Below are 67,609 nucleotides of genomic sequence, written 5' to 3'. Positions count from 1 at the left end.
AGCGTCCCCATGTCCACCGTCAGCACCGAGGTCTCCAAAGCCTCACTGCGCAGCGGGGGGGTCGCCACCGACGCCTGACGGGCGGCTGCTCCCAGCGTGTGGTGCCAAGAGCAGAACCCACCATAGCCTCGCCCGGCGGGCGGGGGGATACTGCTCTGTTGTACGCACTCTCTGCACATCTAGGGCAGCCCTCTGCCCCTCCCTCAGGCACAGCTCAGATCTGGAGGGAGCCTGGAAGTGAGCTCCAGGGAACCCCAAAGAAACCAGCCAGAGCCTGGCCATGAGAAGTCCTGGGTTCTGAGCCTGGCTCTGACACACATTCTCCCTGAGCCACTCACTCAGGCTCCAATTTTCAGCCTGGAGATTTTCAGAGTGGCCGGAGGCACCCCCTGGAATGGAGGAGCAGTGGGTGTCTGACTGCCCCAGATAGCCCAGTGCTGGTGCCTCGTTCTAACCCCGTAGATCGGGCCCTGGCTGGGTTTGCCAAAGGGCTGCGCTGCTGGAGCTCAGCACCTGTAAAAATCAGGCGCTGAACTCTGGAGTGAGGCGTCTAATGTGAGGCATCAGCCTAGAGATTTTTGGCCTTCATCTCTCTGCCTGTGTTTCCCCTGTGTTCAGACGAGGCTGATAACACTTCGCCATTGCACAGTTCGGGATGGGCATGGCGGGATGAAACGAACACGCTTGGAACATCAGCGGCCCTGTAATAGGGTTAAGCATCATTATCACATTGGAAATGTCCCTGCTTGGGGCCTTTTACCAAGTAATGGATGAGCTGGTTTTCAAAGGGGGACAACCCCCCCGCATGCGCAGATGGTGGGTGCATTGCCTGGCTGGGTGATTCAATGTGTAGTCGGTGGTTAGATCTGCAGCTATGGGAGGCAAACACAAATTATTCCAGGTGCATTTAAAGAACATCTTGAATCTGTCTATTGTATCCTAGGCATTCCTGCCAGGCACATTGATTGCCATGGTATCTGAGCACCGTCACACGGAACTATCCAGCAGCACATGCGAGCAGCTGACTTGTGCAAGAAAATCGCCATTTTCATGTGTAACTGGGGCATTAGCACCTACTTTGAGTCCTATGAAAATTCTGCTGTTTGCAAAACAATACACAGAGCCCTTGATTTCAGAGATTTGTGATGATCTCCTAAAACTCCCAAATGACCGATTTAAAACCAAAAAAAAAAAAAAAAGAAAAGAAAAGAAACCGATATTCCTTTAACTCATTTGTTGGTATTTTGAAGTGAAAAAAAGATGCAGTCAGGATGGGCTATTAAAGGGGCGCTGTGGAGAGATGGGTCACTTGTTTTTCTAAAAGCAAAATCCCCTTATCTGTGACTCCGGTAGCACCTTAGATTATTCAACCTGAAAAAGAATTCCGAGATCTAATTTCCTTTTCACCGGTGAGTTTTGTGCTCCATTCTCCTTTCAGTCCCACCCGTTTTACAAGTGACTGCACAGGTGATATTCCTGATTTACACCAATGTCCGGAAGTGGAGAATCACTCCCCTTACTGTATTTCCCACCAGCTCACTCAGTCACTGGCAGTAGTTGGTTTCTGAGCAGTGTCACTTTCTGGGGCTTCCTGGTTGGGGCCAGGGCCGGCTCCAGACCCCAGCACGCCAAGCACGCGCTTGGGGCGGCGTCCCGCGGGAGGGCGGCAGGCAGCTCCGGTGGACCTCCTGCAGGCATGGCTGCGGAAGGTCCGCTGGTCCCGCGTCTTGGGTGGACCTCCCACAGACGTGCCTGCGGAGGGGCCGCTCGTCCCGCGGCTTCGGTGGAGCATCCGCAGGCATGCCTGCGGGAGGTCCACCGGAGCCGCGGGACAGGCGACTGGCAGAGTGCCCCCCGCGGCGTGCCGCCGTGCTTGGGGCAGCGCAAATCGTAGAGCCGCCCCTGGTTGGGGCTAACAGGACAGAGGGATCTGGCCATTCGAACAGCTGTTCTTTTGGACACTTGTGAACAATCATAAATCATTTTGAGTTTGCTTGATCCAATCCCAGGGGCTTAGCTAATGGGTTCCTTTTACCCTGATCGCGCCTACTCGTATTCTGTGCCTGTCTCTTGACGCAGTGATGAACATTGGCTCCCAGCTGGTGGGGCCAGGGGGTATTTTGGCAAACAGTCGATGTTTGTAACCAGTTGATAAATATGTATCTTATCGAAATGCATAGACTGCTGCAGCTTTTCTAAGGCAAAGAACTGGGGATAATTCTTTGTAATAATAACCAAGAATAAACTGACCAAGCTGATTAAATGTGAAGTAACTCCTGTGATGGGGCAAGGCCAGATGGCTACAGTAAAGTAGTGAGGAACAGGTATGTTAGCCCCAGGCTAACCAAATCTCCAGTACCATGGTAACCAAATGGCAGTTGCTCCAGGTTAATCAAGACACCTGGGGCCAATTAAGATCTTTCTAGAAGGCAGTGGAGATAGCTACATTGATTGGGCCACCTGAAGCCAATCAAGGGTTGGCTGGAACTAGTTAAAAGCCTCCCAGTTAGTCAGGGAGATTCATGTGGGAGGAGCTGGGAGCAAGAGGTGCAAGGAGCTGAGAGTGAGAGAGTGCTGCTGGAGGACTGAGGAGTACAAGCATTATCAGACATCAGGAGGAAGGTGTTGGGAGGAGGCCATGGGGAAGTAGCCCAGGGAGTTGTAGCTGTCATGCAGCTGTTACAGGAGGCACTATAGAGAGCTGTGATCCACAGGGCCCTGGGCTGGAACCCGGAGTAGATGGGAAGTTTGGGGGGAACCCAGGCCTGCCAACTCCTGAGCAGACACAGGAGGAGTTGACCCAGACTGTGGGTTCCACCAGAGGGGAAGATCTCTGAGGTGAGCAAATCTGCCAATAAGCGCAGGACCCACCAAGGTAGAGGAGGAACTTTGTCACGCTCCCTTTAACTGACACTCCCGGTGTGTCATTTCTCCACAAACGGCCCCATTGGACACACGATGTGAAAAGGAAAGTGGCCAGATCTGGGTCTTTCCCTGCAGGTGTCACTGAGGCTGACACTGGCAAACGTTTGCAGTGAGGTAGCACCTAGAGCCAGTTGCGTGTTGGGGAGGCTGAGCCAGATCTGGGGTCCAGGTTAGAAAGGAGAGTGAGCGGGCTGAGCAGAGCCACCACGTTATCTGACGGCTGGAAAAGACTCTTCTGGGAAGAGCCGCGAGACTCAGTCCGGTGAGCTGCTCAGGAGAGTGAGATGGGCTTCGTTAGGACGCATCAAACCTGCTGTGGGAGGACGCTGCGTTTCCAGAGACTCTTTGAGCAGAGGAAGGCAGAACAAGCATCAGGCCGGACACATTCCAGTTGAAGTGGGGCACCGGGTTACACCAGTGAGGGGACTACCCCTTGGCCTGAACTCCCCCGGGCTGAGGGGGAGTCTCTGTCTCCTGGTGGCTGCCCAGCCCAGTTGTCTTGCTGGAAGATGCGCTGGGCTCAGTGCAGGGCACTGGAGGATGGTCTCTGTGCCAGCTGGGGTCAGGCTGGAGGAGCCGCTGGGAGTCGCTGAAGGGCTAAAGGATGGCCATAGGAACCCTACCCCTAGGTCCAAGTGCCCTACCCTTAGGAACCCTAACCCTAGGGCAGGGCGCCCTACCCTTAGAAACCCTAACCCTAGCTCCAAGTGCCCTACCCATAGGAAACCTAACCCTAGGGAGAGAAGCCTTAGCCATAGGAACCCTAACCCTAGGGCAGAAAGTCCTACCCATGGGAACACTAACCCTAGCTCCAAGTGCTCTACCCTTAGGAACCCTAAGTGCCCTACCCATAGGAAACCTAACCCTGGGTCGGGAACCCCTACCCATAGGAACCCTAACCCTAGCCCCAAGTGCCCTACCCATAGGAATCCTAACCTTAGGGCGGGAAGCCCTACCCATAGGAATCCTAACCCTAGCTCCAATTGCCCTACCCATAGGAACCCTAACCCTAGTTCCAAGTTCCTTATCCATAGGAACCCTAACCCTAGGGTGGGAAGTCCTACACATAGGAACACTAACACTAGTTCCAAGTGCTCTACCCTTAGGAACCCAAACCCTAGGGCGGGAAACTCTACCCTTAGGAATCCTAACCGTAGCTCCACGTGCCCTACCCATAGGAACCCTAACCCTAGGGCAGGGCGCCCTACCCTTAGAAACCCTAACCCTAGCTCCAAGTGCCCTACCCATAGGAAACCTAACCCTAGGGAGAGAAGCCTTAGCCATAGGAACCCTAACCCTAGGGCGGAAAGTCCTACCCATGGGAACACTAACCCTAGCTCCAAGTGCTCTACCCTTAGGAACCCTAACCGTAGCTCCACGTGCCCTACCCATAGGAAACCTAACCCTGGGGCGGGAACCCCTACCCATAGGAACCCTAACCCTAGCCCCAAGTGCCCTACCCATAGGAATCCTAACCTTAGGGCGGGAAGCCCTACCCATAGGAATCCTAACCCTAGCTCCAATTGCCCTACCCATAGGAACCCTAACCCTAGTTCCAAGTTCCTTATCCATAGGAACCCTAACCCTAGGGTGGGAAGTCCTACACATAGGAACACTAACACTAGTTCCAAGTGCTCTACCCTTAGGAACCCAAACCCTAGGGCGGGAAACTCTACCCTTAGGAATCCTAACCGTAGCTCCACGTGCCCTACCCATAGGAACCCTAACCCAAGGACGGGAAGCCCTACCAATGGGAACCCTAACCCTAGCTCCAAGTGCCCTACCCATAGGAACCTTAACCCTAGGGTGGGATGCCCTACCCATAGGAATCCTAACCCCAAGGTGGGGAGCCCTACCCATAGGAATCCTAACCTCAGGGCGGGAAGCCCTACCCATAGGAATCCTAACCCTAGGGCGGGAAGCCCTACCCTTAGGAATCCTAACCCTAGCTCCAAGTGCCCTACCCATAGGAACCCTGATCCTAGGGCAGGAAGCAGTACCAATAGGAACCCTTATCCTAGGGTGGGAAGCCCTACTGATAGGAACCCTAACCCTAGCTCCAAGTGCCCTACCCATAGGAACCCTAACCCTAAGGTGGGAAGCCCTACCCAGATGAACCCTAACCCTAGGGCGGGAAGCCCTACCGAGAGGAATCTCCTCCTCTTTAGAATCTCCTCAGGCCTAGGCATGGGGTGGGCATTGGACACTGTGATGGCTTTAAGCTTCCGATAGTCCCCACAAAACCAGATCATCCTGTCTTCCTTGGGGACCAGCCCCAAGGGTAAGATCTGTGGGCTGTTGAATGGCTGGATCACATCTAAATCCAGCTTGTCCTTGACCTCTCTCTCCAGGTTTTGGGCTGCTTTCCCAGTGACTCTGAATGGGGAACACCTGATGGGGAGATTGGCTCCCACCTCAGGGAAGAGATCCACCAGGGGTGTCTTCTCCCTTCTCCCAATCCTCCCCTTCCAGGTCCAGGGGTCCCCTCACTCCTCCCATACAGCAGCTCGAATGGGAAGAACCCTGTGGATGCCTGGGGCACCACCAGCTACCTCCCGATTTCCCCCAATTTTACTTCCCCTTGGGGAGCCCATTCCCGGTACAGGAATCCCTTTTCCCACAGGACTCTGTACCTGCAACCTATATTAACCCTAACCATAGCTCCAAGTGCCCTAATCATAGGATCCCTAACCCTATGGCGGGAAGCCCTACCCATAGGAACTCTAACCCTAGATCCAAGTGCCCTACCTGTAGGAACACTCACCCTAGGGTGGCAAGCCGTACCCATAGGAACCCTAATGTTAGCTCCAAGTGCCCTACCCATGGGAACCCTAATCCTAGCTCCAAGTGCCCAGCCAATAGGAACCCTAATCCTAGCTCCAAGAGCCCTACCCATAGGAACCCTAATCCTAGGGCGGGAAGCAGTACCCATAGGAACCCTAATCCTAGGCCGGGAAGCCCTACAAATAGGAACCATAACCCTAGCTTCAGGTGCCTTACCCATAGGAACCCTAACCCTAGCTCCAAGTGCCCTACCCATAGGAACCCTAATCCTAGCTCCAAGTGCCCTGCCGATAGGAACCCTAATCCTAGCTCCAAGAGCCCTATCCATAGGAACCCTAATCCTAGGGCGGGAAGCAGTACCCATAGGAACCCTAATCCTGGGGCGGGAAGCAGTACCCATAGGAACCCTTATCCTAGGGCGGGAAGCCCTACAAATAGGAACCATAACCCTAGCTTCAGGTGCTTTACCCATAGAAACCCTAACCCTAGCTCCAAGTGCCCTACCCATAGGAATCCTAACCCTAGGGCGGGAAGCCCTACCTGTAGGAGCCCTAACCGTAGCACCAAGTACCCTACCTATATTAACCCTAACCCTAGCTCCAAGAGCCCCACCCATAGGAACCCCAATCCTAGGGCGGGAAGCAGTACCCATAGGAACCCCAATCCTAGGGCGGGAAGCAGTACCCATAGGAACCCTAATCCTAGGGTGGAAAGCAGTACCCATAGGAACCCTTATCCTAGGGCGGGAAGCCCTACAAATAGAAACCTTAACCCTAGGGTGGGAAGTACTACCCATAAGAACCCTAACCCTAGCTCCAACTCCTCTACCTATAGAAACCCTAATCCTAGCTCCAAGTGCCCTACCCATAGGAACCCTAACCCTAGGACGAGAAGCCCTATCCATAGGAACCCTAACCCTAGGGCAGGGCATCCTACCCTTAGGAACCCTAACCCTAGCCCCAAGTGCCCTACCCATAGGAACCCTAACCCTAGCTCCAAGTGCCCTAACCATTGGAACTCTAAACCTAGGGTGAGAAGCCCTACCCATAGGAACCCTAACCCTAGCCCCAAGTGCCCTACCCATAGGAATCCTAACGCTAGCTCCAATTGCCCTACCCATAGGAACCCTAACCCTAGTTCCAAGTTCCTTATCCATAGGAACCCTAACCCTAGGGCGGGAAGTCCTACCCATGGGAACACTAACCCTAGCTCCAAGTGCTCTACCCTTAGGAACCCAAACCCTAGGGCAGGAAACTCTACCCTTAGGAACCCTAACCGTAGCTCCAAGTGGCCTACCCTTAGGAACCCTAACCCTAGGGCGGGAAGCCTTGCCCACAGGAACCCAAACCCTAGCTCCAAGTGCCCTACCCATAGGAACCCTAACCCTAGGGCGGGAAGCCCTACTCATGGGAACCCTAACCCTAGCTCCAAGTGCCCTACCCATAGGAACCTTAACCCTAGGGTGGGATGCCCTACCCATAGGAACCCTAACCCTAGTTCCAACTGCCCTACCCTTAGGAATCCTAACCCTAAGGTGGGAAGCCCTACCCAGATGAACCCTAACCCTAGGGTGGGAAGCCCTACCGGGAGGAATTTCCTCCTCTTTAGAATCTCCTCAGGCCTAGGCATGGGGTAGGCATTGGACACTGTGATGGCTTTAAGCTTCCGATAGTCCCCACAAAACCAGATCATCCTGTCTTCCTTGGGGACCAGCCCCAAAGGTAAGATCCGTGGGCTGTTGAACGGCTGGATCACATTTAAATCCAGCTTGTCCTTGACCTCTCTCTCCAGGTTTTGGGCTGCTTTCCCAGTGACTCTGAATGGGGAACACCTGATGGGGAGACTGGCTCCCACCTCAGGGAAGAGATCCACCAGGGGGTCTTCCCCTTCTCCTCCCAATCCTCCCCTTCCAGGTCCAGGGGTCCCCTCACTCTCCTCCCATACAGGAGCTCGAATGGGAAGAACCCTGTGGATTCCTGGTTTCAGAGTAGCAGCCGTGTTAGTCTGTATCTGCAAAATGAACAGGAGTACTTGTGGCACCTTAAAGACTAATAAATTTATTTTAGCATTCTACGTCTCCTTGGGGAGCCCATTCCCGGTACAGGAATCCCTTCTCCCACAGGACTCTGTCCCTGCAACCTATATTAACCCTAACCCTAGCTCCAAGTGCCCTACCCATAGGAATCCTAACCTTAGGGCGGGAAGCCCTACCCATAGGAATCCTAATGTTAGCTCCAATTGCCCTACCCATAGGAACCCTAACCCTAGGGCAGGGCATCCTACCCTTAGGAACCCTAACCCTAGCCTCAAGTGCCCTACCCATAGGAACCCTAACCCTAGCTCCAAGTGCCCTAACCATTGGAACTCTAAACCTAGGGTGAGAAGCCCTACCCATAGGAACCCTAACCCTAGCCCCAAGTGCCCTACCCATAGGAACCCTAACCCTAGCCCCAAGTGCCCTACCCATGGGAACACTAACCCTAGCTCCAAGTGCTCTACCCTTAGGAACCCAAACCCTAGGGCGGGAAACTCTACCCTTAGGAACCCTAACCGTAGCTCCAAGTGCCCTACCCTTAGGAACCCTAACCCTAGGACGGGAAGCCCTACACTTAGGAACCCTAACCCTAGGGCGGGAAGTCTTGCCCACAGGAACCCAAACCCTAGCTCCAAGTGCCCTACCCTTAGGAATCCAAAGCCTAGCTCCAAGTGCCCTACCCATAGGAACCTTAACCCTAGGGTGGGAAGCCCTACCCATAGGAACCCTAACCCTAGTTCCAACTGCCCTACCCTTAGGAATCCTAACCCTAAGGCAGGAAGCCCTACCCTTAGGAATCCTAACCCTAGGGCGGGAAGCCCTACCCTTAGGAATCCTAACCCTAGCTCTAAGTGCCCTACCCATAGGAACCCTAACCCTAAGGTGGGAAGCCCTACCCAGATGAACCCTAACCCTAGGGCGGGAAGCCCTACCGAGAGGAATTTCCTCCTCTTTAGAATCTCCTCAGGCCTAGGCATGGGGTAGGCATTGGACACTGTGATGGCTTTAAGCTTCCGATAGTCCCCACAAAACCAGATCATCCTGTCTTCCTTGGGGACCAGCCCCAAGGGTAAGATCCGTGGGCTGTTGAACGGCTGGATCACATTTAAATCCAGCTTGTCCTTGACCTCTCTCTCCAGGTTTTGGGCTGCTTTCCCAGTGACTCTGAATGGGGAACACATGATGGGGAGATTGGCTCCCACCTCAGGGAAGAGATCCACCAGGGGGTCTTCCCCTTCTCCTCCCAATCCTCCCCTTCCAGGTCCAGGGGTCCCCTCACTCTCCTCCCATACAGGAGCTCGAATGGGAAGAACCCTGTCGATGCCTGGGGCACCACCAGCTGCCTCCCAATTTCCCCCAATTTTACTTCCCTTTGGGGAGCCCATTCCCGGTACAGGAATCCCTTCTCCCACAGGACTCTGTCCCTGCAACCTATATTAACCCTAACCCTAGCTCCAAGTGCCCTACCCATAGGAACCCTAACCCTAGGGCGGGAAGCCCTACCCATAGGAACTCTAACCCTAGATCCAAGTGCCATACCTGTAGGAACCCTCACCCTAGAGTGGGAAGCCCTACCCATAGGAACCCTAACCCTAGGGTGGGAAGCCGTACCCATAGGAACCCTAATCCTAGCTCCAAGTGCCCTACCGATAGGAACCGTAATCCTAGCTCCAAGAGCCCTACCCATAGGAACCCTAATCCTAGGGCGGGAAGCAGTACACATAGGAACCCTAACCCTGGGGCGGAAAGCCATAGGAACCCTAATTCTAGTTCAAAGTGCCCTACCCAGATGAACCCTAACCCTAGGGCGGGAAGCCCTACCCATAGGAACTCTGACCCTAGCTCCAAGTGCCCTACCCTTAGGAACCCTACCCTAGGGTGGGAAGCCCTACCTGTAGGAGCCCTAACCCTAGCACCAAGTGCCCTACCTATATTAACCCTAACCCTAGCTCCAAGTGCCCTACCCATAGGAACCCTAACCCTAGGGCGGGAAGCCATATGCATAGGAACTAGATCCAAGTGACGACAACAAGCTATATGCGCGAAAGAGAAAGAATTTACCAGAAAAAAGACTGGTAATCTCTAGCAAGGCATTGAGAAAGTGAGGAAAAACTAGTCTATATTCAAGCAAATATAATGAATATTTAATAGCCTATAAATCATATATGCACATAGTTTGAAATAACTTGCTCAGAATATTTTGATATATATGTATATCTGCCTTCACTTCTCTCAAAACCCTCTATTTATCCTTTCATCAGCACTCTCTGATATTGGGAAGGTTCCAGAAACTGATGGAGGAAAGCCAATGCAAATTTATCCTCCTCGAGATCCACTTGACCATAGTCCATAAGACGATCACCTGCAAACTCAGTCATGTGAAGCCTGGATAGCACATGGAGCAGAAAGCGACGTGTGCACTAAAACACACAATGGTCCGTATGTACAGACCAGAAGAGGAACAAACACACTAACATTTAAGAAAATGAAGAAAAACAGGAGCGAAGACACTATGACTGAGTGTGCAGGACCATAAACAAAAGACAGCGGCTTTCTGGCTATCACCAGCTAAGGGGGACGCTATATGTGACATCACTCCTAGGACGAGTCCCATACGCGTATGAGCTTAGCAGGATTGCTACACGACACTGTCATCTCCGACCTCACATTTTTCCCCGATTTTATCGGTAGTGAGATTATTTGTTTATTTAAATAAGTTCTGAAAGCACGGTCAGCATTTCACCCATAGCAGCTGGCCAACAAAACGCTGCCTTAGAAGACTGACAGCAGACTTACTTATAGAAATACTAATTTTACAAGTGCAGTTATGGCTTTTTTTCTCAGCCCTGGCCTCCCACCTGTCAGTAATGAACAAGTAGTGAAGGGTGAGGGTAAGGTAAGGGTATTTGTGCCAGGTATGTAAATTGTGTCATATTTGCATGAAAATATCTGTATTTAGAGAGAATCTTCTTTCCCCCATATCTCCTTTAGTTATCAACCGATTTTGAGGAAATTGGAAATGGAGTCAGGTTTTTCTTGTTTCGAGGTCCCAAGCTGTAGTTTAGTTAGTTTATGCGTTAATCTGGTGCTGCGTGTCAGGGACTGTGGGTGCCCTCTGCCCCATCCTGTTATCACCCGGCTAACCGACGCCTACGGCCTTGGATCACAGTCCCAGGCCCCAATAAGGCTGATGCAGCAGCAGATACGGGGAGCCTGGTCGATGTGCCAAGGACACCTGCTTGCTCTGTCAGGCAGCCTGTGAAGGTACAAGCAAGGGCCCTGGGCAACCCTGACCCCGCCCTCCTGTCCTCCAGGCAACCCTGACCCCACCCTCCCATCCCCCAGGTAATGCGACCCCGTCCTCCTGTCCCCCAGGCAACCCTGACTCCACCCTCCTGTCCCCAAGGTAACAGGACCCCACCCTCCTGTCCCCCAGGTAACAGGACCCCACCCTTCCATCCCCCAGGAGACTCCAACCCCACCTTCATGCCCCCAGCACACTTGTCCCCTCTCCCCCACGAGACCCATTGCTGTCTGGGATCTACCAGCCACCCCAAGCTGCAATATGTACTCAGAAACCCCCATAGATCGCCCAAGCCCTGGTGTCTGGGGCCGTTAAGCCCTGCCAAGCGCTTGTAGCAGAGTGCCCCCAGCCTGAGCCCTGGGGTGCACGGGGCTGAGCCAGGCCACGAAGCCAGCACACCCCTGGCACAGGCAGGGACTTTCCCTTGGCAGGGAGAAGGCCCCGGAGGATGCTCACAGTTGGTGAGAAGCATCAGAGGGGTAGCCGTGTTAGTCTGGATCTGTAAAAAGGGACCAAGAGTCCTGTGGCACCTTATAGACTAACAGACGTTTTGGAGCATGAGCTTTCGTGGGTGAATGCTCACTTCCTCACACGCATGGCAGTTGGTGAGCTGGCTCCTACCCCCCTGGACACTCCCAGGACAGGGCAGGGCGTGTCATCTGGTCCCTCTGGCGCTGCCGCCCCTTGCTGCTGGCCTGCCTGGATCTGGAGACGCAGCGCCACACCAGGAAGGCCCCGAAGAGCACGGTCAGCAGGCAGAAGAGCAGACAGCACACAAACAAGACCCCGTCTAGGCTGCCCACCTTGAAGGGCGGGGGCGGGGGCTGGGGCGTGGGGGTGGGGATCTGTGGGCAGGACTCGGCACAGTCCAGGCAGGAGCACGGCTCCCCGTCGGCACTGACGGCCTCGCTGCAGCGCCAAGTCTTGCCGTTGAGCGGCACGATGCCCTCCCCAACAGCACCATTGGCGGGCACCAGCTGGAAGTCGATATCCAGCGGGGCCAGCCCGTTGCTGCTGTCCCCCTGGAAGTCCAGCCAGCGCTGGCTGGTGCACAGGGTGGCACCGTACTTGCCGCACATGGCAGCAATGGCGTAGCCACCAGTGGCAGGGATCCGGACGCCCTTGCAGGAGTCGTAGGACTGGTCAGCGAAGCTCTGGTTGTAGAAGCACTGGTACTCCAGCACGCCCACCTGGCGCGTGCCCAGGATGGTGGTGCGGTTGAAGAAGCGAGTGACGTTGGTGAAGAGGCTCTGGTTGGGGCTGCAGATGTTCTGGCAGTAGATGTTGGCAAAGTTCTCAGAGCAGGCGGGGCAGCGGGTCAGGACGGCCTGGGAGATGGCCAGGCTGAGCTGCAGGGCCACCAGCTGGTTGTAGGAGCAGCAGGCGTACGTGGTGTTCTCGCCCGTGTACAGCTGGGGGCACACCTCCTTCAGCTTGCTGAGGGTGGCGTCTTTGAGCAGCCGGGCCGGTGTGTTGGAGAGGCAGGGCACCGGCGACCACAGCAGGCTCACGTTGATCTCGGGGTTCCGCCCGCACTCGCCGTAGTAGGAGCAGTACCCGGCTTGGTGGATTCCTGTCAGCGCCGCTGTAGCCTGTCCCCACAGGAGAGAAAGGAGATGGGTTACCAGCAGCACGGCTGGGGAGCTGGGAGTCACTGGGGATGGGACCCACCCTAAGCCTCCAGCCCCACAACCCAGGGACACCCCAGTGCAAGACTGACCCTTACGACCCAACCCCCAACCTGGGGGCACCCCCAGTGTGAGCCAACCACCTGCACCCCAACACCCAACTCGGGGACACCCCCAGTGTGAGCCAACCACCTGCACTTGACCCCCAACTCGGGGACACCCCCAGTGTGAGCCAACCACCTGCACCCCAACCCCCAACTTGGGGCTACCCCCAGTGCAAGACTGACCCCCCTGACCCAACCCGGGGACACCCCAGTGTGAGCTGATCACCTGCACCCCGACCCCCAACCCAGAAACCCTCCCAGTGGGAGACCGACCCCCCACCCTGACCCCCAACATGTGACTCTGACCCAGTGCCTTGACAGCACCACATGACCCCTCCTAGAGTGCGACTGACCCCCAACCACACAACCCCCAACCTAATGAGACCATCCTCCTCACCCCAACTCCCAACCCTGTGATTCCCCCCAGCATAAGCTCAGCACCAGGCCCTGCACCTGCCTTGCCCTCCCACCCAGCTGAGAGCTTTCACACCGCCTGGCCAGCTGCTCCCCGCGCCCCCTATTTCCAAACTGCCTCTGAATTCTTTTCAACTCCCTCAAGATCGTTTTTTGACCCAACATCTTTCTGAACTTTAAAATGGGGAATTTTCCAGATCAAGCGAGTTTGAGTTTGGAAAACTGTCGGGTGCCCGAGCCGACCAATCAAACTGGCAGCAGCCCCACTGTGCCCAGCCCTGGACCTGCGGCAGGATTCGGGGGGAGCTAGGAGCTGGCCCTGGCAAGGAGCTTAATGACTTCTTTGTTTCGGTTTTCACCAAGAAGATTGGTGGTGATTGGACGTCTAGCACAGTGAATGCCAGTGAAAATGACGTAGGATAAGAGGCTAAAATAGGGAAAGAACAAGTTAAAAATTATTTAGACAAATTAGATGTCTTCAAGCCACCAGGGCCTGATGAAATGCATCCTAGAATACTCAAGGAGCTGCCTGAGGAGATATCTGAGCCATTAGTGATTATCTTTGAAAACTCATGGAAGACAGGAGAGATTTCAGAGGACTGGAAAAGGGCAAACATAGTGCCCATCTATAAAAAAGGAAACAAGGAGAACCTGGGGAATTACAGACCAGTCAGCTTAACTTCTGTACCCAGAAAGATAATGGAGCAATTAATTAAACAATCAATTTGTAAATATCTAGAAGATAATGAGGTGATAAGTAACAGTCAGCATGAATCTGCCAAGAACAAATCATGTCAAACCAACCTGATAGCTTTCTTTGTCAGGGTAACAAGCCTTGTGGATATGGGGGAAGCAGTAGACATGGTATATTTTGACTTTAGTAAGGCTTTTGATATTATCTCACATGGCCTTCTCATAAACAAACTAGGGAAATGCAGCCTAGATGGAGCTACTATAAGGTGGGAGCATCACTGGTTGGAAAACCGTTCCCGGAGAGTAGTTAGTGGTTCACAGTCCGGCTGGAAGGGCATAACCAGTGGGGTCCCACGGGGATTGGATCTGGGTCCGGTTCTGTTCAATATCTTCATCAATGATTTAGATAATGGCACAGATAGTACACTTATAAAGTTTGCAGATGATACCAAGCTGGGCGGGGTTGCAAGTGCTTTGGAGGATAGGATTAAAATTCAAAATGATCTGGACAAACTGGAGAAATGGTCTGAAGTAACTAGGATGAAATGAAATAAGGACAAATGCGAAGTGCTCCGCTTAGGAAGGAACAATCAGTTGCACACACACAAAATGGGCAATGACTGCCTAGGAAGGAGTCCTGTGGAAAGGGATCTGGGGGTCAGAGTGGATCACAAGCTAAATATGAGTCAACAGTGTAACGCTGCTGCAAAAAAACCGAACATAATTCTGGGCTGGATTAGCAGGAATGTTGTAAGCAAGACACAAGAAGTAATTCTTCCGCTCTACTCCATGCTGACTAGGTCTCAACTGGAGTATTGTGTCCAGTTCTGGGTGCCACATTCCAGGAAAGATGTGGACAAATTAGAGAAAGTCCAGAGAAGAGCAACACAAAAGGTCTAGAAAACGTGACCTATGAGGGAAGATTGACAAAATTGGGTTTGTTTAGTCTGGAGAAGAGAAGACTGAGAGGTGACATGATAACAGTTTTCAGTTACATGAAAGGTTGTTTCAAAGAGGAGGGAGAAAAATTGTTTTTCTTAACCTCTGAGGACAGGACAAGAAGCAATGGGCTTAAATTGCAGCAAGGGCAGTTTAGGTTGGACATTAGGCAAAAGTTCCTAACTGTCAGGGTGGTTGAGTGCTTGAATAAATTGCCCAGGGAGGTTGTGGAGTCTCCATCACTGGAGATTTTTAGGAGCAGGTTAGACAAACACCTGTCAGGGATGGTCTAGATAATACTTAGTCCTGCCATGAGGCAGGGGACTGGACTAGATGACCTCTCGGGGTCCCTTCCAGTCCTAGCATTCTATGAACGCACCCCCCACACACATGAATGCACCTGCCCACAAACATCCTCGCCGATGCCAGCGTGAGTCCCACCCAGTGCTGGGGACAATGCCAGTCCCACCAGCCCAGAAACTGGGCACCCCTTAACCACGGAGCAGGGGCAGCTGGCTGAGCTGCCCCTCCGCACAGCACCCTCGCCATTGCGGTCGGAGAGATCCCCACTGGGGGCAGAGGCAGGCATCTTCGGCCAGTGGGGCTGTGATCACCCCCTGCCCACGGACTATGGGCTCAGACCCCTGCGTAGGGACCCCTCAACTCCATCAGACCTTTGGACACTGAAAGCGTTGGCCGGATTGGGGCCAGTGCCCCCTAGAGGGGAAAGGCCCCGTGTTCCCTCCCCTGCCCCCCCCGAGCCAGCCAGTCCCTGCCCTGGGGGTGGATCGGAGCCTGCCCATTCCCTGCCCATCCTTGAAGCTGTCCCAGACTGGCACAATCACCCTGTTTTTGGAAGAGACGATGCCAGCCCAGCCCAGTTCCCTGGGTGGCTCCAGGAGGCCTCCAGCAGCTGTTCTGTATAAGGGTCCCCTGCCCTCCCCACACTCCCCAGACCCCGCCAAACAGCTGGGGCAGTGGGGAGTGATTGGCCATGCCCAGGACTCACTCACCAGGTCCAGGGTGGCGCTGAGCAGCACCAGGGTGAGCGGGAAGTGGCCCAGCATCCTCTCAGTGTCGCCAGCCCTGGAGGAGCAGATGGCAGTGGGAGCCCAGGGCCAGGTCTGCCCCACCCCCACAGGCCCTGCATTAATGCAACTACTGCCTGCTATTAGCCCGGCTGGCCTGATGGCCAGGAAGCCAATCAGACTGCACCACAGCCGTAAATCCCTTGTATCATTAACTTGGGGGCAGGCCATCTGGGGCAACAGGAGCTGCTGTTACACATATTCTAACGGGGATTTTTTGGACGGGGTGGGAGTGTCTTTAAAACAAACAAACTGAAAACTAGAAATCCCAGCATGTGGGGTCATGTTGACACCCCTCTGGGTCAACAGCCGAGCTGCACCCTTCAGATCTCCGCCACCTGAGCTACTGCAGAAAGTGACAGCAGTAGTAGGTTGTCATCCTCTGCATGGACCAGCACTAGCAGGGGACGGGACAAACACTCTGCCAGGGGGTTCATGGGTTTTTCTGACAGCAGAGGAAGGGTGAGACTCAGGACTCCTGGGTTCCATGCCAGGCTCTGGAGGGGAGCATCTGTTGTGGGCACAGACACTTCTGCCCGTTTCTCCCAGAACAGATTTGACCCTCACTGCCCCACCCCCTCTAACTTGTCCTCGGCCCAGTCCTGTCTCCCCTGCCCCGCCCGGCTCCACGTCCCAGACCCAGTCTTCCCCGTCCATCCAGCCACCCTCATAGGGGGAAGCCCCACAGTCACATCATACTGACCAGCACAAGGACTCCTCGGGCAGCAACTGTCCTCTGCATTTCGCGGTCTCTACATAGGTTTGAGAATCAGGCCATGCTGCCTCCTTTCCAGCCAGCTGCATCGTCGAACCACCTCCCCCCCCCCCCCAGGCGCCCCCCTGCAAAACTTGCTCTGGGGATCCCTCCGCTCATCCGCCCCAGCTGTCCTGTCCCAACACAAGTCGGCGTTGGCTGCTCACCTTGCCGACCCCGGGGATCTCCGGGGATACTGCAGGTTTGGGTGATGAGTTTCGCATTAGTTGTGCGTGAGGTGCAGCTAATGTGCAGCAATCGCCGGGAGTGTGCCAGTTCCCAGGCAGAGAGCCTTTTCGTTAGCGCCCTGCCTCACTGCTCCCCTCCCGTCCCAGACTCCTTGTCCCAATCTGCACAGGAGAGCCAGGCTCCCGGCCTGCCCTCACGCTGGCCACTACCCAGGGCCAGTTCCAGGCACCAGCCGAGCAAGCTCGTGCTTGGGGCGGCAGATTCTACGGGGCGGCTTCCGCCCAATCCTAGGGCAGCACGGCTGCTTTTTTTATTTGTTTTGTTTGCTGATCCGGCCGCCCTGTAGGGGGCGGCGGTGCGGAGGAGGGGAGCGCCCTGCTGGGAGTGGGCTGAGCGCTCCGTCTGCCCCAGCCGGTGCCAGGTCTGTAGCAAGCCTGTCAGGGCAGCCCGCATCCTTCCCTCCCCGCCGACCGGATCGGTGCGGAGCCCGCCCGGCAGGCAGCAATCGAGGCCGAGTGGCGAGCGCCCCACTGAAGCCCTGGCTGCCCCCCTTCTCTCTCTCCCCCTGCTCCTTCCCCCTCCCACGTCTGCAGCGCAGGGAGTCTCCCTGCATCCTGGCTCCGGCCGCCCCACAGGTTTGTTTGGGTTTTTTCCTGCTTTGCCGCTCTGGCCACGCCACAGATTTTTTTTGGTTTTTTTGCTTGGGGCGGCAAAAAAGCCAGAGCTGGCCCTGCCGGAGGATCGATTGCAGGGCACGTCCTGCTCAGCTCCTGCAGCCCTGGGACGGAGCACGCTCAGTCACTTTGCGGGGACAGAGCATGCTCAGTGCATTCAGAATCATCAGAAGTTAGCAGCCAAACTCTAACAAGTCTCTACTGGGCACTTGCTGCAAAGATTTTTCAAAGGCTCGTAACTTGGCCAAATGTGGGTGTATTTTCAGGAGAACAGCAAAAGGCCCCTCCCGGCCACTGGGGCGACCCCATGCTCCAAAGCTTGGGGATGCTAGAGCTTCTCACCCAAAGGTTATAAGCGGGTTTTTTAAAACATGGACAAAACAATGTATTTTTCCGCTGATCTCCTTGGAAACATCTAGGCTGAAACTTTTCTGAACTCGCAGCTCGAGGCAGATGCTCGGCCTGGAAAATTTCCACCCAAAAGCCCAACTTGAGCCAAAGCAGCTGCAAACAGGATCGTGCATTGGCGGGCGCCGGACGACTTTGAGGAGAGATGCTGCTACCGGCTCTGCCTGTGATAAAGAAGGGTGTGAGCCCGGTGCGGCTCGGTCTGATTCACTGCAACACATCTGCCCCAGGTGGAACTGAGCAGCACACGTAGCCTTGCACATCGGCAATAAAAGCCGTCGAGATAAAGGCTATCACGGAGAAATTAGATCAGGGTTCGAGGGCAACGCAAAGTGTTTTCCTGAACAGAGCAGGAACTCCTCTCCCCCACCGAGTGCCAAGTCAGTGGGTTCTAAGTGGGGGAGGGGCCTGGCCCGTGGCTGAAGGGGTAGGTGGGTGGGGGAGGGCAGTGGCTTTGAGCGTGGGCTGGTAGGGGGCTGGTAGGCTGGGGTTGGTGTGTGATGTGGATGTGTGGTTGGGTGGCTGGGGGGTAGGTGAGAAGTTGGCGCATGGGGATGGGGTGGCTGGTTGCGGTGGCAGGGGTAAGGGTAAGTGTGTGATGTGGGCCTGGAGATGTCTGGTTGTAGTGGCTGGCGGCAGGTGTGAGGTTGGGGGGTGAGTGGCTGGGGTTGGGGTGGCTGGTTGTGGTGGCTGGTAGTAGGTGAGGGAGTTGGGGGTGTGGGGCTTGATGTGTAGTTGGGGTGTGAGTGGCTGGGGGTGGAGTGGCTGGTTGTGGTGCCTGGGGGTAGGTGTGGGGCTGGGGGTGCGCAGTGTAGGGGTGGGGTGTGTGGTTGTGGTGGCTGGGGGTAGGTGTGGGGCCGGGCGTGTGCACTGTGTGTGTGGGGGGTGAGTGGCTGAGGGTGAGGTGTCTGGTTGTAGTGGCTGTGGGGCGGGGGTTGGTGTACAGCTGGCGGCTCCCCACACTGCTGAGGGATCCAGCGGCTGAGTCCCCAGGCGCTTCTCCCCTCTGGTGTCTGTGCAGAGCCCCAGCCCGGCGTCTTGTGGCGTCCCCTGCACATGCACGGCGTGCGAGCCACCTTACCTGATCGCACAGAGCACGTGGGCCCCTGCGCTGACAATCAGCCTCCCCGGTGGCCAAGCGCTGTCTCGCAGAGCGTCCCGGGGCCCCCGGAGCACCTTAACCCTCACCATAGAGTGGGAAACCCTACTCATAGGAACCTTAACCCTAGGGTGGGAAGCCATACCCATAGGAACCCTAATCCTAGCTCCAAGTGCCCTACCCATAGGAACCCTGATCCTAGGGCAGGAAGCAGTACCCATAGGAACCCTTATCCTAGGGCGGTAAGCCCTACCGATAGGAACCCTAACCCTAGCTCCAAGTGCCCTACCGATAGGAACCCGAATACTAGCTACAAGTGCCCTACAAGTAGGAACCCTAACCCAAGGGCGGGAAGCCCTACCCAGATGAACCCTAACCCTAGCTCCAAGTGCCCTACCCATAGGAACCCTAACCCTAGCTCCAAGTGCCCTACCCAGAGGAATCATAACCCTAGGGCGGGAAGCGCTACCCAGAGGAATCCTAACCCTAGGGCGGGAAGCCCTACCCATAGGAACCCTAATCCTAGTTCAAAGTGCCCTACCCAGATGAACCCTAACCCTAGGGCGGGAAGCCCTACCCATAGGAACTCTGACCCTAGCTCCAAGTGCTGTACCCATAAGAACCCTCACCCTACGGTGGGAAGTCCTACCCATAGGAACCCTAATTCCAGTTCCAAGTGCTCTACCCATAGGAACCCTCACCCTAGGTTGGGAAGCCCTACCCATAGGAACCCTAACCCTAGGGCAGGAAGCCCTACCATTAGGAACCCTAACCCTAGTTTCAAGTGCCCTCCCTATAGTAACCCTAATCCTAGCTTCAGGTGCCCTACCCATAGGAACCCTAACCCTAGCTCCAAGTGCCCTACCGATAGGAACCCAAATACTAGCTCCAAGTGCCCTACCCAAAGGAATCGTAACCCTAGGGTGGGAAGCCCTACCCAGAGGAATCGTAACCCTAGGGTGGGAAGCCCTACCCAGAGGAATCGTAATCCTAGGGCGGGAAGCGCTACCCAGAGGAATCCTAACCCTAGGGCGGGAAGCCCTACCCATAGGAACCCTAATTCTAGTTCAAAGTGCCCTACCCAGATGAACCCTAACCCTAGGGCGGGAAGCCCTACCCATAGGAACTCTGACCCTAGCTCCAAGTGCTGTACCCATAAGAACCCTCACCCTACGGTGGGAAGTCCTACCCATAGGAACCCTAATTCCAGTTCCAAGTGCCCTACCCAGAGGAATTGTAACCCTAGGGCGGGAAGCCCTACCCAGAGGAATTGTAACCCTAGGGCGGGAAGCCCTACCCAGAGGAATCGTAATCCTAGGGCGGGAAGCGCTACCCATAGGAACCCTCACCCTAGGTTGGGAAGCCCTACCCATAGGAACCCTAACCCTAGTTTCAAGTGCCCTTGCCATAGGTACCCGAATACAAGCTACAAGAGCCCTACCCATAGGAAACCTAAGCCTAGGGCGGAAAGCAGTACCCATAGGAACCCTAACCGTAGCTCCAAGTGCCCTACCCTTAGGAACCCTAACCCTAGGGCGGGAAGCCCTAACCATAGGAACCCTAACCCTAGCTCTAAGTGCCCTACCCATAGGAACCCTGATCCTAGAGCAGGAAGCACTTCCCACAGGAACCCTTATCCTAGGGTGGGAAACCCTACCCATACGAACCCTAACCCTAGCTCCAACTGCCCTACCCATAGGAACCCTAACTCTAGAGTGGGAAACCCTACCCATACGAACCCTAACCCTAGCTCCAACTGACCTACCTATAGGAACCCTAACCCTAGCTCCAACTGCCATACCCATAGGAACCCTAACCCTAGGGCAGGAAGCCATACCCATAGGAACCGTAATCCTAGCTCCAAGTGCCCTACCCATCAGAACCCTGACCCTAGGGCGGGAAGCCCTACCCATAGGAACTCTAGGGCACTTGGAGCTATGGTTACCTATAGGAACCCTCACCATAGAGTGGGAAGCCCTACCCATAGGAACCCTCACCCTAGCTCCAAGTGCCCTACCCTTAGGAACCCTGACCCTAGCTCCAAGTGCCTTACCCATAGGAACCCTCACCCTAGGGTGGGAAACCCTACCTACTGGAACCCTAACCATAGCTCCAAGTGCCCTACCGACAGGAACCCTAACCCTAGGGTGGGGAGCCCTACCCATAGGAACCCTAACCTTAGGATGGGAAGCCCTAGCCATAGGAACCCTAATCCTAGCTCCGAGTGCCCTACCCATAGGAACCCTAACCCTAGGTTCAAGTGCCCTACCCATAGGACCCATAACCCTAGGGCGGGAAGCCCTACCCATAGGAAACCTAACCCTAGGGCGGGAAGCCCTACCCATAGGAACCCTCACCCTAGCTACAAGTGCCATACCTATATTAACCCTAATCCTAGCGCAAGAAATCCTATCCATAGGAACCCTAACTCTAGCTCCAAGTGCCCTACCTGTAGGAACCCGAACCCTAGCGCAGGAAGCCCTACCCATAGGAACCTTAACCCTAGGGCAGAAAGTCCTACCCATAGTAACCCTATCCCTAGTTCCAAGGGCCCTTCCCATAGGAACCTTAATCCTAGTTACAACTTCCCCACCCATAGAAACCCTAACCCTGGGGCGGGGAGCCCTGCCCATAGGAACCCTAACCCTAGCTCCAAGTACCCTACCCGTAGGCAGTGATGAGCTGGAGCCGGTTCCCATCGGTTTGCGGGAACCGGTTGTTAAATTTAGAAGCCCTTTTGGAACCGGTTGTCCCTCGTGGGACAACCGGTTCCAAAAGGACTTTTAAATTTAACAAAAGCTCCAGCATCTCCCTGCCCTTCCCCCAGCCCCAGCTCACCTCACTCCACTTCTGCCTCCTCCCCGGATGCTCCCGAGGCTTCTCCTCCCCCTCCCCGGCTTCCTGCTAATCAGGGGTTCGCGCGGGAAGCCTGGGAGAGCTGAGAAGGAAGCAGCGGCTTCCCGCAGGTGAGCTGGGGCAGGGGTGCGGGGTGCGAGGAGGGCTCCAGGCGCCGCACAGCTCCGGCCTGGCCCTTGCCCCCATCCCTGGGTGGCGCAGCTCTGGCCCAGTCCTGACCTCCTCCAGCCAGGCGTCGCAGCTCTGGCTCGATCCCAACCTCAGCTGGCCGGCACGGCTCCGGCCCAGCCCCGGCCAGCTGGGTGCCCCGGCTCTGGTCCGAACCCCGGCCGAGTGGCCCAGCCCGGACCCGGTAAAGCAGTGCAGTAAGGGGGCAGAGAGCATGAAGGGGGGTGTTGGATAGAGGGCAGGGGAGTTGGGCGGGGGGTGGATTCGTGTCAGGGCAGTCAGAGAGCAGGGAACAGGGGGATTGAATGGGGGCAAGAGTCCCGGGGGGGGCAGTCAGGAAGGAGCAGGGTTTGGATGGGTTGGCAGGGGGCAGTCGGGACAGGGAAGGGGGGTGGATGGGGCAGGGGTCCGGGGGGAGCTGTCAAGGAACATGGGGGGTTGGATGGGGCAGGAGTCCCGGAGGGGGGTGAGGAGGGGGGAACCGGTTGTTAATATTTTGGCAGTTCATCACTGGTTGCGTGTGCTGGCCGCGGTACAGACCCAGGCCTGATCTCCAGGGATTTCAATGGCAGAGACCTTTGGGGAGCACGGCCGGCCTTGCGGGGGTGGGCGCCATATGGCAGTGCAGGGTGGAGTCGAAGCTGCTCCTGGCTGGCAGGGGAGCACCTGCGGGCGGGGGGGGGGAGGGATCGGTTACATACAGATCTGGCTCCTCCCTCCCCGACCGTCCTCTGCACCCCTAGGGGCTGTGAGGGGGGGTGAGGAGCAACGCCGAGCACTCGGGGCACCCAGGTCACTTTCCTCACCGGGGCAGCTGCTCTCCTGTCCTCCCTTTACGCAGCCCAGCCCTGATGTGGCTCCACACCCCCCCCCCCACAGGTGGTGCAGGGTTTAGGGGTGCAGGATGGGGGTGCAGGGGATGGGGGCGCAGGTGGTGCAGTGCGGGGTTTAGGGGTGCAGGATGGGGGTGTGGGGTTTAGAGGTGCAAGATGGGGGTGCAGGTGGCACAGTGCAGGGGCTAGGGTGCAGAATGGGGGCACAGGTGGCGCAGTGCAGAGGCTGGGGTGTAGGATGGGGTGCAAGGGTGGGGCACAGGTGGTGCAGTGTGGAGGTTGGGGGGTGCAGGGGCTAGGGGTGCAGGTGGCGCCATACAGGGTTTAGGGGTGCAGGATGGGGTGCAGGTGGCGCAGTGCAGGGTTTAGGGGTGCAGGTGGCGCAGTGCAGGGTTTAGGGAGATGCAGCCAGCCGTGGTCCCACCAGAGCCTCCCATCTCCATAGTGAGGGTTGTCAGGGAAACAGTAGGAAACAGTGCCATCTCCATAGCGACCGTATATTCTGCTTTCCCTTGCCAAGGGCCGGCTGGAAATAGGTGGGGGGCACGGGGCTGAAGTGGGCTGGAGGGGGGCAGGCAATTGCTCCCGGCCCCTCCCTGAGCCTGCAGAACCAGCCCCGTTCAAAGGGCCATAGGCCCAAGTCCCTTTTCCCAGCCAGGCGCCCCGAGCAAGGCAGCCCAGGGCCTCAGGCAGCTGTGCCAGGGAGCTGCCCGACAGCCCTGCCCCAGACCCCACAGGGCATCCCCCACAGCCAGGCTGGTCCAACCCCCGTCAGTGCGGATGGGTCATGCCAATGCCCCTCCCTGGGCAGTGCACACTACCCACTAGGCAACACTCCCTCCCCTGCAGTGGCGTAAGCCCCCTTGGGTTATGTGCCTGGCACGTCTCTCTGAGGCACTTCCCTGGCCCCAGGCGCTGGGCACCTCGCCGCCCCTCTTCCCTGGACCCCGCAGGCAGCTGACATGGAGAGCCTGAGCCACGAGGGCTTGAGGGGTATCAGTGGGAGTCCGATACCCATTGAGAGTCGTCCGAAGCGCTGGCCAAGGCACTGGGGGAGAACTGGGAACTGACGCAGGGTCTCCTAGGTGCACCCACTGGGCCACCCGGCCCTACTCCTGTTCCATCACCAGCCTCTGCTTTCTGCCAGGGCCGTGGGGGCCGGGCCTTGCGGGCAGCTTCCCAGGGGAGGAGACGTGGGACTCCAAGGTGGGGAAATCTTAGCGTGGCCGAGGGCTCTAAGTGCCTCCTGCTTTGTTATAATCCTATGGCCTTGTCCAATCACTTTCCTCCGAGGATCTCAAAGTGCCTCCCTGACCTTCATCCACTGAGCCTCTCAAGGTAGGTCAATGCTATCCCCCTGTTAGAGGTGGGGAAACTGAGGCATGGAGTAGGGCCATGCAGTAAATGGAACAGAGCCTGGGTCGCCCACTCTGACCAGACCACATAGTGCAGCAAGGTCAGAGTCGGAGGGGTCAAGATCAGAAGGGACCAGTTCACCCAGTCTGACCCCACCAGCACCCACACACCCACCAACCAAAGACCGCAGCCCTCAGGAGCCTGGGCTGGCATGTGCCCCAGAACTGAAGTGCCCAGTGCCCCGCAGTGGCAGGGATGATGAAGTGAGACACACTCAGACAACCTGGCATCTGACCTGGGGGAAACAGGCCCACAGCGAGACCTGGGATGTGAGCCAGACCCGGCCGGCCACACGCCTGAGACAGCGAGAGCTCGGTGCCACCAGAGCCCAGTCCTCCCCACTGGCCATCTCCAGCTGGCACCACCCCAACGCTTCAGAGGTCAGTGACTTAAAAACCCTCCCAGGTTTGATCAAACCACTAGCCTACGCTCCCGCTGCCACCAGCTCACTGGGGAGCTGGTGGCTCCAGCCATCCCTTCGGCTTTCCAGGAAACCCCTTGGGGTCAGCACAGCCAGGAGGCGGCTGCTCCTGCTTCACACACCCTGTGAATGGGCTCTTTGCCCCACACCACCAAAGCCGAACGCTGTCTGGGGCCCGAACGCAGAGGTAGAGAAGTTTAGACTAAAACTAGGGTGCAAACTATTGGCTGGGAGGGAAACGAACCCCTGGGGTGACTCCCCCGCCCATGGGTTCCCCGCCCTGGGCGTGGAAAATCAAGGGCTGGTTTCCTAGCAGACCTGCCCAGGAATGACTGGGGGCAGGTCTCTGGCCTGTAACCACACTAGGTTCTGGGAACCCCCATGTGCCAGCAGAACTGGTACTAGGCACGTGCTGGTCATCGGTGCCCTCTAGTGGCTGGTCCGTGAATCTGCCAGCTGGCATCGCACATGGGCCTTTCCCCCACCGGCGTCCCTGGACTCAAAGCCAGCTGGCAGGACGGACACAGTCATTGCCATGGGGTCCCACCACACCTGGGTGCCCCCCTGCTGCGGAGAGCCCTGGTTCTTCAGGGCGACTGTCCCCGGCGGAGGGGGAAGCATGTCCCGTGCTGTGAGTGGAGGAGGGGAGGTGATGCCACCTCAGAGACGTGACTCCAAGCCCCTTTAGGGGGGGCCAGGTGTGTTATGGGGCCCTCAGATCACCCTTCCCCCCAAGCCCCAGGGATTTTGAACTGCCGGCGCTGGGACCAGGGAGGGGAGCTGGCCTGTAGCCGGCAGTAAAGCTGGTCACAAAGGCGGGTGGCTGGGAGCGGCCTTTGGCCCTGCTTTAAGAACTGGGGGAAGAGTCCCGTGATGTGGCACGAGCCAGAAGAGACCCCAGCCCTAGCCCTGGCCCTGCACCACCAGGAGCAAAGGGGCTGGCTCATGCCTAGTAGCAAAGCTGAGCCGGGAGAAGGATACAGCTCTACCCCCAGCCACCTCTTGGACCTTATCAGCAGCTCCAGGCCAACTTGTGGCCTCTGATCTCCGGGGCCCAGCGTGAGCCCCCCAACCACTGAGTCCCTGGGGTATAGCAGCTCCCCCCCCCCCAATGTGACTGCCCCTGCAGAGAACTCAGCCCAGAGGCAGCAGCCAGAGCCGGGCAGCCCTTCGGCTCCCAGACTGAGGCAGCAGAGCCTGGAGGTCAGGGGCCAGGAGGAAGTGAGAATTCTCTGTAATATTTTTATGAAGCTGGTGTGCCTCAGTTTCCCCTAGCTGCTGCACTGTTCCCTAGTGGGGGAAGGGGTGTTTGCTCTGGGGGCAGGCTAGGACACAGGTGTGAATGGCGCCCAGGTGTCCTTAGGGGGCTTGATCTCCATAGCCGTGGAGACTCCAGACAATGGCAAATTCCACGCCCGGGACATGGAACCTGACAACTGACCCCACCTCTCAGCATCTCCCCAACTGGCGGACACAGGACATGGGGGTGGAGGAAGGTGGGAGTTCAGCGTGGGCTGCGGGAAGCTGTTGGGGCACTGAGGGCTCACCCTGGAGGAAGAGTGAGACCCGTGAGGGGGCACAGAGCCCAGCCTGACCCCAGCGAGCAGAAGAGACCCACTCCCAACCCCATCCCACACCCAGGGATTAAAAGCTGCCCACCCCTGGGAGAGGGCACCATTCTGGGGCCCCCTGGCCTGGGCCAGGACTGACGCGTGGCCAGTAGGCTCAGCCCCTGAACACAGCCTGAGGCGGCTGCCCCGAACCACACAGGGGCTGCATTTCCCCTCACTTGGCCAGCAAAGCCCTTTGAACGCTGCTCCCCAGCGCCCCCAGCAGAACAGCCTGGCAGCTGCTCCACAGCGGGCTCTCTGGGCCAGGCGCCCACTGTGGGTTGCTCCAAGCCCCCAGGAAGTCTCCCCCAGACACGGCCTCGCAGGGCTGTGACCCACCTCCAGGGCGCGAAGGGAGCTCAGGCAGGGCAGCCCAGTCACCTGTGGCCCCTCGGTGGGTGTCCGTGGGCTGCTGCAGGGGGCTGTTCCCAGCTCCACCGCCCCGGCTCACACCTCCATCCAGCTGGAGGAGCAGGGGAGAAATGCCAGGGGGCTCCCCCAGTGGTAACGGGGTAGCCACCATATCGAGCGGTTGTGGCACATCTCAAGCCATGGCAAAGGAGCCGAAAAGCACCCGGGAAAGGCGGCAGCCAAAAGCACTGGCACCAGGATGATCCAGGCTCAGGCCTGCATCAGCCACAGGGCCCATGGGAGTCAGCTCACGAGCTTGGAGGGGGCAGCAGGGGCAGGGCCCCAGCCTAGATCGCAGCAGCCCCAGGTTCGATTCCCTGCTCCACCCCAGAGCCCCAGGGAGCTTGGTACAGGGACCAGGGGGTGAACATTTCACACCGCATGGCAGAGCACCCCCCCTCCCCCGCTCTGGGGACATGGTGGGCCAGGGATGGATCTGTCTCCGCTCGGGGAGGTGGAGAGAAAAACCCCTCACAGCTGCAGGAAGCGCCCACACGGCCTGAGGCAAAGGGGGACGCCAGCCCTGCCGATAACCGGACTGGTGCCAGGTGCCCAGCACTGCGGGAACATTCACACGCCCCAGGGACCAGCAGCTCACGGCTCTCCCAGGCCAGGGGACGCCGAGGAGCCAAGCTCCCAGGGTAGCCCCCTTGCCAACGCTCCCAGCTCCGCATGCCTGCGGGAGACAGGGAGAGGATCAGGTCCCGCAGCATCAGGGAGCTCTCGCAGGTGGGAAGGGAGAACCCCCAAACACAGTCCCCGGAACAATGCCCAGACACACCTTGCGCCGTTCAAACAAGGTTTGTATTTCCAGTGGCTATTTATAAAGGGGGCAGGGCCAGGAGACAGCCTCCCGCGGGGGGACCCAGGGCAGGGCACAGCCCGACGGGCCAAGGAGCTGTGGGCAGGGGCCAAGCTCCAGGCCTAGCTGAGGTTGCCCTCGGTGCTGCTGTCCTCGTCCGGGGGCGCGGGGCCCGGCTCCAGGTAGTCAAGGATGCGCCGGTTGGCCTGGAGCAGGTACTGCTGCTGTCTGAAGTAGACTTTGAGCACCCCCTTGATGGCCACAAAGGTGATGCCGCCCTGCGGAGGAGGGGAGGAGATGATGCCAGCTGTTGTGCCAGTCCCATGACTCTGGGCATCCTCTAGCCCCCCAGCCAGCTCCCACTGAGCACCAGGGAAGGGGGCTCCCCCCTGGAGCTCTGCTGGTGCCCTGATCCACACCCCCTGCTAGCCCAGCCCTGGGTTCCCCACTCAACTCTGCCGGTGCCCCCCACTCCTGACCCGCAGCACCAGCGCTCCCACAAGCACAGTGTGGGCGGCGGTGCCAGGCTGGCCTGCCGTTTCCATGGTAGCGAGCAGATCACAGACCACAAGGTTTCTGAGCTCGGACTCCCTGGGTTTGGGGTTCTCGGGCTGGGAAGCTCCAGCTGCCACAGGGCGTGAGCCACAGCTGCTGGAGACTCAGCCCAGGCACTTTGGGCAGTGCCCCGCATGGGCGCCCCGCAGTGGCTGGCACAGGCCGGCCCCGGACTCACCAGGATGGTGCGCTGCAGGCTGGAGTCCACCCGCCGGAAGAGGAGCCTGCCCACCAGGCTGGCGACAGTGGGGAACACCAGGGCCCCGCACAGCGTTCGTGAGAGGGACGGGTGGTCGCTCTGGGGGCGGGACTCGGCCAGCGGCCCCGGGGGCACTGGGCGCCCAATCCCTGGGGAAATGGAAAGGGGAAACTGAGGCAGTGATTGGTTACTGCCAGCTGGCTGGGGAGCTCAGACCTGAACCACTCCCTACACCACCTGCCTCGGCCCCAGTGTCTGTCCCCACCTGCACTCTGCCCCTTGTCACTGTCTCTCCTCCCCCTGCCAGGCCACCAGCTGACAGTGCTGCTACCAAGCTTCCCCTCCCCCCATGGCTCTGCCCCCTCAAATCCCTTCGCTGCCAGCCTGCCCCTGCCTCAGCTGAGTGGCAGCCATGCCCAACCCCTCACCAACCTGCCCACCCACCAGCACCACCAGGGCAGCCCCAGAGCCCCCATCCCACCCACCGGCGACGCCCCGCACCTGGCACCAGGGCCTGCAGGGCCTGCAGCTTGCTGGAGTACTTCCGCCAGACACGCAGCACGTAGTCCTCCCAGCGGATCAGCCTGCCCAGCACCAGCATGACGGGGATGGTGGGCAGCCCCATGAGCAGGAAGAGGGGGTCTGCCCGCTCCATCACATCCAGCCCCTTCTTATGGCCGACCACCTGCAGCCGGGGGAGGAGGCGGCTCAGAGCCCACGCCGAGAGCTGGGCTTCCCGCGCTGGCCGGGCCGGTCGCACCCCCGCAGCACGGGCACCACGTTGCCTTCTCAGGCCAATTCCCAACAGCACCCTGCCCACACCAGCTGCATGGCCCCAGCTGTGCCCCCGCACAGCCAGCCTGGCACCCAGTAGCATCCACGGGTGCAGTCGCTCCAGTGTTCTTGCCTCTGTTCCGGAGCCTGGCGGAAGAACCAGCCCCGGCCCAGCTTGGGCCCCCTTTGGTGAACCCCCACCTGCATCACCATTACCTGCATCACCGTGACGGCCCCATAGGTGACAGCCGACCAGTACACCGTCCCCACCACGATGCCGGCCATGGCGAAGGGGCTGGCTCTGGACAGGATCTGGTCCACCTGGTGGAGGAAATACACCAGGGGCCCTGCAGGGAGATCAGAAACTCAAGCCACGCCACGTACACACCCCCCCCCCCGTATTCCCTGGGCCAGCCGCCTGCGGGGGAGACTCCAGACAGTCCCCAGGGATGAGGGCTGCCCCCACCTGCTCACAGGCAGGATCCCAGGGCTCTCAGCCCTTCCCCACCAGGCCAGACCAGGCCAGAGCCAGGAATTTCACAGGCCACACAGGCTAGTGGGTGGAGCACAAGGTCAGGAGCCAGGGACATGCCAGGGCATTGCGCCAACCTCTGTGCTCCAGGCAAAGCCACCCCACACACCCTCCATCCACTCCGCCCCTCATTAACCCCTTCACACCCACTGGCCCCATCAACCCCGTCTCCTGGTGCCCCTGGTCGCGGTCCCAGGCAAACCAAGCCCTGGCCAGGGCCCAGAGGGGCTCGCTCTGGACCCAGGCCCCCTGCCGTGCTCACCCAGCTTGGGGAAAACGATGCGGTACTCAGTGCCACACTGCGGGCAGCTCACGCTGCCCGTGCTGTTGCCCTTCTGCTTCTCGTCCAGCCAGCGCTGCAGGCAGGCCTGGTGGATCCATTTGGTGGAGCCTTTGCAGCGGCAGGGGCAGACCCACTCGGCGGCCCGGTCCTCACGCTCTGTGGCGAAGCAGACCCAGCAGTGCCTGGAGAGCAGAGAGCGCGTCAGGGACACAGGCGCACCCAGGGACCCATGCAGACCGGGGGCAGGGCAGGGCCAAACTCTGGGCCACCCGACCCCAGAGCAGGGGGATGCCTAGGGGACCCAGCGCCCCTTAACAGCCAGGTTCCCCCCCAGCATCGTTCTCCAGTCCCACCCCCATCCGGATCCTGCCCCCATCCCCTGCCCGGGCCCAGGCTCAGTGCAGGGCAGCCGGGACCCAGCCCCATCCCACGGGCCCCCAGAGCCAGGCCAAAGGGGGAGGCTGGCTGGGGTGGCAGCAGGAGGGGAATGTTCCGCAGGGAGATCGGGCCGGGCCAGTGCCGGGTTTACAATGGCACCAGTGGCTCCGTGGAGCTGGGCCCATGCTCAGAAGGGGCCCTGGCCTGCTCTGCTCGCACTGCGCCCTGAGACCCTGCCAGCCACTTGTTCCTCTTGGCCTGCTCACCCACCGGCTGAGGGCTCGTCTCTGCCCCCTGGTCCCACCCACCAGCTCCTCTCTGCCCCCTGGCCGGACCACAGGGCACCTCCGGCTCTGGGCCTCTCTGCTTCCCACCACCTGTGGGGCCCCATCTGTCTCCCCAGAGCTGAGCTGAGCTGCCTGGGACTGGTGCAGAAGCCTGGCAGGTCTTAGCTGCCCTCCAGGCAAGTGGTTCTGAGGGAGCCCGGCTGGGACAGGCCCTGGCCTGGCAGATCCCACTGCTCCCGAGGGGCTGGAGCGATTACCGGCCCAGGGACCAGCCCTGGCTGCACTGGCGGCTCAGCCCAGCAGACACAGTCACCCAGGGGCGGCTCTAGCCATTTCGCCACCCCAAGCAGGGCGGCACGCCGTGGGGGGGCGCTCTGCTGGTCGCCGGTCCTGCAGCTCTGGTGGACCTCCTGCAGGCGTGCCTGCGGATGCTCCACCGAAGCCGCGGGACCAGCGGACCCTCCGCAGGAACGCCTGCAGGAGGTCCACCGGAGTCGCCTGCCGCCCACCCGGCGACCGGCAGAGCGCCCCCCGCGGCATGCCGCCCCAAGCACATGCTTGGCGTGCTGGGGCCTGGAGCCGCCCCTACGGTCACCCCCCAGCGGACTGGTGAGTGCAGCCAGGAAGCAGGGGGTGGGGGAGTGGGTCTCTGGGGGGGGGGTCGCTGGGCTGTGAGGGGGGAAGATCTGTGTGTTGGGACACTAGGGAGTGGGGGTTCTTGGGGGGGCTGGGCAGGGGTGGTGTTGTGCATGGCACTGGGCATTTGGGGCAGGGTTGGGGGGGCTCTGACCATAGGGAATTGGGGGGGTTCTGGTGTTGGGTTGCAGGGGGGGGGGCTGTGTGGCATGGCCTGGGTCCACACCCCCAGGAAAGGGACACGCTGGCAGCACAGGGCTGGGCAGGCCACTGGGCAGCTGGAAACTGTCAGTTTGTAACTAGTGCCCTGTAACTAGCGCTCCGGGGACCGACACCCCCCACCCCCACGGGGGCCCACAAAAGGTTAATGCAGCCCTGGGCCGGCTCCAGCCCTTGGGGAGAGGGGCAGGACTCGGGAGGGGCCGAGGGGTGGGGTCGGGCTCGGTTCGGGGCCGGGCTCGGGGGCCGGGGGGGGTTGGGTTCGGGCCGGGGTGGGCCGGAGGGGGTCGGGCTCCGTTCCGGCCGGGGTAGAGCGGGGCGGGGCTCGGGACGGGGTTCGGGCCCGGCTGGGCTCGGTTCCGGCCGGAGGGGGTTCGGGCTCGGTTCCGGCCCAGGCCGGGGACCCCCAGCGCTCACCTCTCCTCGGCCGGCTCGGCCATGGCGGACGGGCCGCTCACACCCCCGGGCGGCGCCGAGGCCCGGCCATCGCCGGCCGCCGGCCCGAGCGAGCGCGCAGCCAGCCGGAATCCGCGGGGCGCTGCCCCTGCGCCGGGCTGGGCTGGGCCGGGTCGCGGTTCTCCCTCGGCAGCTCCGAGGCGCCTCGTCCCGCTCTCGGCTCTGGCGCAGCTTAGCCCTGGGCGGCCCCGCAGCCTTGAGCCCGCCCCGCAGGCCCCGGAGCGCGGCGCGGCCTGATTCTTAACAGGCCCGGGTCTGGCCCGGGACAGGGGCAGGGCGCGCACAGCCCCGCCCGTCTAATGCCGCGGGTAGGAGGGTTAATCCCACCTGGCTCTTCTGTGGGTGCCACCTGTACAGCTCTACCCGGTCAGCAGCTTTATGCCCGTTTTGCAGATGGGGAAACTGAGGCACGACAAGGGGTACCACGGTCACCCAGCAGGCAAGGTGGCAGAGCGTGGACCTGAAGCCTGCACTCTCCAGGCCCAGCTCAGTGCACTATCCATTAGGCCACACGGCCCCTACAGTGCCAGGCTTGTGCCCTGGCTGGAATGGCACCTGGTGCAGACATCGCCTGTATTACCGGCCGAAAGCGATAGCAAAACCGCCATGGACTTCACTTGGAGCCCGGCTTCCTGTCTGATGAGTATGGCACCCGGTCCAGGCCTTTCACACCCAAGCCTGCATCACACTGCGATCCCACCGTCAGTGCTCGATTTCCGGGCCCGCTATGAATGGCCACCCATGACTTGAATTGTTTCCCACGACGTCCCTCGCAAACGGTCCCGGAAGACACCATCATGGCCCCCATTGGTGCGGGACGTCCTGGGGTCTGCAAAGCCAGAAGTGAGCGTGCAGTGTTTGCGCCGTTCACGAGGCCGGTGAAGTGTTCTGTGGGTATCATGCTGCTGGCTGAGATGGCAGATGGGGAGACATGCCACGCGGGTTTGCAGGCTTTCTAAAAAAAAGTGCAAAAATTATAAGCTGTGGATGGGATTATGGGATGGAGAAAGGAAACTTGATCCCTAGCTCCCAGAGATCCCTGTCATTTCTATCCCATGACACTTTGAAAACTTTCCCAGGTTAGGCCCCGATCCTGAGAACTGTTCTGCACAAAGGTGAGCTCACTTGGAAGAGCTTGCAGGACCAAGGCCTTACTGTGAAACTACCATGGACTTCCCAGGCCAGCAGCACTGCAGCCTCTGGCGGGCACCCAGTGATCTCTTGCTCTGGGAAGGAGGACATGCAAGTCTGGGATGAGGAATCAGAGGAGGAGCGATAGAAAAGACACATGAGGTCCCATCCCCCCAGCCAGGACCAATGCAGGAAAGTTCTCTGCTGTCTGTGCCCCAGGAAATACACACTATGAATAATTCTCACTATGGACCCACCTAGAAAATAAACAGAGATCCGGCTGGTATTTCCAGTCTTTGCCCTTTGGCTGAAGGTATTAGAACAGTAGCTTATATTTCTATATTGTGTTCCACACTTAAGTGCATTGCAACCTATATACTGAAATGCAGCCACCTCTGGAGTGGAAGGCAACAGACATTTAACAGAGCACAGTAACACCACATAATTGTTGGGGACAGGCAGTGAAGAGGTGTAGGGCCTTGCTTTGCTCAGACAGTAGTTATAATTGATTTGTATTGCTCTGGTGCCTAGCCATGGCCGGGTACAGGCATGGAGCAGGACCCCATCATGCCAGGGGCTGTACAAATACAGAACAGAAAGGCAGACTCTGCTCCCTGATGTGCGTGGAGGTGGGGTGGTCTTAGGCTCATAGACTTTTAGGCCAGAAGAGACCACCATGGTCATCTAGTTAGACCCCCTGCCCCTGGCAGGCCACAGCCCCTCCCCCACCGCCTGCCATGGGGATCCGGCCATTAGCCCATGCACCCCGCTAGCCTGGCACCACCTTGGCTGAGATCCCAGCACAGACCCTGGGCCTGGCTCAGCACCCAGCTCCTGCTAGGAAGGTCCGGCCAGTCCTGATACCCACAATGCAAGAGGACAGTGGCTCCTGGCCCCCCCCAGGGGAAGAGGCGGAGGAGGGGGTGGGTCGCACATGCGCACACACCTCCCCTTTCTCCACCCTCCAAGCCATGGGGCGGGGCGGGAACAGAGCCATGACATCACCCACTCTAAGCCGGGCAACCAGGCTTGATGCGGAAGGCCCGCCCCCTGACGCCGCGCCTCATTGGTCGGCTGTCAAACCTGTCGCCCCGCCTCTCCCGCGGCCCCCTTCGGTTTCCGCCTGTCACTCGGGCCCAAGGGAGGCGTCGATTGGCTGCGCGGGGCCCCGCCCCTTGCGCGGCTCCCGAGGGCCGGTTTGGTTGCGCAGGGTGGGTGGTTGCGGGGCCGCAGCGTCGAGTGTGACTGAGCCGGAGCAGCGTCCCCCGCCCGGCGGCCCCGCCCCGCCCCGCCCGGCCATGGAGTCCTACGACATCATCGCCAACCAGCCCGTGGTCATCGACAACGTGAGCCCGGCGCGGGGGGGGGCCCGGCCCGTGGGGCGGGGGGGGGGGGTCGTAGCGTGTTTGAACGCCCCCGCCCCCGCCCCGCGCGCTGTGGGACTCGCGGGCGCCCGGGGCGGGGCGCGGGGGGGGGGGTTCACCAGCTCCGGCTGCAGCCTGAAGCCCCCGGTGTTAATGAATCTCCTGTCGCTGTGACGTTTCCGCCACTCTCCGGCCTGCCCCGCAGCACGTTGGTGCCCCCCTCTCGCGTACAGCGCCTTGCACCGAAGGGCCTCGCTGTGTCAGCCCCAGACTCCAGAGCAAAACGCTGCTACTGCCCTACAGGCTCGCCAAGGCCTCAGTGCTGAGGACCACTTCGCAGGAGGCCCCACGGCTTCCCCCAGGCCGCGCCCGCGCTTGCCTCTCATAATACCCCATTGCACCACTCTCTAGGAGACCCACAGCCGAGGCGCCAGGGCTTTCTGCCCATGCTGCTCCCCCTGGCACCCCTAAGCGTCCAGCCTCTGGTGGTGGGGGGTCCTTTGCTCTGTGGCAGTGTAACACCCTTCTCCCTGTGCTGTCAGGCCTTGGGGCATTTCTTCTTGCTGCTGAAGAGTTGATTAAGCTGAGCTAACTTTTCCGTTCCCTTTTCTCGCTTCTGTGTGCCTGGTGCCTTGACTTAGGACCATCCTCGCTTTTTGAATGGGCTCTGCCCTCCTGTTGCTAGCAGCTCTTTGCTGTGTGTGGCTCCGCACGTGACCTCTTCCAGAGCTGCCCCGGGTGAGAGTCATGGAATTTGGCTAGAAAAATCCGGCCAGACTCTCGAAGCAGCAATCGCTGATGTGTCCCTGCTTCTGAGTCTGGGGCCCAGCGGATCTGCTGCTCTGGAGACCCAGGTGCACGCTGCTTTAGAGAAGCTTTCATTCGATCTTCTCCCTCTGTGGATCCAAAGGCTCTGGGTTACAATGCATCGAGTGTTTAGATCCAGCCAAGCCTTACTCTAAAGCGTCTAATATGGCCTTCTATAACACCTGGGGGCTACAAGACAGGGTGGCAAACTTATCTGTGTCTGTCCCCAGACATCTCCATGTCAACTGGGTGGGGTGAAGATCTTGCCCTGTAGCGTACCACATGCAGGGCCGGCTCCAGACCCCAGCGCACCAAGCGCATGCTTGGGGTGGCATGCCGCGGGGGGAGCTCTGCCTGTCGCCGGGAGGGCGGCAGGCGGCTCCGGTGGACCTCCCGCAGGCGTGCCTGCAGAGGGTCCACTGGTCCCGCGCCTTCGGTGGAGCATCCGCAGGCATGCCTGCGGGAGGTGCACCGGAGCCGCGGGACCGGCGACTGCCAGAGCGCCCCCCGCGGTGTGCCGCCATGCTTGGGGCGGCAAAATTCCTAGAGCCGCCCCTGACCATATGCCTGCTTTCTCCTTTGCATGTGACAGCAGGGACACAGAGCAGGCTAATTCTGGCTGATTTGCTTTGGAAGTGTGGCTGTCCGTGTGTTCCTGTGCACAGAAGGTGTCAGACAGCTGAATTTGCACTGTGCCTGTGTAAGGGTGTGGCTGGGGAAGAGTTCCTGCTTGCTCATGCTGTGAATTGTTTGTAATGGGGCAAGGAGAAGCTGGCGAGTCAGAGATGGATTTTGGAGCCGTTCCTGGAAGGTTGGCAGGAGAGAAGTGGCCTCTGGTGACTGTGCCCCTCCCTGGTGGCTGCTGCCTGCTGGGTTTACAGTGGGGTTTTGCAGCGGCTGCTGCTGAGAAGAGGCAACATTCAGCTTAACCTCCTCATTCAAAGGGAGTTTCAGCGCAGGCTTGGCTTGAGTGCTGTGGGGTCTGTCTTCCTCCGGTGGCTGCAGCCAGCCCCGGGTCTGCAGCTGCAGAAAACCTCTGTCTTTAGCCAGCTCCACTGGTGGGACCCCCTCAGTGGGGCAAGGATGGTCTTTGCTTGTTTACTCCTTCATGTAACACAAGAACTAGGGGTCACCAGTGAAATTAACAGGCAGCAGGTTTAAAACAAACAAAAGGAAGCATTTCACACAGTGCACAGTCAACCTGTGGAACTCCTTGCCAGAGGATGTTGTGAAGGCCAAGACTATAACTGGGTTCAGGAAAGAGCTAGATAAGTTCATGGGTGACAGGCTATTAGCAGGATAGGTAGGGGCACAACCCCAGGCTCTGGGTGTTCCTAGGCTTCTGGCTACCAGAAGCTGGGAATGGGCAACAGGAGATGGATCACTTGCTGATTACCTGTTCTGTTCATTCCCTCTGCAGCATCTAGCACCGGCCACTTTCAGCAGAGAGGATACTGGGCTAGATGGACCATGGGTCTGACCCAGTCTGGCCGGTCTTATGTTCTTGTGACTCGGAGGGTTCTTCTACTGGCTCCGCCACTGATTCCACGTGACCTTGGGTGTGTTGCTTCCCCTCTCAATGCCTCAGTTTCCCCATTTGGGAAGTGAGAATAGTGACTGACCCGCCTGCTGGGAAAGCGCGTTGCTGGAGTGGCTGGCACTGCAGAGGGGAAGGAATGCTGCCAGGCCCGTGAGTGGGGCTGTGGCCCATCGGGACTTATGGCTCTTCTTGTGGAAATTTCCACTACACGCGTCTGACGAAGTGGGTATTCACCCACGAAAGCTCGTGCTCCAATACGTCTGTTAGTCTATAAGGTGCCGCAGGACTGTCGCTTTTTACAGCTCCAGACTAACACGCCTACCCCTTGGATACTTGGCTCTTCTTGTGGTCGCTGACAGTGTGAGCCAGGGGACAGATGGGTTGGGGGGTGGCCCAGCTCAGGGACAGAATGGGGGAAGGGAGCGGCTCGGCCCGGGGACAGACTTGGGACGACTGAGCCCGAGAGTATCTGTTTAGCTTGTAGGTTTTAAACAAGTGTTTGGATCAGCCGGAGGGCTGGGTCTCATGGGCCATATCTGCCTCCTCCTCCCAGTCCTGGCTGGGGGGTCTCTGCTTGTCCTCCTCACTCGTTCCTGTGACAGCAGGGCTGCCAGTGGCACCTGTATCCTGTAGGCACAAGATGTGGGGCAGAACGAGACCCCCACCAAGACTACAGCCTGCCCTGCACCTTGTGCCTGCAAGCACAGGTGTCATCAGCCCTGCAGCAGCGCAGGGAGCCAGCCCTGCTGTCACAGACCCAATCACTCACTCCTGTGACTGGGGCTGCACCAGCAGCTCCCCCACAGCCAGGGGCTCCCCCTCCCCCTCCTCTCAGTCCTGGCTGGGGGTCTGCTCAATTATGTGAACCCCTTTCTTGTGTGAGCTACCCAGGGCACAAGGCAGGGATACGGCTAATGCTGAGCTGTGGTGCACGGGGTTTCGGGTGGATGGACGGTGTGGGCTGGAGGTTACCGGTGAAGGAAAACACATAATGCAGCTCTAGTTTCTAGCCCCTTACACTGGCTTCTCTGGGACTCTCTAGCCTCAGTTTGGTTTTCCCAGCGACTCAGTGAAGTGCCCCGTGCAAAGGGGGTGTTGGACTGGGTCCCCCCAGTGCTGGGGGCACAGCTTCCAGGGAGGCAGCAGCTTGCTGTGCGATGCCAGGGGACAAGGTGTGGGGAAACTCCCCTGAGGACACCCCTGGTGGGCATGGCCAGGCTCCCTCCCGCTGTGAGCAGGGGGTAGTGAGGCACCTTGGGGAGCCCTGAGAAGTGTCACAAGGGGTGACCCAGGGGCTGCGGGATCCTGCTGTGGTCCCTTAGCCATGGAAGTGAAACTGACTAGGAGCAGTAAAGAAACTGAGGAGTCGCCTTTCCTCATCTCAGGCTATGGCTACACTTGCGGCAGCGCTTTGAAGCGCTAAGTGTAGTCAAAGCGCCAGCGCTGGGAGAGCTCTCCGTACTCCACCTCCCTGTGGGGAATAACGGACAGCACTGGGAGCCGCGCTCCCAGCGCTGGGGCTTTGACCACACTGGCGCTTTGCAGCGCCGCAATTTGCAGCGCTGGAGAGGGTGTGTTTTCACACCTTGCTGCAGCGCTGCAAATTTGCAAGTGTAGCCATGGCCTCAGCTGAGCGAAGTGCCCAAAGCAGACTGCCAGGCTGGAGAAACATTGTTAGCTTCAGCTTTAACGAGCGAGCAGAGGGGCTGCTGGGCCCCTCAGATCTCTGATGTGTTCATCCTCTCACGCTTGGGGCAGGGCCAGGCTGTTCTCCAGCTGAGACCCAGGGGGAATAAAGGACTTGCTCAGGGACATGCAGGGAGCCTGACCCCTGGGCTGGCCGTTCTCTGGGTGTCCCTGTTCAGAGTCTTGGGACCCATGTTGGCTGAGCTGGGTGCGTGGAAAGGGGTTGATGAACAGCTGTTTGTGCTTCCCCCAGGGTTCCGGGGTTGTCAAGGCTGGCTTTGCTGGTGACCAGATCCCGAAATACTGCTTCCCGAACTAGTGAGTATCTCCACCCGGCCGGGGGTTTTGCTGTCAGCGTCTGGTCATTATCCCAGCGCAAGGCGAGTGATCCGCAGTGGGGTCACCCCACAGACTCCAGCCAAGTCAGCGGGAGCAGCAGCGGGAGCAGCAGCGGGCCCTAAAAGGTGGGGGGTGGGGCGTCCTAGCCCCTCTGTCGAGAGCTGAGTGGAGATCTCCGAGGGCGGCCGTGTCTGCAGAGCCACGGCCGTGCCCGCAGCTGGGCTCTCAGCACTTCCCCCAACGCCTTTGCCTCTCTGCCGCCCAGCGCAGGGCTGTGTCAGAAAGAGCTGGTGTGTTACAGCATGGCGCCTCCGCAGGCTCCTGAGCTGGGCCTGCTGGGATCCAGGACCAGGCTGGGTCAGATTGAGGCCCCTGTGAACGGAGCCACCTGCTGCCCTGCCCTCGGCTGCCTGGCCCAGAACTCTGTGTGCCACGCCCTGCCAGCTGGGGCACTGTGCCCAGACCCGGGGTGTGGCACGAGAGGGGCATGCAGTGCCCCCAGGATGTGTCTGCGGGGGCGGCGCTGGAGCAGAGGCAGTACGTGTTAGGCTCTCATTGTCCATGGGCAATGGACCCCAGGACCCTGGCACTGGAGGCTTGGCAGCATCCTCTGAAGCTGCCCTGCGGTTGTCCGGCCCCTCCTCCCCTCCGGGAGCCTGACACGTCTCACGCACCAAGCCTGAGTCTGCCCCCGACACGCCATTGCAGCTAAATGCTGAAAACCTCCCTTGCCAGGCTCTGCTCCCATGGATGGGGCTAGCTGCCCTGGGGCCGAGGGCTGTGGCAGTCTCTGCACAGCTCTGGCCTTGTTCTGCCCCCCAGGGCCTGGCTGGGGCTGGTGTTCTGCCCCCCAGGGCCCGGCTGGGGCAGGGTCACAGCTCCCCCAAGGGTGCCTGTGAGCCGCATCCCTGAGATGCTGATCCTGCTCTGTGCCCCCTCTCTGTCTGACACTGGCGAGTGATTAACGCCAGCTAGCCCCTCCTAGGCCAGGGCTTGTCTGTTTCACCCCCTGCCCTGCCCCCCCCCCCCGAGTTGGGGGTGGGGTCTGTCGGCTCCTTGCGAGGCCCATTTCCTCCCCTTGGGGCGGGTGAGCTGCAGCCCCACTAACTGGTTCTCTCTCTCTCTCGCTAGTGTGGGGCGCCCAAAGCACGTCCGGGTCATGGCGGGGGCGCTGGAGGGGGATCTCTTCATTGGCCCCAAAGCAGAGGTAATGGTGCAGCCCAGCCCCCTCCGGCCACTTGGGAGTCTCAGCCCCCTCTTTCCCCCCCTGCTTCAGGCACAGGTTGAACAGGCAGGGGGCAGATCTCCAGCTGCAGGGCAGGAGTTGGCAGCTGCTGGGGTTAAAGGTTCCCAGTTCCCCAAGCACATGCAGCAGTCTACAGTGGCCAGGTGCATTGTGGGAGCTGTGCAGAAAGTGTCCCCCATTGGGCTCCCCCTGGCCAGCCTGCCTTCCCCCGCAGCCTGCGCCCGGGGGTGCTGCCAGGCCTGGAGAGTGGCTCTAGTGGGTTTGCCTCCCAGGACACCCACGCCCTGCCTCGCCATGGGAGTGGGGTGGTGGCTCAGCATCAGTGCTGGCCTCAGGTCAGCACTAGGGGGTGCTGTGCTGCCAGGAGTGGGTGAGGGGTTCCGTGGGGCGCTCTTCCCTCAGTCAGGGCTGGCCCCGACACTCCAGGATGGCACTAGGGGGCGTTGTGCTGCTGGGGGGCAGGCGAGAGGTTCAGTGGGGCGCTCTCCCCTCAGTCAGGGCTGGCCCCGACACCCCAGGGTGGCACTAGGGGGCGCTGTGCTGCCGGGGAGGCCTCTCTGCCTTGGCATCCTGCTCCAGGTGTGTCGTGACCCGGGTCCGCTCGCTCCCTCTGCCGGCAGGAGCACCGGGGCCTGCTGTCCATCCGCTACCCCATGGAGCACGGCATCGTCCGGGACTGGAACGACATGGAGCGGATCTGGCAGTACGTGTACTCCAAAGACCAGCTGCAGACCTTCTCCGAAGAGGTAACGGGCTGTGGGGTGGGGTGGCCAGATCCCTGGGCGGGTCTCCCCCATCACGTGTCTTGCTGCCAGCCCAGGGCTGAGTTTCTGGGACGGACACAGCTGCTGCGCCTGTGTCTGGGCTGAGGCTAGACATGAGACCTGGGGACTGTCCCCAGGACCTGAGCTGAACACTGGTGCGGACGTGGGGCCATCCGCTGCCTGCACAATCCCCTTAGTGAGGGCCTGGGGCTGGGCTCCCTGCCCCGGAGCGAGCATGGCCCCGTTGGCACCAGGCCCAGCTCCCCTGCTGTGCTCTCTCCTGAGCTGTCCTTTGCCCGTCAATGGCCAGGGGCTACCTAGTGCAATGGGGGTGGCGACTTGGACACCTGGGCTGAGACCCCCCCAACTCGTGTCACCCAGGCCCTGAGTGACTGTGGGGAGGTGAAATCAGCCGCCCTGTCTCGGCTGCGTTTGAGCTGGCAGCTTGCAGGAGAGAGGCTCCGGCCCCCCAGCTGGCCTGGGCTCAGCTCTGCCAGGTGGGTCCCCAGCTGCACCTAGTCCCAGGCTCTGGGCCACTGGCACCTCTTGCCCAGGCCTGTCCACGAGGCGCTTCCCTGGGCCACAGCCTTCAGCCCACGAGCCAGGGGTGGGGGTGGCTGTGGACCAAGCCACCGGCCTGGGGGGTGGCTCCCCTCCCATGCCACTGGAGCCCCCATCTCTGCTAACTGGGTGTCCTGCCCCCCAGCACCCAGTTCTCCTGACGGAAGCCCCCCTAAATCCCTGCAAGAACCGTGAGAAGGCGGCCGAGGTTTTCTTCGAGACCTTCAACGTTCCAGCGCTTTTCATCTCCATGCAGGCCGTCCTCAGCCTGTGAGTACCGGGCACTGCCCCCTGCAGTGCTGGGGGAGCCCTCGGGAACACCGGGGCGCTCTCCCCTCACAGGCAGCGCAGTGATGGGGGGCGCTGGGTGGCAGGGAGCAGGGCGTGTGCCCTGTTGGGTGGTTTGGAATCAGCCCCGGATTGCTTGTGATCGGCCCAGAACCCGCAGCATCTTTCGCCCCAGTGTCCTGGGACCAACCCTCTGCCACGGCTCCTGAAGGTCCTGCCTGGAATGCGTTGCTGGGTGCTGTTCAGTACTTGCTCCGTCACCCCCCAGAGGTGGCTGCCTCTTGGTGGGGGATGCAGCCTTTTCCTGCCAGGCGTGTGCTGTCTCGGCGCGCTCAGGCCGGAAGGGCCGATCTGCCGTAATCACTGTGCCGGGCGCTTTCCAAAGCGCCGACGGGGCCGAGCTCACAGGCTCTTGGTGTCTCTCTCTGCTCCAGCTACGCCACGGGCCGCACGACGGGGGTGGTGCTGGATGCGGGGGATGGCGTCACGCACGCGGTGCCCATCTATGAGGGCTTCGCCATGCCGCACTCCATCATGCGGGTGGACGTGGCCGGGCGGGACGTCTCGCGCTACCTCCGCCTGCTGTTGCGCAAGGAGGGCTACGACTTCCACACCTCGGCCGAGTTTGAGGTGGTCAAGATGATAAAGGAGGTACGGGGGGGAGCTGCCCTGGGGCTGGGGGCTCGCTGCAGGATCCCCCTGGGTCAGGGCCGGGGATGCGCCACTGTCCGGCACTGGAGCCCCGCTCTGCCCTGCCCTGCTGGGGGACCTGGGGCAAGACCCTGCTGGTCTGTGACATGGAGGCTGGGGTTCCTGCCGGCTCAGGCTCTGAGCCTCAGGGCTGGGGCGGGTGGTGGGGCAGGGGTAAGTCCTGGCCTGGCTGCTCACCTGCTCTCCCCCGGCACAGCGGGCCTGCTACCTGTCCATTAACCCCCAGAAGGACGAGGCACTGGAGACGGAGAAGGTGCTCTACAGCCTGCCGGACGGGAGCACGCTGGAGGTAAGTGTCGGGGTGGGGGCAGATCTCCGTGCTCTGGTGGCTCTGGGCGCTGGCTGGCCAGGTGCAACCCGTGCCCGGTTTGGTGGATTGTGCGCGGGGACTGCGGGAGCTGGGCCTGGCTAGGTGGCGCGGTCTCCCAGGCACATGGCGCTCCGTGTCTCAGGGACCAGAGCTTCTCCCTGAGGGCTGGCTCCATGTGACGCTGCACCTAGGATCCTGGGGCACCTTGTGGGGCTGCTTCCCCCAAGGCAGAGACGTAGGAGCCGATGAGCCCCCTGGAGTTGCAGCCACGTCTCCTTGGGTCCCCGTTACCCTGCGGTGCGGGGCTAACGTTGCTCTCTGGCAGGTGGGCCCGGCTCGCTTCCGAGCCCCTGAGCTGCTCTTCCAGCCGGACCTGGTGGGGGATGAGAGCGAAGGGATCCATGAGGTCCTGGCCTTTGCCATCCAGAAATCCGACATGGACCTGCGGCGGACGCTCTTCGCCAACATCGTGCTGTCCGGCGGCTCCACACTCTTCAAAGGTGCAGCCCTGAGCGAAGGACTTCAGTGCCTGCCCCCTCTGGCGGGGCCCAGCCCAGGCAGCACAGTGCCCAGGGGCTGGTCACGGCCCTGTGGCCTGGCCAGCCTGGTGCCTTGGCAGGGGGGTGATTCCTTCCTGACCCTCTGCCCTGACGCCTGCAGCTGAGCCTGGGGCACTGCGCCCGTCATGCATGGTCTGGCCGGGAAGTTCCCCTGCTGCAGGATTGGGGGGCACTGGGGATCCTCTGCCCCCCTGAGGAATTTTGATGGGGGGGCCTCCCAGAGCGTCCAGCAGGGCTGACCAATTGGCTAGGGAGAGTGCAGCCAGGAAGGTGGGTCTCCAGGGGGGGTCTCTGATGAGCTCACAAGCTCTGCCCCATGGAGGCAGGATGTCATCAGGGCCCCCTGGGAAGCGTTCTCCCCCTCCCCCCTGTGAGCTCAGGTAGCATGGTGGGAGGGCCCAGACACCCCCTGCCTTTCCCAACCGCGATGATCCCTCAGTCCCCAGGGAAGGCAAGGAATCCCTCAGCATCCAGAGGGGGAAACTGAGTAATGTGCTCCCCGGGTCAGGACCTAGCTCTGCCCACTAGAGGGTGCACTCATCTCAGCCTGGGACTCCCTGAGCTTGTGCCCGAGACTGGCTATGCAATGGTCTGGCCGCGCCGCTCCTCCCGTAGTGCCTGGCGCTCGCGGGTGGAATCAGTCAGGGCCGCTTACCCCGCCGAGGGTCTCTGCACACTGGGGTGGGAGCTGGGCTCTCATGAAGTGCTGGGCAGTTGGTGCGGAAAGCGGGTGGCCTGGCTGGCTCCTCGGGGCGGCCTAGTGGTGACCGCTGAGCAGAGCGCCCAGTGCCCCTCCCAGGCGGGCACACAGCTCAGCCCATGGGGGAGGGGAGCCCCTCCTGCCCCCAGACCTGGCCTGTGTTCCCAGCCGGGAGCTGCAGCCCTGGGGCGAGGCTGAGAACGGGGTAATTCCCTGTGGGAGGCAGCAGGGAGCGTAATACTCGCCACCCCCCACCCCCGCAGCTGCCCCGGGAGGCCAGGTTGGTGCCTGAAACCATAGGCTGCCATGTCGCGCCCCCAGGGGCCACAGGGTGGCGCCCTAGCACCTGGCTTTCCAGCTGGTGCACAGGGACCCCTGTGGGGTGGGGGCAGGTTGGGGGCTCTCTGGTTAACCTCCGTGTTCCCCCTTCAGGGTTTGGGGACCGGCTGCTCAGCGAGGTGAAGAAACTCGCCCCAAAGGATGTCAAGATTAAGGTGAGGATTGGCGACGCCCAGGGACGCCCACAGTACCCTTCCCCTGCTGCTCAGCCCGGCCCGGCCCTGGGATCCCCTCACCCCTGCCCAGCCCCTCCTGCAGTGATTCCCCTGGCACCGCTGCTTCCCCCGGGGCACGAAGCTACGGTGTGCAGGTCCAACCCCCTACCTGCTCCATAGCCTGGCACCCTCCTGCTCCCCGGGCACAGCTCCCTGCACAACCCCGAGCGACTGAAGCCTCCTGGGCCATGCTTGGATCAGTCCCCTCCCAGATCCGGGGGCAGCGCGGCCGCCTGGGGCTCCAGGGAATCGCCCCGTGAACAGGGTGGGCCCAAGGATGGGGTGCCCTGGTGAGGCTGCGTGATGGGGGGTGCAGGGCAGTCCCATCAGCCAGGTGCTGAGCCCCATTCCAGGGGGGGCGGGAGGGGCTGTTACCGGCCGGGCTCCCGGCTGACCCTCTGCTTCCTTCCAGATCTCTGCCCCGCAGGAGCGACTGTACTCCACGTGGATCGGGTGAGTGCCCGCTCCAGGGCCTGGGTGTCTGCTCTGGGACCCGCCCTGCCCGGCTTCCCGGTGCCTCTAGATCTGCGGGGCAGGCCCTCTGCGTGGCCCAGGGACCAGGAGGAGCCCTGACTGGTGGGGAAGGAGCCGTGCTGGGCCAGGACAGACTTGCTCTGTTCAAAGGGAGGGATGGGGGCAGGCCCCTCCACCCCCTGCCAGGTCGGGGGGCTGGCTGGGCACTGGGCCTTGTCCCCGCAGGGCTGTGTGCGGGGGCAGGCGCCTCCAGCCCCTGGTGACTCTGGCTCTCCCCTGCAGCGGCTCCATCCTGGCCTCGCTGGACACCTTCAAGAAGATGTGGGTGTCGAAGAAGGAGTACGAGGAGGACGGGGCACGGGCCATCCACCGCAAGACGTTCTAGGTGCGGGGCCAGCGGGTGCAGCTGGTGGTTGGGGGAACTGGGCCAGGGCATGCCCTTGTTACCCCTTTCCAATCCAGGGCTGCTAGCACCAGCCCTCCCCTGGGGCCTCGCCCTCCCCGCATCAGCTTCTGGCCTCCCTGGGGGGGCAGGGCAGCCCCCTCACTCCCCCCCGTCAGCTGGACCCATCTGAGCTGCTCGTCTGTGCGCACACGGCCCCAGGCCCGGCCTTGATCCCTGCTGCCCCGGCCGTGCCTTGCACCTGTGGGGATGGGCAGGGCCACTCGGCTCTGCGCAGGCAGCCTCAGCCCTCGACCCCCTGCTGCCCTCAGAGCCCCTGGGGCCCCAGCCTGCTTAGCGATCCTTGGGAGCCCGGCAAGGGGATCTGGGGGCAGCGACCCCATGGGAGCTGGGCTTCGGCCTGAGGGTAGATGGGGCTCCAAGGGGCTTCTAGTCCCAGGCTAGATCCTGGGTCCTGCCCTAGGAGAGCCCACCTGGGGCGCATAGATCCAGCGCCCACTGCCAGGCCCCAATGGCTGCCCTCAGCCCTTGCTGCTCAGGAGGGGTGGGAGCCCTCAGAGGCCTGGAGCAAAGCCCTGGTGGCACCAGGCTCCCCCCTGTGCAGGCTGTGCTGGGGCCAAGCTCCTTCCAATGGGGGGGCCCTGAGCAGCTGGCTCTGCCCTTGCTCGTGGGCTCCTGGCGCAGATTGGCTGCGGAGGTGAGCTGGGGTCCGGCTGGCTCTGGCCCAGGCAGGGGTGTGGCTGCCCCCCAGTCACAGCCCCTAGCTCACCGCCCAGAGAGCAGCCGCCTCGTGGTGCTACACTAACCCCCTGCGTTGGCCACACCCCAGCCTTCTGTAGCCATGGTCCCTGGCCCGGTGCCTGGAGGGGGTCCCTGGAACCCCGGGGGCAGGGCAGTGGTGTGCCTGGTCTGGCCACCTGGGTGCTCAGTGGCCTGTGGGTAGGGCTGTACCAACCCTGGATTGGAAAGGGGTGAATCCCTGAACTTGTTTTTAAAGGGCAGCAACTCAATGACCTGCCCCAGAGCGAGGCGAGGGGCCAGCGGGCGCCTGGAGGGGCAGAGCTCAGCTCTCTAGCCCCGGGCTAGCAGCCTGTGTCTGTATCTCGGCTTCTCCCCTCACCCCCCTGCCGGAGCCCTGGACCCCGACGCCCACGCAGTGGCAGTCAAAGCAACTAGCGGCCCCCGCCCAAGCCTGGCTGCATTGTACAAAACTGAACACAGTTGCCTGTATTTTTTTTTGTAAATTCATTATAGTAATAATTATAAATTAACCCCTTGTGTCCTGTGTCTCTGTCCTGGAGCCCCTCCCCCACCTGAGCTCAGCACGGGACCCTGGGGTGGCGGGGGGAGTAACAGGAGCTGGTTTGGCTGGAGATGGGTCTTGGTCATAGGCTCCAGGGGAGCCCTGGGGGTCTGTGGTTCTGGGGCCCAGCTGTGCCTGGCCCAGAGCAGAGCCTTACACCAGCCCCTCTGCAGGCTGCCCAGGGCCTTAACCCTCCCACCCCCCTTTGCCTTGGCAGCAGGTAAAACTGCAGGCTGGGGCTGTGCCCGGGGCAGGGTGTGTGTGTGTGCACAAAATGTCCCCATTGACACTCTCCCTGGGATGCACAGAGTTGCCACAGGAGGGGAACCTTGTCTTGGGTTGCTGAGCCAAGCTCGGGGTGGGGGTGAAGGTCTCTGGGGTCCAAGCAGCTGCTGCCCATGTGGGTCCCCCAAAGCTCTGGGGTGAGTGGCTGCTGCTTGCATGGCCCTGGGCTCTGTGCTCAGCTGAGTGGGGGCAGCAGTTGCAGTTTCCCTCCCACATGCACTCCATTGACCCTAAATGACCTTGCCCATCTCCCCCTGCCCAGGCCTTTGCAGGCTGCACTTAGCAGCCTGTCATGGGCAGAGCCAGCCAGGGGGCCAGTGCTGCTGCCCATGGAACCAGCTTCTCCCAGGGCCTGGGCCCCCCACCAGTAGGAGTCTCAGTCCCAGCCTGGGCTAGGAGCTGGGCCCAGCCAGCACCCTCCCCCTGAGCTGCCTGGGCCAAAGCTCAGAGTCCTGGTGACAGCCCAGCCGGGCCCTGCCCTCCTGCAGCACTCCACAGGTGCTGGGCTGTGTGGAGGGGGACAGGAGCTGCTGGTTGCCCTGTTGTACCAGCCCTGCGAAGTGGCCCAGGACAGGCAGCTCATGCTGCCCTAGCCAAACAGTCATGTACCTGGCCAGAGCCAGCAGAGCCTGCTCTGTGCCCACAAACATGCCACTGGGGATAGCAATGCAGCTGGCTGTGGGGAGTGCAGTGCCCCCATGTGGAGAAGGGCTGCATGTGCCCTGCGGCCCCCAAGCCATGCTCTAGGGAGCCCCTAAGGGAAACACCCCAGGTTCCTCTCACTCAACTAGCCAAAACTCAAGTGCACAAGGGGGAGCTGGGGCTTTGTGTGCTCAGGACCCTCCCCCCCCATGCCCCACTAGCCCTGCAGCAGGAGGCAGATGGCCTTTAATGGCCCCAGCACAGCTCATGTGGCCACGTCCCTGTGCACAGGTGCTGCTTGGTCTCTCCCATCCCCCTCAGAAGCAGGAAGGTGCTAAAGGCGCACTTAAAGACAAAGTCATTGCAGAGAAACTAAATGGATTCTTTGCTTCAGTCTTCACAGCTGAGGATGTTAGGGAGATTCCCAAACCTGAGCTGTCCTGTGTAGGTGACAAATCAGAGACATTGTCACAGATTGAGGTGTCACTAGAGGTGGTTTTGGAATTAATTGATAAATTTAACAGTAACAAGTCACCAGGACCAGATGGCATTAGCCCAAGAGTTCTGAAAGAACTCAAATGTGAAATTGCCAAACGATTAGCTAGGGTTTGTAACCTGTCCTTTAAATCGGCTTCTGTACCCAATGACTGGAAGATAGCTAATGTAACACCAATATTTAAAAAGGGCTCTGGAGGTGATCCTGGCAATTACAGACTGGCAAGTCTAATGTTGAAACAATGGTAAAGAATAAAATTATCAGACACATAGAAGAACAAATTGTTGGGCAAAAGTCAACATGGTTTCTGTAAAGGGAAATCGTGTCTTACTAATCTATTAGAGTTCTTTGAAGGGGTCAACAAATGTGGACAAGGGGGAATCCAATGGACATAGTGTACTTAGATTACCAGAAAGCCTTTGACAAGGTCCCTCACCAAAGGCTCTTACGCAAATTAAGTTGCCATTGGATAAAAGGGAAGGTCCTTTCATGGATTGAGAACTGGTTAAAAGACAGGGAACAAAGGGTAGGAATAAATGGTAAATGATCTGGAGAAAGGGGTAAACAGTGAGGTGGCAAAGATTGCAGATGATACTAAACTGCTCAAGATAGTTAAGACCAAAGCAGATTGTGAAGAACTTCAAAAAGATCTCACAAAACTAAGTGATTGGGCAACAAAATGGCAAATGAAATGTAATGTGGATAAATGTAAAGTAATGCACATTGGGAAAAAATAACCTCAACTATACATACAATATGATGGGGGCTAATTTAGCTACAACTAATCAGGAAAGATCTTGGAGTCAAGATATTCTCCATCTTATTCTCTATCCCTTTTTTAATGATTCCTAACATCCTGTTTGCTTTTTTGACTGCTGCTACACACTGCGTGGATAGTTCTCTGAAGGTGTCCACGCAGTGTGTAGCAGCAGTCAAAAAAGCAAACAGGATGTTAGGAATCATTAAAAAAGGGATAGAGAATAAGATGGAGAATATCTTACTGCCCTTCTATAAATCCATGGTACGCCCACATCTTGAATACTGCATACAGATGTGGTCTCCTCATCGCAAAAAAGATATACTGGCATTAGAAAAGGTTCCAAGAAGGGCAACTGAAATGATTAGGGGTTTGGAACAGGTCCCATATGAGGAGAGATTAAAGAGGCTGGGACTTTTCAGCTTGGAAAAGAGAAGACTAAGGGGGGATATGATAGAGGTCTATAAAATCATGAGTGATGTGGAGAAAGTGAATAAGGAAAAGTTATTTACTTGTTCCCATAATATAAGAACTAGGGGCCACCAAATGAAATTAATGGGCAGCAGGTTTAAAACAAAAAAGGAAGTTCTTCACACAGCACACAGTCAGCCTGTGGAACTCCTTGCCTGAGGAGGTTATGAAGGCTAGGACTATAACAGGGTTTAAAAGAGAACTAGATAAATTCATGGACGTTAAGTCCATTAATGGCTATTATCCAGGATGGGTAAGGAATGGTGTCCCTAGACTCTGTTTGTCAGAGGGTGGAGATGGATGGCAGGAGAGAGGTCACTTGATCATTACCTGTTAGGTTCACTCCCTCTGGGGCACCTGGTATTGGCCACTGTCAGTAGACAGGATACTAGGCTGGATGGACCTTTGGTCTGACCCAGTATGGCCATTCTTATGTTCAGCCATAAAGCTCCCCACAGGCACCGCCTGGATGATTCACTTCCTCTCCCCCTCCCTGCCCCACTAGCCGCACTCCATGTATGGCCCAGCTCACTGCTGGGGCAGGAGGTGCATAGCTCAGCAAGGGGCTGCTCCCCCAGGCCCAGGGCAGGGATACGAACCAGCTTCCAGGCCTGTCTCCACTCAGGTACTACCCTGGCTTACATGCTGCATCGGCCCTGGGCCCCACAGTGGATAGCTACACCAAGCCCTGCCTGACCGCACTGCTCCCAGGAAGCTGCAAGAGGTAGTGGATGGGGGCCCAGAGAGCTGTGGGGGGCCTAAGGTGGGGCAGAGCTGTACCACCCTCAGTGGAGCTGGACACAGTGGCTGTACCCTGCCGTAAGCAGAGCCAGCGGGGGGGGGGGGGGGGAGGAAGGAAGGAAGGGGGCACAGTTCACTGGGCCACTGGCTGCTCTTAGAGCAGGGGCTCTGCTGGAGGCTGCACACAAGGTATCAGGCCAAAGAGGGCTGGGGTCTCCCGCCAGGCCAAGCTCCCTGCCCCAGGAAGCCAGTCTCCAGGAGGCAGAAAGGGGTGTAGGGGGTTGGGTACAAACTCTGGCTAGGGGCTTTGTGAACACTAGGCCCTGGGACATGCCTGAGCCTTCAGCCTGCCCGGGCAAGGGTCCTGTGCCTGGGGACGACAGCAGTAACATGCCCTCGGCAAAGGAAGCCACCCAGCTCCTGCTGCAGGGCCTGGGACAGCTCAGCTCGTCCTGGCAGGGATTGGCAGCCTGGCATCTCCCCAATGATTCTCTCCAGCCCGGGGCAGCCAGCCCCTCCCTCCAGCTGGGGCCACCTGCAGGATCCGAGGAGACAGGCCCCACCCAGAGCCGGCCCTTCGCCCTGCTGAGCAACACCACCCAGGGCTCCCCAGAGCACGCAGCAAGAGCCTCACGTTACCCCCTAGCAGAGCCATCAGTGAACGCAGCTGGGGGTGGGGGAAATGCACCCCACTGCAGGTCAGAGGGAGGTTGCTGGAGAGAGCAGGGCCAGGGGCCCCTCCAGCCAGTGCCCAGCGTAGCAGCAGGCTGGCCCTGGACACTGGCAAAGGAAACAGGCCAGACAGGGGTAGAGGCAACGCCTTTAACACACCAACTCTTTATTGGCTCCCAAGAAGCAACACGACATTGGAAAGCAGCAGGCAGCTTGGCCTGGGGTCCCCCGGGCGGGTCAGGGCACCTCAGTGCGGCAGATGATGGGGGACCAGCTTGTAATGGGCACCGCAGGAGGGGCAGCGCTGGGGCTCCCCCTTGTGCAGCCAGAACCAGATCACACAGCTGTTGTCTTCTTCACCTGGGTGGGGAGAAGGGGGGTTAGGTGGGCTGAGGTCACTAGGGGGAGTGCAGGGCCATTAACCAGCAGGGCAGATGGGGGCTGACAGCAGAGCCCGTCTCGGGGGATGCCAATCAGGGAGAGGGGAGATGGGCGACTCCAAGTGGCAGCTGCCCCACGCCCTCCTGGCACACTCCGCACTAGGCCTGCAGTACAGGCCCAGAGCAGGGCCGCCATGCTCGGGTGTCTGGAACAGGACCCAGGCATCCTGGCTTGTATTCCTCCCCTCAGGAGGCCAGGGAACAGTGACCCCAGCTGGCCCAGCTCCTGCAGCTCAGGGGCCAGGCGGGAAGCCAGAGCGAAGCCTTGTCTGAGCCCAGCAGCCAGCTCCCGCCAGGCCTTCCTGCCACATGGGGTGCCCTGAAGAAGGGAGTTAGCCGGTCAGCCCAGAGCCTCTGTCCCCCCTCCCCCCCGCCCACTTGCACGACGTGTCACTCACAGATGCAGCCCACGATCCTCTTGCTGGAGATGGAGGGGACCAGGTTGGGATCCTCCTTGGTCCCAGCGTAGCGCTTTGGTTGGAGGATGTTGTAGGGATCCTACAGGGAGTGCAGGAGGCAGAGTTTGCTGTTTGCACCCGCCTCTGCCCCAGATCCCGGAGCTCTGACTGGGTGGCCAGCCCTCATCCCCAACACCGCATCCTGGTTCAACCCAGAGCCTGCAGCACCAGCTGGCTCTGCTCCACGCCCAGGAGTGGCGCCGCCAGTCAGTCCCATGCCACGCAGCACCGAGCAGTGCTACCCCAGGGACACGGGTGGCACTGGAGCTCCTGCTTAGCTCAGCTTGTGTCATTCTAAAATCAGGATCTCCCCCCCCCCCCAACCAGTGGGGGTCTCCCCATGGCCTAACCGCAGCCCTGCACCCCCAAACTCCACCTAACGCTATCAGTGATTTACCCTGCCTGTCGCACAGTGAGACTGGCCGCCCGCCTGGAGGCGGGGAGCACTAGACTATCAGTGGGGAGAGGGGAGGGTGGGGATTAGGGGACCCATTTCAGGGTAGCTCTGCTCACCTGTCCCTTTTCCATGGCCTGCATGACTTTCCTCTCCAGCCCTGTTGCTTGCTCTTCATCGCTGGGGATACCTGGGCATGGGAGAGAAAGACAGCAGTAGGGCGTGAAGATCCCCTTGTCATGGGCAGGATCCCTCCCACCCCACAAGCAGTTCTCCACGCACACCTCCCAGCTGCTTGGGAGGGGCAGGAGACTATCAGGCGGGAGCAGAGGGAAACCATCCCATAGTTGGGACCCTCCATCCAGGTGTGTCACAGGCTCCCTCTCGCACTGAGGAGATCCCGAGTTATTAGGAAGAGAATTTGCTCATTAAAAATCTAGCTAGCTGGGTTGTGATGACCGGGAGAACCACAGAATGACTTGCCTGCCGGGTGCAAAGGTTGCAGCTCTCTCAAGACATCCAGACAGGCTTATGTGTAGTGCTGGGGAGGAGCTGGAGGTCATGGTACATGTAGGTACCAGTGACATAGGAGAAGGTAGAGAGGTCTACTCAAGATACTTAAGTCCCAGGCAGACTGCGAAGAGCTACAAAAGAACCTCACAGAACTAGGTGACTGGGCAACAAAACGGCAGATGAAATTCAATGCTGATAAATGCAAAGTAATGCACATTGGAAAACATAATCCTAACTATATATATAAAATGACGGGGTCTAAATTAGCTGTTACCACTTAAGAGAGGGATCTTGGGAGTCATTGTGGCTAGTTCTCTAAAAACATCCACTCAATGTGCAGCGGCAGTCAAAAAAGCAAACAATGTTGGGACTCATTAAGAAAGGGATAGATAATAAAACAGAAAATATGTTGCCTCTATATAAATCTATGGTACGCCCACATCTGGAATACTGCGTGCAGATGTGGTCACCCCATCTCAAAAAAAGATATATTGGAATTGGAAAAGGTTCAGAAAAGGGCAACAAAAATGATTGGGGTATGGAACGGCTTCTGTATGAGGAGAGATTAATAAGACTGGGACTTTTCAGCTTGGAAAAGAGATGACTAAGGGGGGATATGATAGAGGCCTAAACAGTGACAACGGGTGTGGAGAAAGTAAATAAGGAAGTGTTATTTATGCCTTCTCATAACACAAGAACTCAGGGTCACCAAATGAATAGGCAGCATATTTAACGCACACAAAAGGAAGCATTTCTTCACACAATGCACAGTCAACCTGTGGAACTCCTTGCCAGAGGATGTTGTGAAGGCCAAGACTAGATAAGTTCATGGTGGATAGGTCCATCAATGGCTATTAGCCAGGATGGACAGGGATGATGTCTCTAGCCTCTGTTTGCCAGAAGCAGAGAATGAGCGACAGGATGGATCACTTGATGATTCCCTGTTCTGTTCATTCCCTCTGGGGCACCTGGCATTGGCCACTGTTGGAAGACAGGATACTGGCTAAATGGACCTTTGGTCTGACCCAGTATGGCCGTTCTTATGGTCCTGGAGGCCAAATGTAGGCTGCTAGGTATGAGATTGAAGTCCAGGACCTCTATGGTAACATTCTCTGAAATGCTTCTGATTCCACGTGCAGGGCCAGTTGGACAGGCAGAACTGCTAGTCCTGGAGCCCATAAGAGGAGAGGCAATTCTTGAATTAGTCCTAAGCATCCCAAGAGTTGAATATAGCTGAACTGCTCGGTAATAGCAACCATAATTTACTTAAATTTAAAATCCTTGTGGGGGGGAAACACCAAAGAAACCCACTACAATAGCATTTAACTTCAAAAATGGGAACCACACAAAAAGGAAAGCTAGTTAAATGGAAATTAGAAGGAACAATCACAAAAGTGAAATGTCTGCAAGCTGCAGAGAAACTAGTTAAAAACACCATGACAGAGGCTCAAATTAAGGTAAAGACCAAATAAAAAAAAAAAAAAGACAAAACAGTATGAGGACCAAAAAAATGCCACCACAGCTAAACAGCAAAGTAAGAGAGGCAGAGGCAAAAAGGCATCCATTAAAAACTGGAAATCAAATCCCGAGGAAAACAAAGGAACAAACATGGCAAGCCACATGTAAAAGTGCAATTTGGCAAGCCAAGAAAAGAATTTGAAGAGCAACTAGCAAGAGACCAAAACAAATTTAAAAAAAAATTGCTGTAAGTGTTTGTAATTTCATCAAAAGCAGGAAGCCTGCCGAGCAATCACTGGGGCCATTGGACAATCGAGATGCTAAAAGAGCACTCAAATTCTTTGCATCGGTCTTCACAGAAGAGGATGTCAGGGAGATTCCCACACCTGAGCCATTCTTTTTAGGTGACAAATCTGAGGAACTGTCCCAGATTGAGGTGTCAGGGGAGTTTCTGGAACAAACTGATAAACTAAACAGTAATAAGTCACCAGCAGGTATTCACCCAAGAGTTCTGAAGAACATACACATGAAATTGCAGAACTACTAACTGTGGTATGTAACCTATCAGACTCAGACTTTAAGATCAGAAGGGACCATTATGATTTTCTAGTCTGACCTCCTGCACAATGCAGGCCCCACTCCTGTAACAAACCCCTAATCTATGTCTGAGCTACTGAAGTCCTCAACTTGTGGTTTAAAGACTTCAAGGTGCAGAGAATCCTCCAGCAAGTGACCCGTGCCCCACGCTGCAGAGGAAGGTGAAAAACCTCCAGGGCCTCTGCCAATCTGCTCTGGAGGAAAATTCCTTCCCAATCCCAAATATGGTGATCAGTTAAACCCTGAGCATGTGGGCAAGACTCATCAGACACACACCCAGGAAAGAATTCTCTGTAGTAACTCAGATCCCACCCCATCCCATCTAACATCCCATCACAGGCCATTTGGCATATTTACCTATAATAGTCAAAGATCAATTAATTGCCAAAATTAAGCTGTCCCATCATACCATCCCCTCCATAAACTTACCAAGCTTAGCCTTGAAGCTTAATATGTCTTTTGCCCCCACTGCTCCCCTTGGAAGGCTGTTCCAGAACTTCACTCCTCTAATGGTTAGAAACCTTCGTCTAATTTCAAGTCTAAACTTCCTGATGGCCAGTTCATATCTATTTGTTCTTGTGTCCACATTGGTACTGAGCTTAAATAATTCCTCTCCCTCCCTGGTATTTATCCCTCTGATATATTTCTAGAGAGCAGTCATATCTCCCCTCAGCCTTCTTTTGGTTAGGCTAAACAAGCCAAGCTCGAGTCTCCTTTCATAAGACAGGTTTTCCATTCCTCGGATCATCCTAGTAGCCTCTCTCTGAACCTGTTCCAGTTTGAATTCATCCTTCTTAAACATGGGAGGCCATAACTGCACACACTATTCCAGATGAGTGTGGAATAATAGAATATACAGTGCCTTGTATAATGGTACTAACACCTCCTTATCTTTACTGGAAATACCTCGCCTGATGCATCCCAAGACCGCATTAGCTTTTTTCACAGCCAGATCACATTGGCGGCTCATAGTCATCCTGTGATCAACAAATACTCTGAGGTCCTTCTCCTCCGTTACTTCCAAGTGATGCTGTCATGAAGTCCCCAGGCGATGCTCTGGAACTGCTCCCCACAAAGCCAGTCAGGACTTTGGGGAGCCTCCTCTCCCTCGGAGCAGACTGTCTTCAGAGCAAGAAGCTCACACAGCTTCACCTCCTGTGTCTGCCCTTGGAGCATTTAGCATTTGCCCCTCCGTGCACTTCCCACAGCAAGTCTGCCCAGGCGGGGTCCTGGGGAAGCCAGAGGGTCCTGCACCCCCACTTCGCAGTCAGACGTGACTCTCAGCCAGCCAGTAAAACAGAGGTTTATTAGATGACAGGAACATGGTCTAAAACAGAGCTTGTAGGTACAGAGAACCAGATCCCTCAGCCGGGTCTATTCTGGGGAGCAGTGAGGCAGACACCCCCCGTCTGCCCTCATTCTTAGTCCCCAGCCAGCTCCAAACTGAAACCCCCTCCAGCACCTTCTCCTCTGCTGAGTTCCTTTCCCAGGCCAGGTGGTCACCTGACCTCTTTGTTCTCCCACCCCTTTAGCATCTCCTTGCAGGGGGGAAGGGCCTGGCCATTAGTTGCCAGGCGACAGAGGGTCGGTCAGAAACTGAGGCACCCACACAGTATTCAGAGGAAACTGTAAGAACAGTCCCACTTTGTCATAGATACGTCCCCAGTTTATAACAATAGTTCTTGTTATTAATCCCTAAATGCATGACCTAGCACTTTTCACTATTAAATTTCATCCTATTACTATTACTCCAGTTTACAAGGTCATCCAGATCTTCCTGGACAATATCCCAGTCCCTCTCTGTATTAGCAATACCTCCCAGCTTTGTGTCATCTGCAAACTTTATTAGTACATTCCCGCTTTTTGTGCCAAGGTCAGTAATAAAAAGATTAAATAAGATTGGTCCCAAAAACAATCCCTGAGGAACTCCACTAGTACCCTCCCTCCAGCCTAACAGTTCACCTTTCAGTAAATTAGATCCACTGCATTTCCTTTGTCAATCAGCTTCTGTACCAGATGATTGGAGGATAGCTAATGTGATGCCAATTTTAAAAAGGGCTCCAGAGGCGATCCTGGCAATTACAGGCCAGTAAGCCTAACCTCAGTACCAGGCTAATGGGTTCAAACTACAGTAAAGAACAGAATGATCCATCACAGATGAACACAGTATGTTGAGGAAGAGTCAACATGGGTTTTGTAGTGGGAAATCATACCTCACCAATCTACTAGAATTCTTTGAGGGAATCAACAAGTATGTGGACAAGGGGGAATCCAGTGGATATAGTATACTTAGATTTTCAGAAAGCCTTTGACAAAAGTCCCTCTCAAAGGCTCTTAAGCAAAGTAACCTGTAATGGGATAAGAGGGAAGGTCCTCTCATGGATTGGTAACTGATTTAAAAAACAGGAAACAAAGGGTAGGAATAAATGGTCGTTTGTCACAATGGAGAGAGGTAAATAGCAGTGTCTCCTAGAGTTCTGTCCTGGGACCAGTACTGTTTAACAATCAAATGATCTGGAAAAAGTGGTAAACAACAAGGTGGCAAAATTTGCAGATTATATAAAACTACTCAAGATAGCAGTCAGCTCTGGTCTTCACTAAGAGTTCCAAAGGGATCTCACAAAATTGGGTGACTGGACAACAAAATGGCAGATGAAATTAAATGTTGATAAATGCAAAATAATGCACATTGGAAAACATAATCCCAGCTATACATACAAAATGATGGGGTCTAAATTAACTGTTACCCCTCAAGAAAGATTTTTGAGTCCCCGTGGATAGTTCTCTGAAAACATACACTCAATGTGCAGCAGTAGCAGTCAAAAAAGCAAAGTGTTAGGAACCAATAAGAAGGAAAAGATAAGACGACAAAATATAATGCCACTATATAAACCCATGGTACCCTCACTCTTTGAATATTGCATGCAGATCTGCTTGCCCCAGCTCAAGAAAGATACACTGGAATTGGAAAAGATACAGAGAATGACGACAAAAATTAGGGGTATGAAATAGCTTCCGTGTGAGGCAAGATTAAAAGGACTGTGACTGTTCAGCTTGGAGAAAAGGGGATTGAGCAGGGGGTACAATAGAGATCTATATCAAATCCTGACTGATGAGGAGAAAGTGACTTCGGAAGTGTCATTTCCCCCTTCACGTAATACAAGAACGAGGTGTCACCCAGGCTATAGCTACACTACAGAGCTTACAGCGATGCAGCTATGCCACTGTAGCTGCTAGTGCAGACACTCTAAGATGACAAGCTCCCATTGACTGAATTACTCCAGCCCCCGGGGAGCATAAGGAGCTGTGTCCCTTGGAGAAGCTCTCCTGCCAACACAGCGCTGTGCACACCCACCGGTGCTCATGTCAGTGTAACTCAGCAACATCATTTCTACCAACGTACGCTGTAGGGCAGACAACGCCCCAGTTAAATTAAGAGGCAGCAGATTTAAAACAAACAAAAGGAAGCACTTCTTCACACAGTGCAGTCAACCTGTGGAACTCCTTGCCTGGGGATGCTGTGAAGGCCAAAAGTATAACTGGATTAAAAAAAGATAAGTTCCTGGAGCACAGATCCATCAATGGCTATTAGCCAGGATGGGCAGGGATGCAACCCCATGCCCTGGGTGTCCCTAAACCTCAGAGAAAGAAACTGGGACTGGATGACAGGGGATCAAAAATTGCCCTGTTCATTCCCACTGAAGCTCCTGGCAGTGGCCGCTGTTGGCAGACAGGACCCTGGGCTAGATGGACCTTTGGGCTGACCCAGCCTGGCCAGTCTCACGTTCTTACACCAGGATCCTTGTCCGACCCCCCTTCCCCAGCCACCCCGGAAGAGCCTCAGTCATCAGCCAGTCCCAGCATTAGACACGGGGGGAGGGGGGGGAGAAAGCGGGGTAGAGACCCGCACTAACAGGGGCGTTTCCAGCCCATCCTCCTTTCCCCAGCGGCTGCTCCCCGAGTCAGCGCGGACCGGGCCGCGCCCGCGGATCTAAACCGAGCTCGGTCCCGACCCTGCGGCCGCCGCACGCGGTCCGGCTGCCCGAGCCCCGGGCGAGTTCCGGGCCCAACACCCGGCTCAGCACAGCCCGTGCGCGGGGCTCTGGGCCGGGGGCCGCCGGAGACGCAAACCCCCCGGGTAAGAGGGGGCGGGACCCGCGTCCCCACGCGGCGGAGGGGCCTGGTCCCCCCCCGCCGCCAGTGACAGACGCGACCCAGGATCCGCGCCGCAGGGTCACTCCGGGGGGGGGGTCACGGCAGCCCCCCCCCCGCGGAATCCCGCCCAGTCCGACCCCCCCCGGCCCGCAGCGGGCCCCGCCCCGCGCTCACCTCCAGCCGCCAAGGCGCGGGCGGGGCCGGGCGGGCGGAGCGGCGCGGCCGGGGGGCGGCGCAGGGCCCGCAGGGCGCCGCACGCGCGCAGTAACCTTGACGCCATGGCGCGAGCGGACTGACTGAGCCGGGAGCCCGCGGACGGCGGCTTCCTTCCGGGAGACGGCCGGAAACAGGGCGGGACTTCCGGGACATGTGAGCGGGGGCCGCGTCCCGGGGTGCCTCACGTGACCGAGCGGCGCCGCTCCCTCGCTCACGTGACCAGGAAGCGAGGCTAGGCAGGGCGGGCGGCTCCCTCCCACGTGAGGGAGGATGGGCGGGGACAGGCCCGCGGGCCCCGCCCCCCGCTGGGGTGACCCTGCCCCCGGCAGGTCCATCACGCGCTCGCACCGAGGGGGGGGCACAGTGAGGGGCAGATGCGAGGAGGGCCCAGCTTGGGGGGCGGGGATGGGCCTTTCCACTGCCTCCCCCACAGGGTGCCCACCCCCCCCCGCCGCCGCTGCCCTGGACCCCAGCCTGTCGCACCCACTTCCTGGCCCCATCTGTGTGCAGCGCCCTGCACGCGGGACTGCCCCTGGCTGCACTCCAAGGTGCTACTGCAACACAATGGTCGGGGGTTGGGGGCTCGATTCAGTCGAGCTGGGAGACCAAGTGTGATGCCAGTCAGAGGGAGACCGAGGCTCAGCCTGCAAAGAGAACCGGCCTGGGGCCAAGGGCCTCAGTCAGGCTCAAGGCATCAAAAATGGGAGGCCCAGAAACGGAGACATTCAGAATTACAGGCCACTTCTGCACAGGTGGGGCTGTATCGAAAGTGACACAGCCAAAGTCAGCTAGGCCCCACCTCCCGGAGCTCCCTCCCGGGGCCCTGTAGCACCAACAGCCATGTGAGAGGCAGTGCTTGCCAAATCTCACACTATTTAGTGTGTTTCTTCAAGCTCCTGGAGTCACCTGATCACACCCGAGTCTCTTGCTTTCATTTCTTCTAAAAAGGACATTGCCCGTGGTTGACGAAAAAAGCTTTAAACTGCAACCCTGGATGGCTCCAACACCAGAAGGAACCTGACTGATGAGATCTGAATGCAAAGCGTGGGCAGTATTGACTCAGTCTTGGCCAACACAGGACCAGTGTGGCTGTTTCCTCAGAGAGGTGGCTTTGTGCCTTAATAAAGTTCGGTTAAATGGATGTGCTCAACTCTTCTCATTCTCCTGTTCCTATTAGCACTAGTGGTTGATGGTCACATTAATTCACAGCTTTTCAGGACATCCTTTACCTTGTTAATATGCAAATGGCCTATCAACAGACCCTGCAACAAGCCCTTGGCCTGGGGAGCTGTCTCCAAGCAGTGCTGGGTTCTGCGGACTTTAGCTAATAGTCTCAGGTGGTTCTTGGTAATAGTTTCCTAGATTCCAAGGCCAGAAGGGACCATTGGGATCATCTCTGCCCTCCGGAACGTAGCACTTCCCTGACTTCATTCCTCGTTGAACCAGAGCAGATCTTTTGGCAGTTCGGGGCTTGTATAACACTTGAAATGCTCTGGCACAGGGCTTCAGCATAAATCCAACCTGCTGTAATTATTCCACCTCCCCGAGAGGCGGTACCTAGCGCCGTCTCCACTGGCAATAAGTCAGCTTCATTTTCTAGTGTGGACCAGGCTTTCATCTCCTCGTTAGCCTCAAGACAGTCTACAGTGAGAAGTTAGGTCAACCCAGCAAAGTCACTCAGGGTGTGAAAAATCCATCCCTCTGAGCAACAGAGTTAAGCCAGCCTAGCCCCCCCGTATAAACAGTGCTAGCTACCGCCTCTCCAGGAGGTAGATCATCTACGCCAACGGGCGAACCCCTCCAGCGCTGCAGTGAGTGGCTACAGTGGTGCCGTTTCTAGTGTGATGTTCTTACCTGGACTGTGGGCTGGGCTGGGCTGAACACCCAGGGCTGGGTTCGCCTCTGGGTTGCTCCCGTTTGGCTTATGTAGTCTGCAGAAGAGAAGAGTGAGGGGGGATTTGATAGCAGCCTTCAACTACATGAAGGGGGGTTCCAAAGAGGATGGATCTAGACTGTTCTCAGTGGTGGCAGATGACAGAACAAGGAGTAATGGTCTCAAGTTGCAGTCAGGGGCGGCTCTAGGCATTCTGCTGCCCCAAGCATGGCAGGCAGGCTGCCTTCGGCGGCTTGCCTGCAGAGGCTCCGCTGGTCCTGCGGGTTCGGCGCCTGCGGGAGGTCCTCCGAAGCCACGGGACCAGCGGACCCTCCGCAGGCAAGCCACCGAAGGCAGCCTGCTTGCCACCCTCGCGGCGCCAGCAGAGCGCCCCCGCGGCTTGCCGCCCCAAGCACGCGCTTGGCATGCTGGGGCCTGGGGCCGCCCCTGGTTGCAGTGGGAAAGGTCTTGGTTGGATATTAGGAAACACTATTTCACTAGGAGGGTGGTGAAGCACTCAAATGGGAGGTGGTGGAATCTCCTTCCTTAGAGGTTTTTAAGGCCCAGCTTGACAAAGCCCTGGCTGGGATAATTTAGTTGAGGATTGGTCCTGCTTTGAGCAGGGGGTTGGACTAGATGACCTCCTGAGATCTCTTCCAACCCTGATCTTCTATGATTCTATTAGTAAGCAAAAGTGATTTTATTAAGCTTAAAAAGTAGGATTTAAGTGGTTCCAAGTAATAACAAACAGAACAAAGCAAGTTACCAAGCAAAATAAAACAAAACATGCAAGTCTAAGCCCAATACATTAAGAAACCGATTACAGGTAAATCTCACCCTCAGAGATGTTCCAATAAGCTTCTTTCACAGATTGGGAGTGGCTGGGTCATTACACAGATTGAATCTATTTCCCCATGTTAAGTATCCTCACACCTTCATGTCAACTGTCTAAAATGGGCCATCTTGATTATCACTACAAAAGGTTTTTTTTCTTTTGATGATAATAGCTCATCTTAATTAATTAGCCTCTTACAGTTGGTATGGGTACTTCCACCTTTTCATGTTCTCTGTATGTATAAATATCTTCTTACTGTACATTCCATTCTATGCATCTGATGATCTTAGTCTCTAAGGTGCCACAAGTACTCCTGTTCTTTTTGCGGATACAGACTAACGCGGCTGCTACTCTGAAACCTTTCACAGACTAGACTCCTTCCTAGTCTGGGCCCAATCCTTTCCCCGGTACAGTACAGTCCTTGTTAGTTCCAGCTGTAGTAAGAAGAGGCCCGGTATGAGGCCTGAGGCCTGAACTAAAGTAACGGTCAAGACTTTGTTAACATAAAGCAAAGTTAAGCTGTGAGCCAGAGGCAGGCCTTGCTCACAGAAGCGGGCAAGGAAAGGGCTAATGCTGCAAAAAGATCCTTACCTAAAAGGTGCTGGACACCAGATACCAGAACATTCGCATACTTGTACACTCCACACAGATAACGAGGAACAGGCTGACCCATCCTAAAGACAGGAGCAAAAGGGTAATATGATGGAGAGAGTTGTTTTGTTCGAACCCACATGTACAAGGTGAGATGTGGCACCTTGCTATTTAGGGGGGTTGCACTTCAATACCTCAGGAGTGATGTGTAACTTGTATGTACCTGTGTATAAGAATGCATCCCTGGGCCGGTGTCTTTGTCTGGCCTAGGGGCAGTGGAAAGTCCTGCCACTGACTGAGCCGGTCCATTGCCAGGGAGCACATATGTACTAGCAGAACAGTAGATATCTAATCAGGGGAGCTAGAGACTGTGTTTCTCTTTGACAATAAACCTGGCCGGTGCCTTCGTACCTTACTAGAGTCTGTGGTCATTGGGGGTTCTCTCGGGGTTTGCTGTGCCAGCGATCTGCAGAGCCAGGGCAGCACACAGAGGGAACACGCACGCAGCCGACTGATATCAACAGTGAAGAGAGCAGAGCACCACACCGGTAGCGTCTGACGACAACAGCAGGCATCTGAGGTGAAAAGCAGGGGCTTTTTCCTGACTGGGACCCCGCTTGGTTCTGTTCCACCCCCTTTTATATCTTTGGCACAAGGCAGGAACCTTTTGTCTCTCTGGGTTGCCACCCCTCCTTTTCAATGGAAAAGCACCAGATTTAAGATGGATTCCAGTATCAGGTGACATGCTCACATATCCTGTGAGACCCCCTCCATTCTTCCAGGGCTGGCCCACATGCACACAGGAAGGCTTGCAGGTAAATAAACCATTTACAACCAATTGTCCTGGTTGATGGGAGCCATCAAGATTCTAAACCACCATTAATGGCCCACACTTTGCATAATTACAATAGGCCCTCAGAGTTATATTTCATATTTCTAGTTTCAGATACAAGAGTGATACATTTATACAAATAGGATGACCACACTCGGGAGATTATAAGCTTTGTAATGATACCTTACAAGAGACCTTTTGCATGAAGCATATTCCAGGTACATCATATTCACATTTATAAACATATTTTTATAAAGCGTATGGAGCGCAATGTCACACTATAATCCACATCTCAAGACCTAGACATATTCTAGCTCGGCTTGGACTGGTTTCTCTCTAACCTGGTGACACTGTTTTCCCACCCCAGCAGGGTGTGGGCCAAAGTTAACGGGAGTCTCTCCATGGGTTTCGAGGGGCTGTCCATCGGCTGGGGTGATCCAGGGGAAAAAGGAACATTTCAGAAGCCTGTTATTTCCGTCCAGCACACGGAGACCAGGAGGTGGCAGCACTGCACAGAGCCACGCTGGGACTCTCAATGGCCTGGAGCCGGGATCTGCCCTGAGCCCTGGTTCCACCTGACGGCTGGTCACTGGCCGGGGGTGTCACTCTTGCTGGCAGCCTCAGCAGACAAGACAAGGGACGGATCAGCTGCCGGGATCAAACAGCCCCGGGTCTTGGCCCAGCATCCTCACGAGGTGTTTCCTAGCCCAGCCGCACTCCGGATGCCGTTTCTGCGGCAGCATTTCCTTGCATTGCAACAAGTCTGTGCTGCCAGGTCTTCCCTGGGGTTAGTCGCTGGGCTAGTGCGAGGCAAGCTAGGGCACCAAGCTGCACCCACCCCTGAGCCTGCCCGGTAACCACCCCCCAGCAGCCAGGGGTGGGGCACTCATTGCCCACCAGGGCTCGGCAGTTGCCTTGACTCCATTGATTAGTTTCCGGGGATCACCCAGTCCCAGGGGCAGTGCTGAGCAGCAGGAGATGCTCAGTGGCTTTGCACACTGGATGGTGACTGCCCCCATGGGAGAGGTTCCAACTCCGAACCAATGGCGCACGGAGCGGTAGCAATCTGGGGTGCAAGTCCCGAGAGTGATCCATTGCCCAGCTTCTCCCCTGCCAGAGCCTGGGGCCTCTGCGCTGCAGAGCTGGGGCGATTTCGGCCCCTGGCTCCAAGGACGCAGCTCTGGAGCCGCTGCTGCTCGTCCCAGGTTTGCAGCACGATGGGATTAGCGGGGAGGGATAGCTCAGTGGCTTGCTAAACCCAGGGTTGTGAGCTCAATCCCTAGGCGGCCACTTAGGGATCTGGGGCAAAAATCAGTACTTGGTCCTGCTAGTGAAAGCAGGGGGCTGGACTTGATGACCTTTCGAGGTCCCTTCCAGTTCTAGGAGATTGGTATATATCCAATTATTAAAAAAAAAAAGATCAGTGGGGACCCAGACCAGCTGATATGAATTCCTGCAGCTGGTAGGCCAGTGCACTCGCTGTCTCCATTGGCCCCGCAGCCTCTGGGATTCCACAAACACGGACAACTCCCTCGCCGGAGAGCCCCACCACTCTGCGCAGGAGCCCCATGCCTGGTGGCCAGAAGGCCGTAGGTTATGGGACAGAGCAGAGGGATTTGTGGCCATTTGACCCACCCAATTCCCTGAAAGGGCTGGTGCTGTCCCACAATACACTGCAACATCGGCCCACAAGGCTGCGCTGGGGACACCTACCCACAATGCTTTTGCCGATCCAGCTTGATGCTGGCAGGACACACTGCAGGGGGCCGAGACAAACGTGTGCACGCTGTGTCGAGTTCTCCGGTGCGGGCAAGGAGTGAGCTGAGGCGCTGTTTGCATGGCCTGGCAACGCAGCTCCAGGGCTAGCCCCGTCAGGAAAGGGGCCCGACCCCTCCTGGGGGTGACTGTGCCCCTCACTCAGGCATCCACCAGGTGCCACCCAGCTGCCGGGCCGATGGCCAGACAGACACCTTAATTCTGGGATCCCCCAGCCCGGTGACCTCACCGGACACAGAGCTCCCTGTTCATCCCATGGGCCAGCACTGAGATCCCAGGGCCAGGACCCCCCAGGTTAATCAGGAGCCCCCGGGTGCGACACTGCTCTCAGCTCTCGGAGCCCACCCTGGGCAACGTCCTCTCCCCCTCCCATCCTGCGACCCACCATGGCCCCAGCCAGCCGGTGCTGAACATAGGGATGGCTCATTAACCCGCCTTCGCCTCCGAGTGCAGCTGCCTCTGGTGTGGAGCCTGGAGGGTCCTTCTGCCCCTGGGCTTGGAGGACTCTGCTGGGGCTGCAAGGAGGTGGGAAGGGGGATGGGAAGGTCTCTGCCTGTTCCTGGCTCTCCTGGGAATCCTCCGATGCTCTGGCTTTTGTCCCGTCTGAAAGACACCGCCTTCAGCAGCCCAGCACCCCCTAGCACCGTTCCTCCTGTCACTCCTTTGGCTTCCCTGGGCCCCTGGCACCAGCTTAGCGGGAGGGAGAGGCTTTGGGAGGCATGTTCCCGTGTGGGCCTGTCTGAGTGGGCACCTGTGTGACTGTGTGTGCACTTCTGGGGGCTCCCGGGAGCTATGTGCACAGGTAGGTGTGTATAGGAGCGTCTGTGTTCATGTGTGACGGGGTGTGTAGGTGTGTGCGGGGCGAGTGTGGAGATGCGTGGAGATGCGTGCAGGGTGTGTGTAGGTATGTGCGGGGTGTGTGTAGATGCGTGCGGCGTGTGTGCGGGATGCATGTGGGGTGCATGCGGGGTGCGTGTAGATGCATGCCAGGTGCATGTAGATGCATGCGGAGTATGTGGGGGGTGCATGTGGAGTGGTGTAGATGCTTGTGGGGTATGTGTAGGTGCGTGCAGAGTGTGCAGAATGCATGCGGGGTGCATGTCAATGCGTGCCGGGTGCATGTAAATGTGTGCAAGGTACTTGTAGGTGTGTGCAGGGTACGTGATGCATGTGGAGGCTGTGCAGGATGTGTGTGGGTTGCATGTAGATGTGTGCCAGGTGTGTGTAGATGCGTTCAGGGGGGTGTGGATGTGCGTGTAGGTGTGTGCGTGGTACATGTGGATGGGTGCCGGGTGCATGTAGATGCATGTGGAGTGCATGTAGATGCATGCCGGGTACGTGTAGATGCATGCTGGGTGTGTGTAGATGCATTCGGGGTGCATGTAGATGCGTTTGGGGGGGAGGGTGTAGATGCGTGCTGGGTGCATGTAGGTGTGTGCGGGGTACGTGTAGATGCATGCCGGGTGTGTATAGATGCGTGCTGGGTGCATGTAGATGCATGCGGAGTGCATGTAGATGAATGCCAGGCACGTGTAGATGCATGCAGGGTACGTGTAGATGTGTGTAGCTGCGTGCCGGGTACGTGTAGATGCATGCGGGGTACGTGTAGATGCATGCAGGTATGTGTAGATGTGTGTAGATGCATGCCGGGTACGTGTAGATGCATGCAGGGTACGTGTAGATGCCTGTAGATGTGTGCCGGGTACGTGTAGATGTGTGTAGATGTGTGCCGGGTACATGTAGATGCATGCAGGGTACGTGTAGATGCGTGTAGATGCGTGCCGGGTACGTGTAGATGCGTACCGGGTGTGTATCGATTACAGTTACCACCTGGCCAGTATTTGACCGGCCTGGCCATTTTTTAATGGATTTGCCAGTGCGTGTGGAAGTGTGTAAATGCTTGCGGGGTGCGTGTGGAAGTGTGCAGCCATGTGCACACACTCAGCACTACTCCAGCAGGGGGCAAGGCGAGTTACCAGCTCTGTGCAGCCTGTGCTGGGTGGGGCCAGGGCGTGGGGCCTGCTCCTGTATCCCCGAGGAGCCACTCGCTGGCTGGGCTTGGCCATGGGATGAGGAGCAGAAGGCTGGGCTGGGCCGAACCCGGGGCAGCCACCTGCCGTCACCTCCTGGATACTCAGCCCCACTCGGCGCTGCTAACTGACTGATGGAGCTGCCGGGCCCAGCCCTGCTCTCAATGTGCAGCGGTTGCTGTGTAGCAGAGCCCAGATCTGGGCCCTTGGGGGGCCGATGCCCCCCCACAGCCCATCCTGCAGCTGGGAGCCACCTCCCAGCCAGGCAGATCGGCAGCGCCCAGCTGAGGGCAGGGGAAGGACACCTGGCTACCCCAGCTGGGGAGCTGGCTGGGGAGCGAGAGGGACCCAAGCTGTTTGCTGGCCTCTGGGCTCACTCATGATGGTGGCACCTCGCCCACAGCGCCAGCTCCTGCCTGAAAAGCTCACACACTAAATGGATCCAGAGAGGGGAAACGGAGGCTCGTCTGGCCCCAGCCCAGCGTATCTGAGCAGCTCCCTTCTTACCACATGGGGCCTCCCCCCACTAGGGGCAGGGCCGGGCGGGGACCCAACCCAGGGACAGGGGCTGAGGCCCAGATCCCGGGGCCTTGCACCTTCCCTTGAAATCAACAGGCCCCAGGCCCCTCAGTGAGTCGGGCAGAACCAGGAACTGAGCTAGGGGTTCCCCAACCTCCAGGATTGGCCTGGAGTCTCTAGGAATCATGTCATGTGATGAAACCTCCAAGAATCTGTCCAGCCAAAATTGGCAACCCTCCCTAA

At 58.1% G+C, this 67,609-nt stretch overlaps 5 protein-coding genes and 1 long non-coding RNA gene across 6 annotated transcripts in view; 3 read left to right on the top strand and 3 right to left on the bottom strand.

The window, feature by feature from the left end:
* The window catches only part of LOC123362529 (neuropeptide Y receptor type 1-like), a 6,859-nt gene extending 5,166 nt beyond the window's left edge, over window positions 1-1,693 (top strand). The window contains exon 3 of the mRNA XM_045002889.1: window positions 1-1,693. This exon is cut by the window's left edge and continues 1,085 nt beyond it. Coding sequence (XP_044858824.1) covers window positions 1-78 — 78 coding nt within the window. The 3' untranslated portion in view covers window positions 79-1,693.
* A 9,972-nt stretch (window positions 1,694-11,665) lies between these two features.
* Window positions 11,666-16,064, bottom strand: LOC123363216 (NPC1-like intracellular cholesterol transporter 1). The gene is made up of 2 exons (XM_045004096.1): window positions 15,840-16,064; window positions 11,666-12,640 (listed from the first exon to the last, which is right to left on the bottom strand). The coding sequence occupies exons 1-2, from the start codon at window positions 15,891-15,893 to the stop codon at window positions 11,666-11,668; spliced, it is 1,029 nt and encodes a 342-aa protein (XP_044860031.1). The 5' UTR covers window positions 15,894-16,064.
* Window positions 16,065-27,538: 11,474 nt separating this feature from the next.
* Window positions 27,539-32,682, bottom strand: LOC123363215 (E3 ubiquitin-protein ligase MARCHF5-like). Its single transcript, XM_045004095.1, has 7 exons — window positions 32,527-32,682; window positions 31,836-32,170; window positions 29,878-30,080; window positions 29,300-29,430; window positions 28,811-28,994; window positions 28,289-28,458; window positions 27,539-27,833 (listed from the first exon to the last, which is right to left on the bottom strand). The coding sequence occupies exons 1-7, from the start codon at window positions 32,680-32,682 to the stop codon at window positions 27,678-27,680; spliced, it is 1,335 nt and encodes a 444-aa protein (XP_044860030.1). The 3' UTR covers window positions 27,539-27,677.
* A 1,509-nt stretch (window positions 32,683-34,191) lies between these two features.
* Window positions 34,192-46,583, top strand: ACTR1B (actin related protein 1B). The gene is made up of 12 exons (XM_045005180.1): window positions 34,192-34,351; window positions 38,656-38,720; window positions 39,873-39,948; window positions 40,608-40,733; window positions 41,458-41,582; window positions 42,035-42,251; window positions 42,508-42,600; window positions 42,947-43,121; window positions 44,314-44,375; window positions 44,848-44,888; window positions 45,192-45,294; window positions 46,310-46,583. Exons 1-11 carry the CDS (start codon window positions 34,304-34,306, stop codon window positions 45,292-45,294), a joined length of 1,131 nt encoding a protein of 376 aa, XP_044861115.1. The 5' UTR covers window positions 34,192-34,303; the 3' UTR covers window positions 46,310-46,583.
* Window positions 46,584-50,815: 4,232 nt separating this feature from the next.
* LOC123362592 (cytochrome c oxidase subunit 5B, mitochondrial) lies at window positions 50,816-59,041 on the bottom strand. The gene is made up of 4 exons (XM_045002982.1): window positions 58,869-59,041; window positions 52,091-52,161; window positions 51,518-51,617; window positions 50,816-51,039 (listed from the first exon to the last, which is right to left on the bottom strand). Exons 1-4 carry the CDS (start codon window positions 58,972-58,974, stop codon window positions 50,927-50,929), a joined length of 390 nt encoding a protein of 129 aa, XP_044858917.1. The 5' UTR covers window positions 58,975-59,041; the 3' UTR covers window positions 50,816-50,926.
* On the top strand, window positions 58,383-60,051 carry LOC123362593. The gene is made up of 2 exons (XR_006576494.1): window positions 58,383-58,677; window positions 59,859-60,051. It is a non-coding gene; the product is annotated as an uncharacterized LOC123362593 (long non-coding RNA).
* The last annotated feature ends 7,558 nt before the right edge of the window (window positions 60,052-67,609 follow it).

Source organism: Mauremys mutica, chromosome 2 (assembly GCF_020497125.1).
Source record: "Mauremys mutica isolate MM-2020 ecotype Southern chromosome 2, ASM2049712v1, whole genome shotgun sequence".
NCBI classification, from domain to species: Eukaryota; Metazoa; Chordata; order Testudines; family Geoemydidae; genus Mauremys; species Mauremys mutica.
Note: the sequence above shows the minus strand (reverse complement) of the source record. Positions and strands in the feature narration are given on the sequence as shown.

What these genes read in the sequence shown, in the direction of transcription:
- LOC123362592 (XM_045002982.1), bottom strand. Translation starts at nt 58,974, where the DNA reads ATGGCGTCAAGGTTACTGCGCGCGTGCGGCGCCCTGCGGGCCCTGCGC. An exon ending in CCGCGCCTTGGCGGCTGGAG is followed by an intron (nt 52,162 to 58,868) that starts GTGAGCGCGGGG and finishes TCCCATGCCCAG; the next exon opens with GTATCCCCAGCGATGAAGAG. An exon ending in GAGGATCGTGGGCTGCATCT is followed by an intron (nt 51,040 to 51,517) that starts GTGAGTGACACG and finishes CTCCCCACCCAG; the next exon opens with GTGAAGAAGACAACAGCTGT.
- LOC123363215 (XM_045004095.1), bottom strand. Translation starts at nt 32,682, where the DNA reads ATGGGGGCCATGATGGTGTCTTCCGGGACCGTTTGCGAGGGACGTCGT. An exon ending in GGGCCGTCACGGTGATGCAG is followed by an intron (nt 28,995 to 29,299) that starts GTAATGGTGATG and finishes CCCCGGCTGCAG; the next exon opens with GTGGTCGGCCATAAGAAGGG. An exon ending in GCCTGCAGCGCACCATCCTG is followed by an intron (nt 27,834 to 28,288) that starts GTGAGTCCGGGG and finishes CCTCCTCCGCAG; the next exon opens with GGCGGCATCACCTTTGTGGC.
- ACTR1B (XM_045005180.1), top strand. Translation starts at nt 34,304, where the DNA reads ATGGAGTCCTACGACATCATCGCCAACCAGCCCGTGGTCATCGACAAC. An exon ending in CGGCTCCACACTCTTCAAAG is followed by an intron (nt 43,122 to 44,313) that starts GTGCAGCCCTGA and finishes TTCCCCCTTCAG; the next exon opens with GGTTTGGGGACCGGCTGCTC. An exon ending in CTGTACTCCACGTGGATCGG is followed by an intron (nt 44,889 to 45,191) that starts GTGAGTGCCCGC and finishes TCTCCCCTGCAG; the next exon opens with CGGCTCCATCCTGGCCTCGC.
- LOC123363216 (XM_045004096.1), bottom strand. Translation starts at nt 15,893, where the DNA reads ATGCTGGGCCACTTCCCGCTCACCCTGGTGCTGCTCAGCGCCACCCTG. An exon ending in TCAGCGCCACCCTGGACCTG is followed by an intron (nt 12,641 to 15,839) that starts GTGAGTGAGTCC and finishes CTGTGGGGACAG; the next exon opens with GCTACAGCGGCGCTGACAGG.